This window comes from Camellia sinensis, chromosome 3 (genome assembly GCF_055761805.1).
Source record: "Camellia sinensis isolate YWXY chromosome 3, ASM5576180v1, whole genome shotgun sequence".
NCBI lineage: Eukaryota > Viridiplantae > Streptophyta > Magnoliopsida > Ericales > Theaceae > Camellia > Camellia sinensis.
In genome coordinates, this window is record NC_138963.1 from 219,522,479 (window position 1) to 219,594,567 (window position 72,089).

Below are 72,089 nucleotides of genomic sequence, written 5' to 3' on the forward strand. Positions count from 1 at the left end.
ATTTACATGAAGCAACCACAAGGTTTCTTGGCACGTGGCAAAGAGGAGTTTGTATGCAAACTTCGAAAAAGCTTATATGGTTTGAAACAGGCCCCAAGGCAGTGGTACAAGAAGTTTGATAGGTTTATGAGTAGCAGCTATTTTATAAGATGTCAAGCAGATCATTGTTGTATTTCAAGAGGTTTGACAAAAGTTATATTATTTTGCTCTTATATGTTAATGATATGCTTATCGCATGATCTAGCATTGAAGAGATAAAAAGATTGAAGAAACTTTTGTCTAACCAATTTGAGATGAAGGATCTTAGAGTTGCAAACAAAATCCTTGGTATGACGATTCACAGGGACAAGGCAAATGGTACTTTGAAGTTGTAACAGGCTGAGTATGTCAAGAAAGTTCTGAAGAGGTTTAGCATGGATGGTGCAAAACCAATGAGCACTCCATTGACTAGCCACTTCAGACTTACCAAAGAGCAGTCTCCGAAGACCAAAGAAGAGAAGGCTTATATGAAACATGTTCCATATACTTTAGCTATTGGTAGCATAATGTATGCTATGGTTTGTACTAGACCAGACATTGCACATGGAGTGGGAGTGGTTAGTAGATACATGAGTAATCCAAGCAAACAGCATTGGGAGGCAATGAAGTGGATCCTTAGATACTTGAGTGGTACTATAGACATGGCACTTTGTTTCAGACGAACCGGCATCGGGTTACATGGTTATGTTGATGCAGACTTGGCTGGTGATATGGATAACAGAACAAGTACTACTGGTTATGTTTACACATAGGGTGGTACAGCAGTGAGTTGGATTTCACAGTTACAAAAGATTGTGGCCCTTTCTACAACAGAGGCTAAGTATGTTGCTATTACTAAATCTGGAAAGGAGATGACTTGGTTACAGAATTTCCTAGCAGAGTTGGGTAGAACGCAAGAGATGAGTATTTTGCATAGCAACAGTCAAAGTGCTATTCATCTTGCAAAGAATCCGGCTTTTCATTCTAGGACGAAACACATTCAGCTGCGATACCATTTCATTCATTCACTTGTAGATGATGGAGTCTTGTCTCTTGAGAAAATCCAAGGCAGTAAAAAACCAGCATATATGTTGACTAAGACAGTTACCATTGACAAACTAAAATTATGTGCAACTTCGTTGGCCTTCAAGATTGATGAAAGAAGATCGAGTTGTTGTGGCGCTCCTCTATGTGATGAAGATGATGGAAAGCTTGTGTTATCAGGTTCCGAGTGGAAGATTATTGGGTCAGTGGACCCTGATATGTACTATTCACCCAACCCTATTGTTTACTCAAACACTGGGTCCAATGGGGGGTTTTGCGTACTTTCGTAATTTTTACGTACTTCCGTGTAACCCGAATTCTATACTTGTAAATAGATAAGAGGGCGCCTCTTTTAGGTTAAGAGAGAGTTGTATTTTTCTGATCATACTGAAAAACCGCAGTAGCCGTGGACGTAGCCCTATTCTGGGGTGAACCACATAAATTCTTGTGTTCTTGTGTGTGTGATTTGTTCGATTCGTTTTTCTTCTTTGTTTGTTATTTCGTGTCTCACCGATCTTGGTTAGGAAAGGTCAATTCCTAACACTATATAGGTCATGTACATCCCGAAAATGAAACCACCATATAATATACTAACCAGAATATAGATGTACAAGTTGTCTCCTGTCAGATAAACCATAATCCGCATCAACCCTCCATACAAGACTTCCATAACATAAATGTCAGCAACCGTGTGCATAAGGCGTGCAAAGGCAAAAAAAAGTCAATAAAAACCGATACCATCAGAATGAAGAACATGGGATCAAGATCCTTACACTATCCAAAAATTAGTGCACAAAACGTAGTAACACCCTGTATGGAAGCTATTACAAAAGGTCCAAATAATGTGAGGCACATGTCAAAATATAAAATACACGGATGTTTCAATTACTAAATGAAAAACCCCAAGAGCCATACCAACGAATTGAAACCAAAGCAGATTTGCTGATGAATTTGTGTAAGTGTAGATAAGTTGAGTTATTGCACTATAAACAAACGCAACTGAAAATAGACCAACCACAAACCAAGCAGCGGTTGAATCCATTTCTGCAAGAAAAACAAAATCACTTGCACATTAAAGAACTCTCTGTGACCCATATGCAACAATCTATCACCCCAAAGAAATTAGCTATAATTACCATGGACCAAATCAATGTCATATAGCACAATTAGACACCACAACCACCCCAAACATGAAGGACAGACATTAAATCTCAATATTATCATAATGCCCTAAGAAGTGTATACAGAGCAACTCTTATAGCAGAATCATAGACTAATGGCCTTTGAATGCTAAAACAACTCATAAAAATTATGATAATACCAATGGATTAGCATCACTTTTCAATTTCCAAATAGTTCAACGTGCAAAAAAAATTAAATGCAACCATCATTATACCAATTGTTACTTGGTAGAACTCTTCTAAGGTAGTAGACATCAAGTATACTACAATTGCAAGATTTAATTTACTGTTCAAATGATGAAAAATGAACAAAAAAGGTTGCTTGCCAGAAGTCTTGACATGCAACTAACATCCCAAAGTGGAGAAATTTATACCATTACCATCAACAAAGTCCATTGGTTGATTCAAATATCTAATTTGGAAATTTCAATACTCATGTTTAATTGATTTCTCAAAAAACAGGTTTCACTTGCTCATAAGTGTGCATGTCTGAGACTCGGAGTATGACTGCTCATATCACCCAAAGATTTTCCCCTTTGAAAACTGCATATAACATGTGCTTGCAAATGCATTGAGATAATGCCCAAGCACTACCACATTGTGATAATTTGTGTTTCAATTAGCATATTTCCCTTTAAAATCATGCGTAGTTTAAGACAAAAATCCATCAATTTTGAAGATAATGACTACGGCATAGAAAGGGAAAAACCTTCAACCATCCAACCAATCATACCTCTTCTGGCTCCCTTCAATGATCTAAAAGCTGAAACCTTAATCAGCCACTATGAAATCATGTCTTATTAGCACCTTGAATCCCTTCTATTTCTTTCTTCTTATGCACACAAAAATAACTTACTTGTATATTAGATGAAGTAACAGGGGAACACAAAACACATAATTAGTTAAATGGAAAGATGAAGTGATTTCAAAAAACCAGCAAGTGTGTTTAATGTCATTATTAGTTGTATACACAAATTAGAAAAATGCATAGAAAATTTTAAGTGGTGGCCTTATAGTAAAATATATGCAACTAAAGGACACGTCAAAAAAAAAATTGTCAATTGAAAATCAAAGTTTGTTTATATGACAAAGCATATTATTTATACCAACAATGGCAATCGAGACCATTTCAAAAAAATTCCAACCAACATCATCAGCAATTTAAATTAACCAACTAAAAATAGAATAGTACATAGAAATTTAAGCCACAATAAGATTTCAAAGTCAACTCCAAATCAAACACGGTGCAATACAACACAATCAAATCAAATCAATCCACATCAACTATGGATATGCAGCTAAGATTTAGCTCCTCTACAGTCTTACAATTCAAGTGTGACAACCATTCTCTGTGTTGCGCTAATTAATCTTAATTATGCTTATAATTATGAGCTTGGTATGATTTTGAGTGCCATTTATATGATAATATGTGTTTTTGAATTTCTATCTGTTCACTGTAAGAAAATCTGTTTGATTTTTTACTATAAAATTTAATTAAAGGTCGTAGAGGCAACATAAACCGAAATTGATTGTGTTATTGCAATTAGTCTAATTTTTAGAGCCTATGGTGAAATTTAATTAAAAGTTCATTCGGATCGAATTAATTAGATTAAATTGATTAATTTAAGCAAAACTAATTAACTCTAATTAAGGTTGATTAGGGGAGTGTATATATATAGAAGCTAAATGTGCTTAAGCTTATTATACGAGCTCAAAATCTGAAAATAAACACTCTAGAGAGAGAGAGTGAGCCGATTCTAAAGAGAGGAAGAGAGCACCCTTGAAGATTTTGCTAAAGAATTTAAGAATTGAGAGAATTAGCTCAAAAACTAGCTAAAGTTTGGAAGGTTAAAGCCTCTAGGTGAGTAATTGAACTCACATTCATGAGTTTAAATTGATAGCCAAGTGAATTCATTGAGGATATGAAGTTAAGATCAAGATTTAAGTTGGAAATGATGAAATTGGAATCAATATGTACATGCATGTAACAAATCACTATGAATCTTCATGTTTGTATATAAGACATGTTAGATAAGGTGAATTGGTAGTCATTTAAGACATGCATCCATGAATAATGAGGTTATGAGGCTTAATTACATGTTTTGGACATGATGAATTCATGTAAGATCATACATGCATGAGTCTCAAAGTTATGAACACGGAATTGAATGAGATGAGCTTGATTTTAGAAATTGGTCCATGATTTTGAGTAATTGGTTTCAAAATTAGAAGTATTTCCAAATCATATAATGTTTTCCATGTTTTTGTACCAAAAATGTGAGTTTTGAGCCTTTGGAATCAAGTTTTGAACTTCAAACACAGTTCTGGAAATTCTAGAATTCGACATGTCCGCTCGAGTGAAGAAAGCTTCACTTGAGCATAAAATGCTAGCTCCCAGAAGTTTTGCAGACATTGATATCCGCTCGAGCAGAAAGAGTTACGCTCGAGCACCCACTCACATGTTTTGACTCTTGGCTCGAGCGACCAAAGTCACGCTCGAGCGCAAAAATGAGGCAACCAGTACTTTTACAGATCAAAGGGGTCCGCTCGAGCAGAGGGCCCAATTTTAGAAATTTTATTGTATTATGCTCCAATTTCCATTCTCTTCCACTTATGAGTATTCTTAGGCACGCGTCCTAATTGAATTAAAGGACATGAAAGAAGCCTAAGAACATTAAGCAAATTAAAGAACAAATCGAATTGTATTATGACCCAATGTGCTATGAATTGTGTAGGGTCAAGTGCAAGGACGAATCAAGCACCGGAACACTGTGAGTAATATCTTAGTAAAGATCTTTTCAAGTATGTTATTTTCCAAATGCTACTTCTTTATAAGCTTTATGGATTCGTTTATTTGAATTACGAATGAGTATTTTATATGCCTAATTTTTGTAGAAGTCTCTATAAAGAACATGATTTAGGCCGAAGGCCATTTGAATATCATGATGGGCTAAAGGCCGTTTGAATATTATGATGGGCCAAAGACCGTTTGAATATCATAATGGGCCAAAGGCCATTTGAATATTATGATGGACCAAAGACTGTTTGAATATCGTGATGGGCTAAAGGTCGTTTGAATATCGTGATGGGCTAAAGGCCGTTTGAATATTATGATGGGCCAAAGACTGTTTGAATATCGTAATGGGCCAAAGGCCGTTTGAATATTGTGATGGGCCAAAGACCGTTTGAATATCATGACGGGCTAAAGACCGTTTGAATATTGTGATGGGCTAAAGGCCGTTTGAATATTATGATGAGCCAAAGGCTATTTGAATATCGTAATGGGCCAAAGGTCGTTTGAATTTGAATATTATGATGGGCTAAAGGCCGTTTGACTATTATGATGGGCCAAAGGCCATTTGAATATTATGATGAGCCAAAGGCCGTTTAAATATCGTAATGGGCCAAAGGCCGTTTGAACATGAATGTAATGGGCCAAAAGCAGTTTGAATGAAAAAGTAATCATGATCATGAATGTGAAATGCACATAAATATGAACACGGAAATAATGGGGCCGAGGCCGTTTGATACGTTTGAAATGTTTGTAATTGGGCCCCAGGCCATTTGATGAATCTGACAGGTTATACAATGGGCCCAAGGCCGTCTGATATGTTTGCTAAGGATCTAAAATGGGCCTGAGGCTGTTTGACATGTGCAACAAAAACACAGACTGGGCCTAAGGCCGTTTGTATATGAAATTTATGAGTTCAATGTACTTAATATGAATCTCATTCATATAACCCCTTTACTTTAGTATTATTCACTGGACTTTAGCTCATTCTTATTTATATGTATGTAGGTGAGCAAAGGGATGTTCAATCCTAGTCTTAGTGGAGCTTGAGAAAGGAACCCAAGTTTTGTGAAGCTAGCCCAAGTGCCTCACTCAAGAGACTTTGTTTATGATCTTTTGTATTTTCTTTTGCTATTTCCCTTGGTCATAATAGACCATTTATGCGTATAAGCTTTTGGTATAGCTGACTATGTGTTTGAATAATCCTGGGTGCACAAGATGTTAACTACTAGTATATGGTGTGAGTTATTATCAAGTATATGGAAAATATTTTTAATTTGCCATGTAAGCACAACTCATTTGATAAAATTTTTAAGTCTGCTTTCGCATCTGGCCCTATATTATTAATTTTTAATTGATTTCTGTTTGAGACCGTAGGTAATCTCATGATTTCTGGCCGGTTATGACCTTAATCTATAAGGGCGGGTTCGGGTCTGTAGACGCGCCCTTGGGCTTCATGCTACAGTTCGGACTCAAATGTCACGGTTCTTAATCTGATCTCGCAAAGTGTAATGCAAGACTGATAAATCACCAAAGAGTCCGAATCTGGCAAATCGTTTTGGAAAACTGATTTTTAAGAAAGAAGTGCCAAACATGGACTACTATGCCAGATACAGAGTCGCCACCTAAATATTTTATTTTTAGGGAATTTAGGAAACCCTGACTCGTGCCTAAGGCCACGTGTCCGTCATCACCAAAGTTGCCTCGGCTCGGGAACTTGGGTACGATTGAGGAAGGTCATCTATGAGCACCCCCGCTCACCCGATCAAAGATCGGCCTGTACTAAGCATGATATCTTGTTTTTGAAAACATATGCGTTCTTATTCCGGTTATTAGCTAGAACTTACTATGTGATGCGCACAACACATAAGTATAGACTAGATCGCGTAATTTGAAACAAAGCATCGCATATCCGTTTGTTTGGGAATGGTTTGAAGTTTGCTACTCGTGAGTAGGCTAAAATGAGGATTTCAATGAATTGTCCCAATTCAAGTAATCCAACCTTCACCCACAAGCATTCAGGCAGCTATATCACATAAGCAATTAGCCTCATGGCAAGCATGTTGTCATGTTAACAACCACACGCATGCAAGATGCTAAAGCGTACACACTCACAGTGTACTCCGAGCCAAAACAAAGAACTAGTTAGTAATCAATGCATGATCCTAATTCATGTCAAAATGGCTAATGCAACACATGCAAAATGCAACTAGAAATAGGCTCGGCTATTCTAAGAAGGCATATGAGATGCGACAATTTGATACATGTATTCAACTTAGAATTGAAATACAGTGCAGTTAGTATAATACGCCGAGCCCGGTGCATGCAATATAGATGAATGATGCAAATATGCATAGCATAAGGATGCTAATTGAAATATGCCCTAGAACTAACCACTGAAAGAAGGTAAGTAAAAGGGGAAAAGAAGTGGGGGTTAGAAGACATGCATCATACATACGCACGCTTATTACATAATTGCGCCATATCGGCGGAGAGACCGAAAGAATAATACAAATTAACAAATTAACTAACTAACAAGCTAATTAATTAATTACACAACCAAATCAAAATAAATAACTATTCTAAGTTATTAAAACATTGAAATGGCCTCGAGACGAGGGATGAATGCATGCTCTGACGGCTTCGCTCGGAAATTCATCGCCATGCTTCATGTTGCCTCTGTTTGCACTGCTTTGTACCTCTGAAAATTGTGCCAACTTCTGTGACACTCCAAAACCACTTCATGGTCATGCTGAGAGGCCATCAGCCAAGGGAAATTGGTCATCGACCAAATATAAGGCTATCGGCCAAGTGTTTGTCGCCGATCGGCACTGAATATGGTCGATCGACCATTTCTTCCTGTGAAAAGCTCATGTTGCTGCTGCAGAGAACAAACAGAGCATGCTAATACATTTACAAGACAATGTCTGCACAACTACGCCCCTTATCATGTTTAAGACTTAAAGGTGTGTAGTTCTCGACCCTCGAACCACCAATCACGCATTTCAATGCATGATGGCCAAAGGAGCCAAGTGTGCAATTCAATATCAAATGAAATGCACAAAAACACATAGAGGACCTCAACCTCTATCATGTTTGATCAAAAGGCAAGGCAATGCACACACAATGCAATGCAACCTAAGCATGCAAGCAAGCTAATGCAACATCAGCAGGCAAGCAAACGATATGCAACCTAAGCATGCAAACACGCATGCATATAATATAATAGGCATGAAACAACAATACCAATAACAAACATGCAACAACATGTAATCTAACAAGTATGCAAGATAGATGAGCATGCAACAACATGTCAATTAGCAAGCATGTAAGCATAATGTAAAGTAACAACTTTGAACAACATGGTGAGATGCAACATGAACATACAAACATGCAAGGCATGTAAAGGTGGATAAGTATGCAACAACATACAAAATGAGACAAGCATGCGACAACATGGTAAAATAGACTTAAACTAAAAATGGATAGACCTCAACCATGCCCAAAATCAGTGGCCAAAAATGCTATGGAAATTAAGACAAAGGTACATACAAATATGCATGCCAATTGGCCTATCACCGAAGCATAGGAGAGCAACTTTCAAGAACACTTAAAAGAGGACAAACATGGGCATGTGACATACATTGTAAGCTCTGAAATCATGTTAGGAAAGGTGCCAAACCAACCAAATAAAGCAAGCAAGTCATGCAAAAAGGCTTAAAGTTTGGAACTAGCCAAGGGACTCAAACCATGGCCATGCAAAACATGAAGCAAATGGCAAGTATAATCCAAAACAGTCCTAGATCATGCCAAAATGAGCCTAAAACATGCAAGGACCAAAGCCAAAATAAGCTAGAACAAAGGGCCGAAAGCATGAGGCATGCAAGGCTACAAAAGAGGTGTTACACTACATCTATCAAAACCAAACATGGCATGACTTAAGCAATGAAAAACAGAGTTATGGCATGGTAAAACAAGACCAAAAACCCACTTAGATGGCATCCCAAAGACCTAAACATGATGGCACACACAATGACCCATTCATGAGGCATAAAACATCAACTCTTTAAAGCATTAAAGGAGTGATTAGTGCAAGTATATGAGCATGAAATATGGACTGAAATAGTATAACAAATGATGCCAAATCATTGAAATGGTCCAAGTAAAGCATGCTAGTGACTTGGACACTTAAGGCTAACAAGCTAGAATGCCTTATGGCTATACAAAGCATGGCATATATGGTCAAAACAACTCAAATCAGAGCTTAAGCATGTTACAACAAGGCTAAAAGCTTCATGGAGTCGAGCCAAAATCATGCTAGAAACATGGCTTAAAGCATGATACATGTTAAGGCAAATGAAATGATTGCAAGGCAAGTACATAAAGCATACATAGTATATCTAAATCAAGTCAAAACAGTATTATATCATAGCAAAACAACACCAAATACTCATTGAAATGAAGCTAAAACAAGCCAAGCAAACATGCTACCAATATAAACCATTTATACTAGCATTCAAGACAATAAGGAGAGGGGATGACCCTCTCCTATTTAGGACTCCAAAACCACTTTCCCACCACTGCAAATCCTCTGGATTTCAGTGGTAGGAAGGTCATGCAAAGCCAAGAACAAGGGCAAAAAGAGATGGCCTAAAACAAGGCCTAACAAGGCCTAAGAGGGGGGAAACAACCCCAAACCAAAAAGTGATCTTAAACAAAGATCTAAAGCATCAAAAATTAGAACTTATTGTAGTTCAGAGTTAAGCTTAAAACAATAAGCAAGAAGGTCTAAAAGCTTAAGCAAGAAAAGGGTATTAAAAGCAAGAATGCTCACCCTTGAAGAACGCTTTCAAGAACAAGGCTCCAGCAACTTTTCCAAGCTTAAACCACTCCAAGAACTCTGAAATCAACCTCAAGGGACCTCAGCTCCAAGAGGATGGTGTTCTAGTGTGTGTTTGTGTACAATAGTAAGACAATACCACACTTTTGAACACAAAATAAGAACAAACTAGAGAATATAGATACAAAACTATATGTATCACTCAAGACTCAATTTTCTGAACCCTTGAGGAGGGAGGAGATGGTTCTCTCTTGTAGAGAACCAAAAGCAAAGCTTCTTGAGGAAGCTAAGCAAAGGGGCAAATCCCTCCATACACGTGTATGGAGGGGGTGAATTGTGCATACCAACTGTGACAGCTGGCATAAAATATCTGCATAAAGCAAATGAACAGGGTTCGGCCAGAAAACATGGTCGACCGACCGACCAACACAAGGGCTAACCGACCAAAAAGAGTGCCGATCAGCTAACACTTTTGGCCGATGGCAAGAAAACATAGCCGATGGCTTCATGCCTTGGCCGATGGGTTGAGGGGATGGCCAACAAGCCACCCTCTTCCCTAAGGAGCAAAGACACAAGTCCTTGGTCCACAGGCAAGCACAAAACAAACAAGTTGAGAGATCTTGAGGCAAGGCGCGCGGTCGAGACCTGCAAGAACTCAAAATGAACACGAACATGGATGATCATCGAGTATTCAAACGATGACGTCCAAGTCTTGAGGATGGTCAAAAATGGGGTGTCTACATGGTCATGACATCAAGGATATCCCAATATTTCTCATTAGAATGTGCCATGGTGCTAAATGCTCTCACACGACCAAGATGGAAAACTTGTCAGCCAACACTTCTGCTTAAACTCCAAAAGTGCCATTTCAGTATGGAACTCAATGCTAACCATTGGGAACCACAAATTCAACAACTCTAAATTCCTGTCTTTCACCCTACCGCTTCCTTCACCTACTTCCCGCCACCATTAGCAACTCCCCAACCACCTGTAACGACCCCAAAATGCGTATTAGAAATTATCTCTATTTAATTATGGGTTAATGTGCTTTAATTTAATTATATCTGTTTGAACTAAGGAATTATCTGTTGAGTTACGACCTTGAAACTAAAATTGCCGACCTTTATGGGTTCAAAAATCAAAATTAAGCACATGGATACACTAATGGGAATTTTTTGAGCCATTTGGGAAAGTTAATTGGAAATTTGATTTCGTACGATTCGTAAGGGTGTGTTTGGCTCTCCCTAATTGTGATAAGCTTATATATATATGATATGAGTTGAATTCATCACTTTGAGTCCAAAAATATCTGAGGGAGTGGAAGAGAACCATGAGAGTGAGAGAGCAAAAGAGTGAAAGCTTCTCAAAGAGAGAGAGAGAGAGCTCAACATTCATGGGATTTGAACACAAATTGAAGAGATTTAAGAGAAAGGAAGAAGATCAACCATGGAAGCTTGGGAAAATTGAAGAGACTGAAAGGAAAAGCAAAGATTGAACTAAGGTATGGAAATCTATCTTGAATCCTTATGATTAATTCATCAATTTCATGAAGACATAATGAAATTAGAAGATTTGAAACCCATTTGAGTTAGGGTTTTGTGTTATGTATTTAATTGAGCTAAATTTAAGAAATTAGAACTTGGGTCCTTTAGTTTTGTTTATGATTGGAGCTCCATCTTGTGAATAACATATGAAATGAACTCTAAATTGTCCATAGGACAAGATTTATGCAAGGATCAAGTGTGTTTGTGGGTTGTGTTTTGGGAACTTTCAAGATTATGAATGATGAAACATTGATCTTGAACTTGAGGCAAAGATTGATTTGTTTGAGATGAAATTACACTTGAATGATGTTAGTTTATCATGTTGTGGGGTAATTTTACATGTTTTTTAGTGATTAGAGTTGAAACCAAGCTTAGAAAATGGAAAAAACAAGTGTTCACTTTCAAATGAACTCATAAATTGAACTCATAAATTCTTGTTTCAAACAAGAATTTCGGTTAGGAGAATTTACACAGAGCCGCACGTGCGGCAGTCCACTTCCAGTATCTAAATTGGTTCTGAAGAAAAAAAAAAAAAAAAAGCACCTTGTCCCGCACGGGCAGCCTTGATTCCCGCACGTGCAAGGCACCTCTGTTCCAACCCACTTTCAAATGAGCATATCTCTCTCATCCGGACTCTGTTTTAAGAGATTCTTAAGCCTAAATTCAAGCCTCGAAAGTCTAGTTTCCAATGGTGGTAGTCTCACACCCAAATTCTGAGTACACAAAGAGATATGTTCAAATTAGTGAAGGTTGTTCACTTTCTATCTACTCGTTTCATGCCATTTCTTCTCCTAACCCAATTTCCTTTTGCTTCTTCCCATTATCCTTGATATGAATTATGACCCATTGAGGACTAATGAGTTTAGAACCAACATAAATAATTGGTTAAGGCAAAGTAAAGGTTCGGTTTATTTGATTAATCAAAGATTAAGAAAAGTAACTTTGATCAAGAGAGTAATTCTATGTTCAATATGTTTTGCTAGGTAATTTGTAGATGTCACGACCCAAACCCGCCTCTAAGGGTTTAGCATCGCAACCGGCCAATAATCCGTGATTACCAAAGGCCTGCTTGACAGTAATGGCAATAATGACAGTAATACAGAGTAAGAAGCTAGCGGAAGCCAAACAGTAAATAAAAAATGTCTAATGAGCTGTGAAAATCTGAATGGAAAAAGACTTTTATAAACTAGTCCACATCATAACCATAAATATATATACATATCGGAAACACATAACATACAGGTTAGGGATCCAATCCCATCACCATAACTGTACAGTCAAAAGTCTTAAGTATTCATTACAAAACATAGACAAAAGGGTGAATTTGGAACACTCCAAAACAGCCTTAGCTTGAACAAACTCGGAACCTCGAAGTGAGGCACGATGGTTGGCTTGACAAAAAGTGAGCTTAACTTGACGCTTCTAGCTTCGGTCCGGTGCCTGGCCACCTACATACATATATAAACTGTGAGCTAAAGCCCAGTGAATAACAACTGTGTAAAGGGGTTAAGAATGAATGTCCTTTCAGTGATTAAAACAGTCATTTGCATCAGTATATCAGTTATTCAATCAGTGGCTCATGTTTCATGCCATATCAGTTAATTAGAAATCATAACAGTCATACGTGGTACATCCAATAGCAGAACAGTAGAATAGGTCTTAATAGACTGAACAGTCAGTTGATGGCCATCAGAACAGTAAACAGTAGTAGTTCCAAACATTGGAACAAACAGAGATCTCTGTGACAGTAGTAGTAACAGTACAGTAGCAGTACAGTAGCAGTAACAGTAAGTTGCTATGGATGCCACCAGTACAGTTCATAAAACAGGACAAACATTCATTCAGTAAACAATGTCACTTCAGAAAGCAGTGCAGTCGATCATTCAAAAAATAATTATAATTGACATATCTTTACAACATTGTTACTCACAGATTACTGGGCTATAGGCAGGCTAATCAGCGTCCTCGGGTGCCAACCCTACACAGTTGCAGAACGAACACACACTAAGTTACACACTTGGGATTAATAACTTAGCCTCTGTCTTGACTTGGTGTGGTTCTATAACATTATCCTCATTAAGATGCCCTAAACATGGCCTAGGAATGCCTAGGATGGAATGAGGATGCAAAGATGTCCTTTAAAACACTTTTCAAAATTTGTTGAAAACAGGGGTCTCGCTCGAGCGTGGCTTTCTCCGCTCGAGCGAGCTTACCAAAACAGAGAGGTCGCTCGAGCGGTCTGTAAAAATGCAAAAAGTACTGCTTGCTGAAATTCTCCGCCTGATGCTCGCTCGAGCGTGAGACACAGTTCCTCGCTCAAGCACAGGTCTCGTCGCTCGAGCGTGCATCTGCACACGCAAAAACCTGAGAGCTTTCAATCTATGCTCGAGCTAGCATTCCGTCGCTTGAGCGAGAAGCTGAGAACAAGGGTGGTCACTCGAGCGTGGAAGCCAAAATCTGGGTTTTCCAGATTTGCTTCCAAAGCTCAAACCAAGAATCAAACATGCCAAAACTCATCCATTTGGGCCAATTTTCTGGAAAACACTAAGAAACGCATAATACAACATGTTTTGAAGATCATTTTATAAAATCAAAACCCAAAAGTATATCAATTGAACACAATTCCAATGAAACTTTCATGAACAATGCAGGAACATAACATGCATGAGTTCTCATGAACTCTAATGCTTCAAAACATGATCAAATGCAAGATTGAACTCTAAAACATGGTGAATTCTTGGACCACAACTAAAATATGAACATGCATGTAAGAATTTCATGAAAAATAACTTCAAATCTCCATAAAATGGACATGCATGTATGAATGGACTCTCAAATCAACACTTTAAGCTAATTCTTGACTCTAATCATCAATTTTCCCATGAACCATGCAAGTAACAACTCAAATTCATAATTAAGGGGATGAATTTCTTACCTTATGTCTTGAATTCCAAATGTAGAAGCCTAATTTCTCAAGTCTCCTTCAATCTCTTCTAAATTTCAAGCCAAACTCTTGATGAATCAATTTTCTTCCAACTCCCTCTCTCTCTCTCTCTCACGGTTTGGTCTAGAAGATGGCTGAAGAGTGGTGTGTCAAACATGTATAAAGTGTGAAAAGGATTGGTCTTGAATTAATCCACTCAATGGCAATTATGTAATAACTCAACTAATGTAATTTAACATTATTTATTCTAATTTAATCATTCCAAATTAAATTTTAATCAAACCTACCATAAAATCATATAAATCCTAATTAGTATGTAACACTAGTCAATTTCTAAATCGATCGCCGATAAGGCTTTCAATTCACAGTTCGAAATCAAAACATGAACAGATCATTCAATGACAAACAGATAGAAATGCAGTTAAAGCAACACACTCATGCAATCAATTCAGGATTTCATCTTATTCAATTACTTATCATGCTTAATCACAATTTAACGCTAATTAGAGGTGAGGGTTGTCACAGTCTTCCTCCCTTAAAAAAAGTTTGGTCCTCCAAACTCGAATTACCTTCATTTTGGAAGAACACTGGATCCAGAGGGAACAATTCAGGATATCTTTTCATCATAACGTCTTCCCTTTCCCAAGTGGCATAAACGCCACCATGGTTTTGCCAATCCACATTCACTAATGGGATTTCCTTATTTCTCAATTTCTTGATTCGTCAGTTTACAATCTAAATAGGCCGTTCTTCATAGGTGTAATCATCACTTAACACCACACGGGTAGGCTCAATAACATGGAAAGGATCCTGAAGATAATCCCTTAACATTGAAATATGGAAGACATTATGCATATGCTCCATTTCAGGAGGAAGCGCCACTTAATATGCCACTGGATTAATCTTTTCAATGATTTCATACGGCCCAACATATCTCGGTGCTAGCTTACCTTAGCCCCAAAACGAATCTGTCCTTTCATTGGTATCACTTTAACAAAAACATGATCACCCACTTCATATTCCCTATCTCGCCTGCGAACATCCGCATAACTTTTCTGTCGGCTCTGTGCGGTTTTCAACCTTTGTTGAATCAGTTTCATCTTTTTTGTGGTCTCATGTACAATCTCGGGCCCAAGCAAAGGCCCATCTCCAATTTCTGCCCAACAAATAGGAGACCGACATTTTCTTCCATATAAAGCCTCGAAATGCGCCATACCAATGCTCGAGTGGAAACTATTGTTGTAGGTGCATTCAGCTAAAGGTAAATGACTTTCCCAATTTCCTTGGAAATCAAGAACACACATAGGCAGTAAGTCTTCCAAAGTCTGGATGGTTCTTTCTGATTGGCCATCTGTCTGAGGATGGTATGCACTACTCAATCTCAATTCGGTACCCAATGCCGTTTGCAGACTTTGCCAGAATCTCGATGTACACTTCGAGTCCCTATCAGAAACAACAGACACAGGCACTCCATGCAATCTGACAATCTCATCAATATAAATTGTAGCCAATTTGTCCGCATTATAAATTATTTTGACAGGTAAGAAGTGAGCAGATTTAGTCAATCGATCAACAATAACCCAAATTGAATCCATACCTTTACTAGAGTGAGGCAATCCGACAATGAAATCCATAGTAATATGTTCTCATTTCCACTCCGGTATTGGTAAGGGCTGAAGTAAGCCTGCGGGTCGTTGATGTTCAGCTTTGACTTGTTGGCAATTTAGGCATTTTGACACAAACTCGGCAATTTCTTTCTTCATTCCCAATCACCAGAAATTAAGTTTCAAGTCTTGATGCATTTTTGTATTTCCTGGATAGATGGAAAGTTTTGAATTGTGGCCTTCCTGCAAAATCCGCCTCTTCAGTTCAGAATCATTTGGTACACACAACCTTCCCTAGAATTTCTATACATTGTTTTCGAATTTAAAGTCCGACCTTGATTTGGATTCCCGTTCACCAATGACCTTCTTCAAAAAGTCATCTAGGTGTTGTTTCTCTTTAATCTCCTCAATAAGTGCTGGTTGAGCAGAAATAGCAGCCAATGTTCTACCTTGTTCTCGTAGAACAATCTCAACTTCAAATTTCTCAAGATCACACAGTAGTTCTTTCTGTCCGGTAAGTAAACAGACCAAATTTTCAATTGATTTCCGACTCAATGCATCAACAATGGTGTTAGCTTTCCCTAGATGGTACAAAATTTGCAAGTCATAGTCTTTTATCAGTTCTAACCATCTCCGCTGTCTCATCTTCAACTTTTTCTGTGTAAAGAAATATTTCAGACTCTTGTGATCTGTGTACACCTCACATGTTGCCCCATATAAGTAGTGGGGCCAAATTTTCAATGCAAATACCACTGCGACAAGTTCTAAATCATGAGTAGGGTAGGTCTTTCATGCGGTCTCAGTTGTCGGGAAGCATACGCAACAACTTTACCATTCTGCATTAATACACATCCCAAACCCTTATAAAATGCATCACTAAAAATAGTAAATCCATCCATACCTGAGGGTAGGGTAAGAATCGATGCAGTCACAAGTCGAGTCTTTAATTCTTGGAATGCTGATTCTCTCTGATCGGTCCAGTCAAATGATATCCCCTTTTGAGTCAATGGTAGAGCAATTTTGGAAAAATCTTTCACAAACCTCATGTAGTACCCGGCTAAGCCCAAGAAACTCCGAACTTCAGTAACATTAGTCGGTCTAGGCCAATTCACCACTGCTTCGATCTTCTGTGGGTCAGCTGAAATGCCATCCTTACTAATCACATGCCCCATAAGCATAACACTATCAAGCCAAAATTCACACTTTGTTAGTTTTGCATACAGTTTCTGTTCTCTTAAGGTCTGTAAAGCAATTCTCGAACGGCGTTCATGTTCTTCCTTACTCTTGGAATAAATCAAAATGTCATCTATAAAAACAACCACAAATTCATCGATGAATGGTTTGAAAATTCTGTTCATAAGGTCCATAAATGCGGCAGGCGCATTAGTAACTCTGAAAGGCATAACAAGAAATTCATAATGTTCGTACCTCGTTCGGAAGGCAATCTTTTCAATGTCCTTATTTTGACTTTCAACTGGTGATATCCAGATCTAAGGTCAATTTTGGAGAAAACCTGAGCACCTTGCAATTGGTCAAATAAATCATCAATACGAGGCAATGGGTACTTGTTTTTCACTGTCACCTTGTTCAATTCGCGATAGTCAATGCAGTGTCTTAGTGAGCCGTCTTTCTTTTTCACAAATAAAACTGGTGCGCCCCACGGTGAAGTACTGGGCCTGATGAACTTCTTATCCAACAATTCTTGCAGCTGAATTTTCAATTCTTTCAATTCAGTAGGTGCCATTATGTACGGAGCTTTAGAAATTGGCTGTGTACCCGGTAACACTTCAATAGTGAACTTAATCTCCCTATCAATCAAATCCCCTGGCAAGTCATCTGGAAAAACATCTGGGAATTCTTTGACTATAGGAACATTGTCCACATTAGCTTTAGTATCAGCAGGTACAGTTAATATGCAACATAAATACCCTTTACACTCCTTTTTAATTAATTTGAATGCTTTCATGGACGAAATCAGATATGGGGAAGGTACTACACCAACTCTGTTAAATACAAATTCAGGCAATCCAGGTGGACGGAAAACAACTTGTTTCGTTACACAGTCTATAGAAGCATAATATTTTGTTAACCAATCCATTCCCAAAATTACATCGAAATGATCAATATTCAAAGGCAGTAAATTAACATACAAAAGTACATCCCCAATAATAATCTCACATACAGGATACATATAAGCACAAGTCATGGATCCCCTAGCAGGTGACGATACAGCTAACAAATAGTCCATGGGTTCCAGTGGTCTATTTAATTTTTGTGAAAAAACATGCGAGACAAACGAATGTGTAAACCCCGAATCAATCAGAATATAGGCATTTTGAGCACAAATTGAGAGCATACTTGACACAACTGTCTCGGTGTTTTGCACATCTCCCGGTACGAGTTTAAACACCCGGCCTTACCTTAAAGGCTCCTTTAGCGTAACTTTGGGATTGGGTTTTGGTGTAACAGTTGATGCTGCGGCACTAGCTGCAGCCTTATTATTGCCTTAAGACGTGGAAGGGAAATCTTTGACCATGTGACCCACCTTACCACACCTGTAACATGCCCCGGAAATTTTGTAGCAAACCCCCTTATGTCTTTTGCCACATTCGGAGCAGGGTGGTATAGAACTATTTCCCTGACTAGAGCTGCTTGTTGACCCTGTGTTTTGCTTCTTATTCAATGAGTTATTTCGGCACTTTTTCAAATTGAAGCCTCGCCTCTTACCCCGCCATTCGGTCACCGGTGTCTTAGTCTGTTGCAATGCAGTGACATTTGCCTCAACCATAATTGCTCGGTCAAGGACATCTACATATTTAAGTAGCTTCAAAACATTGATTCGATCAAGTATCTCTACATTAAGCTCACCTTTAAACTTCCTGGCCTTTTTATAATTAGTATCAACCATGTGTGGTGCATATCGGGCGAGTTCAGTGAACTTAGATTCATACTCTGCTACTGACATGGTGCCTTGCTTCAACTATTCAAATTCAGTTACCTTGCGGTCTCAGACGCACTGGGGAAAGTATTCTCAAAAAAGGCTTCTTTAAACAGAGCCCAAGTCATAGCATTGTTTGTATCACGAATGAGCATCCACCACCGTCTAGCCTCTTTTTGTAAGGCAAAGGTAGCCGGTAATACTTTGTGTGCCTTCGAACAAGGAAACACTTCGAACAACTTTTCGGTTTCTAAGACCCATGCTTCGGCCTTTAGTGGCTGAAGACCTCCTTGGAACGTTGGTGGCTTTATTTTGTTGAACTTCTGTGTCAAAGCAATTACATCATCGTTGATATTCAGTTCTGACTGTACTGGAGGAGGTGGGGGGCTGTTGGTTCTGTTGTTGCCTTAGGGCCTCGGTCAACAGTTCAACCATTCTTTCCAACCTTGCCATTCTTGCTTCAGATGATTTAGATTCATCGGCATTTCTTGCATTCTCCATTTCACTAGATGCAATACGGTAATAATAAACATAAAAATTTGCTTACTTAAGCACATTAGCACATTAGCACATATATTCATATCATGGCCACACACACTTTCTCATGCACATGCAATGCCCTAATCACTTTTTTAGGACATCCTATAGCTCATTTGGACACGTGTGTGCGGTATAACTTGTGCTCTGATACCACTCTATTACGACCCAAACCCGCCCCTAAGGGTTTAGCATCGCAACCTGCCAGTAATCCATAATTACCAAAGGCCTGCTTAACAGTAATGACAGTAATATAGAGTAAGGGGCTGGCAGAAGCCAAATAGTAAATAAAAGATGTCCAATGAGCTATGAAAACTAAATGGAAAAAGACTTTTATAGACTAGTCCACATCATAACCATAAACATATATACATATCGGAAACACATAACATACAGGTTAGGGATCCAATCCCTTCACCATAACTGTACAGTCAAAAGTCTTAAGTATTCATTACAAAACAAAGACAAAATGGTGAATCTGGAACACCCCAAAACAGCCTTGGCTTGAACAGACTCGGAACCTCGAAGTGAGGCACGATGGTTGGCTTGACAAAACATGAGCTTAACTTGACGCTTCTAGCTTCGGTCCGGTGCCTGGCCACCTACATACATATATAAACTGTGAGCTAAAGCCCAATGAATAACAACTATGTAAAAGGGTTAAGAATGAATGTCCTTTCAGTGATTAAAACAGTCATTTGTATCAGTATATCAGTTATTCAATCAGTGGCTCATGTTTCATGCCATATCAGTCAATTAGAAATCATAACAGTCATACGTGGTACATCCAATAGCAGAACAGTACAGTAGGTCTTAATAGACCGAACAGTCAATTGATAGCCATCAGAACAGTAAACAGTAGTAGTTCCAAACATTGGAACTGACAGAGATCTCTGTGACAGTAGCAGTAACAGTAACAGTAAGTTGCTATAGATGCCACGAGTACAGTTCATAAAACAGGACAAACATTCATTCAGTAAACAATGTCACTTCAGAAAGCAGTGCCGTCGATCATTCAGAAAATAATTATAATTGAACATATCTTTACAACATTGTTACTCACAGATTATTGGGCTATAGGCAAGCTAATCAGCGTTTTCGGGTGCCAACCCTACACAGTTGCAGAACGAACACACACTAAGTTACACACTTGGGATTAATAACTTAGCCCCTATCTTGACTTGGAGTGGTTCTATAACATTATCCTCATTAAGATGCCTTAAACATGGCCTAGGAATGCCTAAGATGGAATGAGAATGCAAAGATGTCCTTTAAAACACTTTTCAAAATTTGCTGAAAATAGGAGTCTCGCTCGAGCGTAGCTGTAGACGCGCCCGTGGGCCTCATGTTACAGTTCGGACTCGATTTGTGTCACGGTTCTAAGTCTGAACCAAAGAGTCCAAATCTGGCAAATCGTTTTGAGAAACAGATTTTTGAAAAAGTAGTGCCAAACATGGACTGCTTTGCCAGATACAGAGTCGCCACCTAAATATTTTAAAATGGGGAAATTTAGGAAACCCTGACTCGGTGCCGAAGGCCACATGTCCGTCATCACCGGAGTTGTCTTGGCTCGGGAGCATGGGTACGATCGGGGAAGGTCAGCTATGAGCACCCCCTCTCGCCCGGTCCGAAGACCGGCCTCTACTAACCGTGATATCCAGTTTTGAAAACGTTATGTGTTCTTATTCCAATTACTAGCCTAGCATTACTATGTTATGCGCACGGCAAACAAGTATAGACCGAATCGCCCAAATTGGAAATAAAACATTTTATGTTCGTTTTGAAAATGGTTTGCTACTCGTAAGTAGGCTAAAATGCAGGTTTTGCCACCTTCAAGTGGGCTTTTGGAAAAGATGGTTTTGCCACTATCTAGTGGGCTTAAAAAATCGCAGTTTTAACGCATTATCCCAATTTAAGCAATTTGACCTCCACCCACAGGCATTCAAGCAGTTTATCTCATGTAAGCACTTAGCCGCATGGCAAGCATACTGTCATGGCAACACTCACACGCATGCTGGATGCTAAAGCAAAAATACTTACATCGTACTCCGTGCCAAAACAGTAAACTAGTTAGCAAACATGCATGTCCTAGTTCATGTTAAAAGTGGCTAATGCATCACATGCAAAATGCGATCTAGGCAGGCTCGGCTAGCCCTAAACATGGTATGTGAAAATGCACAATTATCACATATTCGGTTTAGAATTTGAAATACAAATGCGGTTAGCGTGATGTACCGAGCCTAATGTATGCAATACAAATGCATGGATGCACGCATGCATAGCATAAGGTATGCTAATTTCAAAAAATGCCCTAATCTACCATCATAAGCGGGTAAATAAAAGGGAAGAAAGAAATGGGGATTGGAAGACATACACACCACCCACACACACACACTTATTACAGATTTGCCCTCACTCGAAGGGCCCAAATAAATATTACAGTCCCAAAATAATAAACAAATAAAATTATTACAAGATTTCTAATTTAACTTAAAAGAAAAGATGGCAAATGAAAGAAGAGGGCAGCCGCAGCCTCTGCCTCGGGATGCGCGAATGATGCATGCTCGAATCCGTCTCGCCCGGAAAACCCGTACTATACTCCTGCCGCCTCTGTTTGTACTGCCTTGTCTTTCTGAAAATTGCCAAAGTACTGGAGCAAGTTCCTTGCATCCTGCAAAGCACCACCGGCCGGACAGAATTCCCACCGGCACTTCACAATTCCCATCGGCATTTGTTGGGTTCCTCGGCACTCCAGATATTGCCGGTCGGCACTAAATTCTTCCGGTCGGCAGAAACTTCCTGCAGAAGACAATTTGACAGCAAACAGAGAACAGACAGTGCATGGCATGGGGTTCTCAGGTACATGTGGGCATGGTTGTGCTTCTTATCATGTTTTGAACTCAAAGAAGCACGACCCTCGATCTTTGAGCCATCAATGGAGCATGATGACCCAAGGGATCAAATTCGCCACTCAATGTAAGGATGCATGCAACAAACAAAATGAGATCCGAAGCCTTTTCATGTCGAAGTCAAAGGCCCCGGTGACCGAGAATCAAGGTACATTGCATCACTTGGAGTATGAATGTCCCTTGACCCTCATATTTGGCTTGACACCCCAAGCCAAATGATGCAATGCATGTTATGCTCACAAGGCTCAAAATACAACATGATGCTAAACATGCAAGATATGCCAAATGTTATGCAACAAAAACATGGCAAGTATGTAATGTCAACATGCAAGATGCAATTGGGATACAAACATGAACCAATTTGCCATAAAGTTAGCATTAGAATAGCACATTAATGGGACAATCATGCAATCAGTCATGAAATAAGCATGCAAAGGGGGCCTCGAAGTGATAAAGGTGCAAACCTTTATTCACCTTAAAACAGCACCAAAAGTGCTCAAAATGATGGACAAACAACTCATGTTAACAAGCAAACTTATGATCCCAAGGTCAAGGCACAAAAGGGGACAACTTTACTTCCAACAACAAGACCAAGCTATGGCATGATTAAGACAAGCAAGGACAGATTTTTTTTATGCAAAATGGGACCCCAAAACCTCCTAGTATGGCAGCTAAAGATGACTCCCAAAAGGCATATGCACTAAGGCTCATTCCTAAGCATAAGAGGGTACACCCTCAAGGCATAAAAGAGGCCATGCATGCACACATACAAACATGATCCTTGGGCTAAAATGTGATCCTAGATGATGTCAAATCATGAGGATGATTACAACCATGCATGCTAGAGGTCAACATGTTCAAAGCTTTTAAGCCAAAATGCAAAGCAACCCTAACAAACATGTCAAGCATGACCAAACGGATAGCCAACAGACTTTAAGCATGGAAAAACGACACTAAAAGCTTCATGGAACTAAGCCAACACACACAAGAATCATGGCCTAATCATGAGATGCGCTTCTAAGCAAAATGGGGCAATACAAAGCAAGTATTACAAGCATACAAGGAGGTACAAATCCAACCAAAAATAGAGATCCCACATGACCTAAAAACACCCAAAAAGTTCTGAAATGAAGCAAGAACCAAGCAAGCATGCATGTCACCCTCTTGGGCCACAACTCAAGGAAACAAAATCATAAAGGGAGAGGGGTGTCCCTCCCCCATGCAAGACTTCAAACCAACTTTTTTGACACTAAAAATACACTGATTTTCAATGATCAAAGGACCAAAACACTGAAGTGAACAAAACCTTATCAAAGAGGCACCAAAATGGACCAAACAAGGCCTAGAAGGGTGAGTTTGCACTCAAACCACAAAATGACCTTAATGAAAGTGCTAGAGCAGAAAAATACAAGCCTTTTTTATGTTATACACAAGGGCTAAAACAGCAAGCAAGATAGGTAAAAAACTATTGCAAGTTTGGGGAATACAAATCAAGATGCTCACCCTTGAAGAACCTTTGAAGAACAAATGGTCTAGCCTCCTTCTTTTGATCAAAACCAGTCCAAAAACTCAAGAAACAACCCCCCAAGTCCCTCAATCTCGGAGTAAGGTGTGATGGTGTGTGTAATGGTGCAAAAGTAAGGTAAAAAACACCTTTTGAGCTAAGAAACACACACAAAGGAGGAGAGAGAGGGAGGTATAGAGATAATATGTATCTATATCTCCAAGGTCTGGTTTTTGGTTGCAAGAGTCTAACCTAGATCAAAGAGGAAGGCCCCCATCTTATAAGACTCCCTCTTGCAAAGCTTATACAACAAGCTTGCTTAGAGGGAGATCCCTCCATACACGTGTATGGAGGGGGGAAGAGTTGGTGCCAGCTATCACAGCTGGCACAAAATATCTCCATAAAGTGGATGAACAGTGGTCGGCTGCCCAAAAATGCCATTTCGGCAAAAAACAGTGCCGACCGGCAACAAACTATGCCGACCGGCAATAAAATGTGCCGACCGGCAAACAAAAGTGCCGATAGCAGCAAAAAACCAGCCGGTGGCCTCTAGCCACTACCGGTGGGGTGTGGGGATGGTCCACAAGCCCTACCCTGCCTCTCAAAGGCAAGATGCAAGTGTTTGGTGCAAAACCAGACACTAAACGGTTGAGTTCGGAGATCCTGAGGTAGGGCACGCGAACCGAGACCTTCGGGAACTCCAAACGAACACAAACAAGGATAATCACCGAGTATTCAAACGGTGACGTCCAAATCTTGAGGACGGTCAAAAATGGGGTGTCTACAGTGGCCTTCTCCGCTCGAGCGAGCTTACCAAAGCAGAGAGGTCGCTCGAGCGTAGACTCCCTCGCTCGAGCGGTCTGTAAAAATGCAAAAAGTACTACTTGCTGAATTTCTCCGCCCAATGCTCGCTCGATGCTCGCTCGAACGTGAGACACAGTTCCTCACTCGAACGTAGGTCTCGTCGCTCGAGCGTGCGTCTGCACACGCAAAAATCTGAAAGCTTGCAATCTATGCTCGAGCCAGCATTCCGTCACTCGAGCGAGAGGTTGAGAACAAGGGTGGTCGCTCGAGCGTGGAATCCTTCGCTCGAGTGTGGAAGCCAAAATCTGGGTTTTCCAGATTTGCTTCCAAAGCTCAAACCAAGAATCAAACATGCCAGAACTCATCCTTTTGGGCCAATTTTCTGGAAAACACTAAGAAAAGTATAATACAACATGTTTTGAAGATCATTTTATAAAATCAAAACCCAAAAGTATGTCAATTGAACACAATTCCAATGAAACTTTCATGAACAATGTAAGAACATAACATGCATGAGTTCTCATGAACTCTAATGCTTCAAAACATGATCAAATGCAAGATTGAACTCTAAAACATGGTGAATTCTTGGACCACAACTAAAATATGAACATGCATGTAAGAATTTCATGAAAAATAACTTCAAATCTCCATAACATGGACATGCATGTATGAATGGACTCTCAAATCAACACTTTAAGCTAATTCTTGACTCTAATCATCAATTTTCCCATGAACCATGCAAGTAACAACTTAAATTCATAATTAAGGGGATGAATTTCCGACCTTATGTCTTGAATTCCAAATGTAGAAGCCTAATTTCTCAAGTCTCCTTCAATCTCTTCTAAATTTCAAGCCAAACTCTTGATGAATCAATTTTCTTCCAACTCCCTCTCTCTCTCTCTCTCACGGTTTGGTCTAGAAGATGGCTGAAGAGTGGTGTGTTAAACATGTATAAAGTGTGAAAAGGATTGGTGTTGAATTAATCCACTCAATGGCAATTATGTAATAACTCAACTAATGTAATTTAATATTATTTATTCTAATTTAATCATTCCAAATTGAATTTTAATCAAACCTACCATAAAATCATATAAATCCTAATTAGCATGTAACACTAGTCAATTTCTGAATTGGTCGCCGATAAGGCTTTTAATTCACAGTTCGAAATCAAAACATGAACAGATCATTCAATGACAAACAGATAGAAATGCAGTTAAAGCAACACACTCATGCAATCAATTCAGGATTTTATCTTAATCAATTACTTATCATGCTTAATCACAATTTAACGCTAATCAGATGTGAGAGTTGTCACAGTAGGTCAAGACAAGAACATCGCCCAACTGCTACCAGGAGCCCATCAATGTGAGTAATAATATTGGAAAGATTGTTCATTTATATTTATTTTAATGTGTAAATGTTGCGATGTTCTGGAATTATGTTTTATGCGAATGATTGAGTTACAAAACCTATGATATAGAATATGGATATGAAATGTGAATTATTTATAATATGATATGATTGGGCCCGAGGCCGTTTTGATATTCGATTGGGTTGGATGTCGTTTTGATATATGTGGGCCCAAGGCCGTTTAGTTATATGGTGGGCCTAAGGCCATTTTGTAAATATGATTATAAATAACGCTGTGAATGATGTAAATGTGGAAGAGTATTGTGTTATGCTTCTTTGAATCTAGATTATTTACTTGACTCACTTCACTTTATTATGACTCATTGAGCTTCGCTCACTCCGTATTTTATCTGTATGTAGGTGATCAATCCAGAGACCGTCCTTAGGTCAGCCTCAGGAGTTCTTTTGTGAACCTGCTAAGTCAAGCCACCCAAGATACGCCTCTATGTTGAGGCTTTAACCTTGTATTGTTAGAATTTTGTATTTACTTAAGTTTTATGTATATATGTGTGAGATATATATATATATATATATGTATATTAGCGTGTTTACATTATTTTAATTATTCCAATTATCATGCATGCACAAGCTCAATAGACATTGTCATTAATTTTGCTTCCGCTTTAGGCCCCGATATTATTTAAATATTTTGAAATTTTGTCTTTGAGGCCTAAGTACGGGCCGGTCATGGCTTAAATTTTTAGGGGTAGGTTCGGGTCGTGACACCACAATCACCCAAATAGTCACCACTTCACTGCTAGTCATTATAACCACCTCACCATCGTCTCCTTCTCACCACTGCCTCACTACCACTCACCAAAACCCCTCTTTAACCACACACGGGATGTCTTACAAAACAAAACCCACCATAAAGCCCTCATCAAAGACTCAAGCGACCAAGGGTGCTAGAGCCATGACGATGATATTCATTGAGGACTCTACAAAATGAATTGTTTAAATCATCGAAATGAGATCCGTGATGGGTCCCACAAACCTCTCAAATTCTCTAGATGGAAACATGATAAAAGCTCAACCCTTATTTTAATTACAAAATATTGTAAAACTCAACTTTCTCTTTTACCCATAAAGAACTCTCTCTCTCTCTCTCTCTCTCTCTCTCTCTCTCTCTCTCTTTTTATCTCATTATACGAAAGTTTCTCTGTTTTTCCATTACAAAGCCCGTCTCTACTCACTCATTTATCTATTTGTCTCTCTATCCCCATAAAACCACCACCTCTTCATTCTCCCTCACCGCCTATTTTGATCTCCCTCCCAAAAAACCCCTTTCCTCTTCAATCTCCTTTTTGAAAAATTATTATGGCAATTCCATGGTGATGAAGTGATGGCAATGGCGTTGAACAGCTAATCGTCTCTCTTTATCTTTAAGGTTTGCCATGTTTGATTGTTAATTATTTGTTTGAATCAATTTTTTTTGAGTTGTTTGAATGCTGCAATCTAAGTTTGTTTTTTTTTTTTCTGAATAACAGTATGAAGGGTAGATTTAGTTGCATCAATCGAGCGCAGCTGATTTCGAATATTAGGTTGGTCAGCATTTGATGATCAGTTTTCTAAACCAATGAATTCAGTTTGGCTAGTGGATTGAGGGTAGAACTAGCTTGATCCGACCCGTGAACACCCCTAACTGATAACCATTACAAGGGGGGAGAGAGAAAACTGTTATAACAAGGCAATGACAAACATAATTTGATCCTAATACTTGATAAATAATAATAATAATCCAAACAAATCTTGAAAAACAAGGAAAACCTAATAATCCTATTAAACATTACAATATTAAAACCATTAAAAACATCCGGGCATTAAAAACATGACAAATACCAACAAGCTCCTTGGGCACTGTTTATATAGTAATTCGTGTAAAAGTGTTTAAAAATGGTGAGAAAGTTTTAATATATACATATATTGAAATTAATGTGACGTGTAGTGTTCTTCAAAAAAAAAAAAAAAAAAAAACATAAACCTCATCAAGACCAAATCTTCTAACTGCGACTTCGAATGTAGATTCAGGCACTAAAACCCATATGAACAAAGAAACAAATATCCAAACAGATAAAGGCCCGAATCAAAATATATTTTTTTCTACAGATTTGTTTCTGTAATTAATATTATTGCATTATTTGTGTGTTTAATAAGTTTTGATCTAGTGAAAATCTCACCTACGGTTTTATAGAGTAGCAGTGAGAGAGAGAGGACTTACGGGGCAATCTGGAAGGTTTTCGGGTCTTACGGGTTTTGGTACTGCCGCCTCTGCCTTTGCCTCCGCCGCCTCCGGTGTTCGTTGTGGTTGTCGTTGTCTTCCTTTCCTCTGTTGCTTCCGTCATCAAATCCTACAGAGTGAAATAGGTTGATCGGTGAAGTGAAACGAGGAGGTCGCGACATATGTCTCTCTAGAGAAGTCAACGGCTGGGATCTCCCTTCACTAAACGGCATTTGTGATGAAGGGAAAAAAATTTGGTAATTTATGATAAACATAATAAAATAATGATTTTATTGATCCACTATTCTATTTTTTAGATGTCCAAAATAATAGTCCCATTTGTACAATCAAACTAAAAAACATTTAATTTTTTATAATTATTCTTTTTAAGTAATTATAAATATATTAAAAAATTTAAAATTAGAAGCATTAGTGAAAAAATATTTTAAAATTTAAATTTAAGTGTAATAATTGCATGCCTCCTCACAAAGTTGAAATACTCAAAAAGAGACTAACAAATTAGGACAGAAAAAGTAATATATTATTAAATAATTTATGATAAACACAATAAAATAATGGTAATATATTAATAAATAAAACTAATACATATACTAGTAAATTATGTACCAGAAATAAATCTAACAAATTATGATAATATATTAATAAAGGCAAATGTTAACAAATGCCTTGTTAATATTGATAAAGTAAGAAAAAGTATTTTGAAAAAATGTAAAAGAATAAAGTGTTTTTAAATTCATAAAAAATATATTGAATTTAGTAATTAATGCCTCGGAATTGATATATCTTTTGGCTTTTTTCTTATGACCTACTGACACTTGTTAGCAAGACCAATTAATAAGTAACAACACTAATAAATATTAATTACACAAATTGTTTGATAAACAAGAAGATTTATATATGTATACACTAGTATTCAAATGGTGCTATGCATGGCTAAATGTATAAGATAATGATATAAATAATGATATATATTAGTAAAAAAATATTATAGTGTGCATCTACTTAGGGGTACATATCATATGCATTTTATCATAAATTTGCATAATTTTATCATAAAATTTTGTAACATCAACCACAAGACACGTAACATCGCTATAAATTAGTATAACAAAAAATGTCGTAACGAAATCACAAAATTTGGACATTTTGTTACACTAATTTGTAGTAAGATTATGCACTTTGTAATTGATGTTGCGAATTTTTGTAATAAAATTATGTCAGTTGCAGTAGGGTGCATAGGGTAAGCGGAAAGGGGCGTACATCATAAGGTTTCCCATGTTAATATTTTATGAATTTTTAAATTATAAAATTGTTTTTATTTTTAAATTTTGAGATATATGATAAGCAGATTTATTTATTAGCATTGTATTAATTTTTATATCATAAACTTTATAGCAAAATCTATTTTACCCTATCACCCAGCCAAGATGCAACTTGGGTTTGTAGTCTACTGCTCTCTCTCTCTTTATCGTGTAAGGTATACGTGGTATGGGTCGGTGCAGTTTAAAAGTAAAATAGAATTCGTATAACGGGTGACAGATTGATACAAGTGCTATTAAAAATTGTCATTTTTTTTTATCAAAAATCGACAATTCGGTTGGCAAACAATGGCGGTTTCGACTTGATGGTTCGGACGGATTGACGATTTATAAGAAAAATATAATTCTAATTACAAAACTAGAATCAAAAAGTAAAAAAAAATTATAAATTAACTAAAATAATCAAAATTAAAATAGATGTTCATTCAAATAATCTAATATTAAACATTGATAAACTAGTGAACTAAAAATCTAACAATCCAAACAAATTATACAATAACAATTTAACAAGGTACTAAATACTAAAAAAAATAACATCATCCAAAATACAAAATCTTTTATAAATTCATTTTAAGCAATATTATGCACCCAAAGAACAAGAATAGACAGCGATACAATATCTTTTACCAAGGTAATAAATATAAAAAAAAAAAAAACATCATCCAAAATACAAAATCTTTTATAAATTCATTTTCAGCAATATTATGCAACCAGGAAAAAAAAAAATCCAAAACTCAAATATAAATTATTTATTTATTTATTTATTTATATATTTTGTGTAAAAACGTTTTTACAAAACTTGCTTTTGCTTACTTAAGTTTAAATATAATTAAAAATGATTTGTTTTTTTTGACGTGTGTGATGCCCGAAGCCAAACCAAAAAACACAAAGACTCAAGAGCTAGAATAGCCTGCAGCACCAACCTCCAAACTCGCCGGAGCACTCTTGAGCAGTAGATGGACCCGACAAGATCCCAAAGTCTCCCTTGCTAAACTATCTGATATATAAATTATGTATATACACACAAAAAAAAAAAAAAAAAAATCAAATATTATAGGAGTAATTTCTAATAGGATGAATTTTTTTTTGTACAAAATAAAAAGAAAGTGCAGGATATGAGAAAAATGAGATATGTATTTTTTATGCTGAGGGCTATTTATGTATAAAATGAGATATATTTTTAAAATGTTATGACAAATCATATTTTTCACAGAAATAGGGGGCCATGGCCCCCCATAGTCTTTTCCTAGTTTCGTCCGTATTTCAGATCACAAACTTGTAGATTATATGCAGGGTTGGCCTTAAGATTTAGGAGGCTCAAGGCGAATTTTGGAAATGGAGTCCCTCTTACATTGAAAAAAGAAAAAGTTCATGAATAAAATGATAACTTACAAAAACTTTTTTATTTGTTTGTACCTACAAAAAAAAAAATTACTTGCGCATATAATTATTAACATTATAAGTAAAAATTTACTTTCATATATTAAGATAGGAAGCAATCATTACAAATACTCAAAAAATAAAAATTTGATTTTGTTGCTTTATAGTTTAGCAATATCCAGTTTAAAATTGAATCAACTATCACATAAACATTACTCTTGTCACATTTTTAGATACAAAATCACCAACAAAGCTTGTGTAACACCTGCATCCTTTAATCCATTGGAGTGTGTATTTAATTCCTTTATTTTCATTTTTGGGAGTGTTTGGGGTTGTTGAATGTTGGTTTTGAAGGAGTATAATCCGATTTAAACTCGTTGGGATTGTTCTTTCACGCTTGTTTATGTTGAAAAGTTGTCTGGGAGCATGGAAATCTTGTTCTGGGATCGACACTAATCTTGGTGGTGTCGACACTTGCCTTTTGTTGTTGGCCCTAAGGGTCGACACCAGTCTGGAAGGGTTGACCCTTATATGTTGCAAAATCTGAGTGTTGGTTGCTGGAATTTAGTGTCGACCCTTCCTATCTAAGGGTCAACACCTTGCCTGTTACACAGATTGCTTTTCTTCTTGAAAGGTCGACACCCCTGCCCGAAAGGTCAACACCTTCATGTAGTTTTCAACTTTTTGGGCTGGTTTGGGCCTTACTTTTTGGGGATTTTTGACTTGTTTTTTTCATTTGACTTCAGGGCTATTATTATGTTATTACCTTGCTACTATAAATAGACTCCAAACATATTTTCATTTCACTTTTTCTCCTCTTTCCTCTCTCTCAAACCGTGAGTTCTCTTCTCTCTCTCTAAAACTCAAACTTTTTCACTTAAATCTCTAGATCTACTCACCTAGAGTGATCTTTTAACCATGGTCCCTTGAGAAAGGTTGTAGATCTCGTCAAGGGCTTCCTTTTGATCTGAATAGTTCGTGGTTTAGTCGTCGGTGAATTTTGGATTGCCATCTCCTTGCTTCAAGAGGTAGGGGATTCTAGTTCTCTTTCAATACCCTCATTTATAGATAGATTTATAGTATTTTCTTTATATAAATACAAAAGTTTATATTTTTATGCATATTGTGATGAATCATGAGATTGGGGGTTAGGGTTTGAAGAGAGTTGGGTTTACTTGTTGGGTTATAATCTTGGGTCATGAGTTTGGGTGTAAAAGTAATAGAAGGGTTGGAATAAAATGTGTTTTTGTGAAAAGTTTTAATTTCTCTTAAAAATCCTAGTTTGGCTCATGACGATGGTTAATGGTTTTGCTTCAATTGATAGTAGAATCATTACATTGAGGTGTTAAATTACACATGTACAAGTTTAATTGAAATTTTAAAGAGTTTGAAAATTTATGTAAAAGTTGCGATTGAGACCCTTAATGTTGATATTTTAGATTATGTTATAATATGAAACCAAACTAGGGGAAAAGAAATCACTAATGGTAAGGATGATGTGAGAATTGTGATAAAATGATGAAGTGATTTAAGAATCTTATTGTGTTATGTTGAATTACATTGAGTTATGTTAAATTGTGTTAAGTCTAGGTTGGGTTAAGATGAATGTGAGTAATGATAGATAGGAGATTGTGAAATATGACGATGTTACATGAATGAGTTGTATCAACGAAATTAATGTTAGAGATTTAGTTTGTAGCCTCACATAGTAATTGATAATTAATGCATCGTAAAAATTGAATTTGAAGACTTGATAATAACATGGAAGAGTAAAGAAATAGTTTGAACCCAAGAATCGTGAACACTTTAAAGATGAATCTTTATGTCTCTATGAAAGTGTTTTGAACTAATGTGGTACGGGAATAATGGACGGCGTGTTGGCTTTGCCCATTGATCATAATGACAGATGACTTGATAAATTTATGGAATGTAATGTTGTTTCAGGGTCTGTTTCCCACCGTATTTTGAGCTGGCAAAGTGTGACGCTTAATATAGGTTCCGCCTTGCTTCCGGAGTAGCGCCCAGTAAAGCGTGTGGTATGTTGGGATATGTAAAGGTTCTGCGTTCCTTCCGGCTTGTGACTCGTACAGCGTGAGATTTCGCGTTCCTTCCGACTTGTGACCGGTAAAGTGTGTGACTCATAGGGATGACTTGTTAATGGATATGGTGTTTGATATGGCATTATTTGAAAGAATGGAAAATGAAATGGTACTTGAACTAGAGGTTGGTGATGATGGACTCACTGGATTGCTTGTGACTACAAGGGAAAATTATGCGTTTTGTTTTGTAAATAATTGAGAAATTGTATTAAAAAGGGTTTGTTATCCTTGTGTTATGTTTGAACTCTAATTGATAATGTAAATGTGGATGTGATGTAGTTGTGATATGTTAGATTATAATTGATAATGAAAATGTAGATGTGATGTAACTCTTATTGAATATAAAGGAGATTTGGATTTCTATATTAAGGAGTTACAGCAAATATGAATAGACTGGTGGGAATGGAGTGTGTGAGAGTTGTTTTGGGTATTAAGGGAACTTAAACTTGACGTTATAGTGTTATAATTAATGTAATTAGTAAAAAAGAAAAACGGAAATAAAAAGAAGGAATGTTAAGATGAAAATTAAACGAGGAATATTTTGGAATTGGTTAATAAATTTAAAATGATGTTATTTCTTAAATATGTTTGTTTTCAAAAAGGATTTATTGATATTAAGGGATAATTTTTATGACTGAAAGTTTTCGTTAAATGTTTAGATCACTTTTGAGAAAAAAGGTACTCTACGTATGATATTTTGAAAATTACAAAACATCACCTTACTATATGGTATCACACTGCATACATGACCATTTCTATCTATGTGCTGGTTATTGTTTTAGAACTATGAGATTCCTACTGGGTAATTGTGCTCACCCCTTGTTGTTTCATTTTCTTATAGGAAGAGAATTCGAATTGATTGGTTGGAGGGTTAAGAAGTTCATGTATCTCTTATATGTAATCTTATTGTACATTGATGTTTGTATTTATTTATTTGTAACTTTGTAACGAAAACTTGGCATGTACTATTATTATTGTTGTATTCATTATGAGAGAGAACAAGTGTTGTTATGTTTCTATTACTCAAGAGTAATAGACATTTGTTTTTAAAAAAAAAAAAATTTGACCTAAATTACAGGCTTTTGATAATGTTTCCGAGAAATTAAAAATTGGGGTGTAACAACTTGCATAATCGAATTTATTCACCATATCATTTTCAATGGATAACAAAGCTAGCTCATTCAATGGATTGTGTTTAGGACTGTGTTTACTTTCATATATTAGGACTGTGTTTTTGTTTTTTTTTTTTTTTTTTTTGGACCCCATGTTCAATTGGGCCTATAGTATTTGGGCTTTTTTTTTAATATCTAAAACACAAAATTATATTTGGGACCCCCTATTTTTAGCCCAAATTTGAGGGCTCAAGGCACAAGCCTCTCTTGCCTGCCCTCAGGGTCGAACATGGTTAAGGGATGCATATAGTACATTAAGTTCTTTTCCATTTCGAGGTGTACCTATTCTCTCTTTTACGAACTGGCTTGATTGTGTAACATATTTTTGAAGAAGAGTATTGTTATACAAGTCAAAAAATTAGACCTAATTTTTAAGTCCAATAATGTGTCAATCAATTAGAATATCTAATGTAACACTCTCTCTCATATCTTCTCATATCTTCTCAATCATTAACGAATCATATCACTTAACATCATTGGGTCTAGAAAATGGATCTAGAAAGTGAACTTATATATCATCTATCTATCTATACTATACTATATATTAAGCAAAAGGGGGTTTTTAACCCCAAGGCCTGTGGGAGTTTCAATGTCCCAATCTGAATTTTCTAAATTTTTTATTGAAAAAAAAAACTCAGCATTTATTGATTTGGTCAAAATCCCCTAATCAGCATTAATTAACTTTTTTTAATCCACATGTCTTTCCATATGCCTGCATTTATTGATTTGGTCAAAATCTCCTGATCAACATTTAAAATTCTCTCATACAAATAATTATAGATACAATCTGTGTATAGTTACTGCAGTACCCTTTTCAACTTCTCTCATACATTATGGTTAGTGATAAGATTGTTAAATTATTTTTATAAAAAATCTTAAAAAACATAATTTATATGTTAAAAAAAAATCTAAAACAAATATAAATATTTATAATTATCCCGTGCATAGCACGGGTGATAGGCTAGTATCTATACTATATATTAAGCAAAAGGGGGTTTCTAACCCCCAAGGCTTGTGGGAGCTCCAATATGTCAATCCTAATTTTCTATTTTTTTTTTTATAAAAAAAAAATTAACCTCAGCATTTATTAATTTCTCTCAACCCACAAGACTTTTTGACTTCTCTCATAATTACTGCAGTACCTTTTCCAAAACAAATAATTTGTATATTAAAAAAATTTTAAAACAAATATAAATATCTATATCTATATCTATATCTATCTATTTATTTATATCTATCTCTAACCCACAAGTTTTGTGGGAGTTCCAATATTTGAACCTTAATTTCTTAATTTTTTTGAATTTTTTTGAAAAAACACACTTAACACTTATTAAATTCTTCCAAGTTTTTTTAACTTCTCCAATTCACACACTCTTTTTAACTTTTCAAATACCTATTACAAACAGTGAGTCTCCTTTTTGTTTTCTCCTGCTTGACTTCTCACTTCTACACTTTCAATTTTAGTGACCACGTATGCAAACAGTAAGTCTTCTTTTTGTTTTCTCCTTCTTGACTTTCATTTTGTTTACTGTTTTAATGTTGTAATTAGATAGCGCATAAAAATATTTGTGATTTGTCTAGTGAATAAAAAATTATAATTTGATTTTTAATATGATTGAAATTAGATAAATATAAACCCTCACAAAGAGAAAAAATGTGATTATAATTTGTTGAATGATTCTTTTTTTTTAATGTGATTGTAGTTAGTTTAATTGTTCTTTTTTTTATTTATTTATTTTATTATGAGAAAAATGTGATGTGATTGTAGTTTGTTCAATGACTCTTTTTTTTAATATGATTGTTGTAGTTAGTTTAATGGTTTTTTTTTAATGTTATTTAATCATTTTATTTACTAATTTAATTTTATTTTTAATATGATTGAAATTAAATAAGCATAAACACTCACAAAGAAAAAAATGTGATTGTAATGTGATGTGATTTTAGTTTGTTCAATGGCTCTTTTTTTTAATATGATTGTTGTAGTTAGTTCAATGGGTTTTTTTTTAATGTTATTTAATCTTTTTATTTACTATTTTAATTTTATTTTTAATATGATTGAAGTTAGATAAACATAAACACTCACAAAGAAAAATATATATTATTGTAGTTAGTTCAATGGTTCTTTATTTTTAATGTGATTGTAGTTAGTCAATTGTTCTTTTTTTCATTTATTTATTTTTTTAATTATAGAAAAAATGTGATGTGATTGTAGTTTGTTCAATGATTTTTTTTAATGTGATTTAATCTTTTATTTACTATTTTAATGGCTTTTCTTTACAATTATTTATGAAAAAAATATGATTGTAGTTAGATAGCATAAAAATATTTGTGATTTGATTTGATTTTTTTCTGATTTGATTTTTAAACTACCAATTATTGAAAATGATTAGATTTTGTTTTGAAAAAAAAATTGTAATTGATTTTTTTAACTCACTGTGTTTTTTGAAAAAAAATTATTGTGTTTTTTTAACTATCAATTCACTTAATTTGTGATTTGATTTTTAATTCACTGTATTTTTTGAAAAACAAAATGGATTGTACTCATTAGGGTCACATAATGTACCAATTATTGATTATAATTAGATTGTATTTTGACCCCAAAAAAAATTGTAATTGATCTTCTTAATTCACTATGTTTTTTGAAAAATAAATTCTTGTGTTTTTTTAATTATTGATGATGATTAGATAGCATTAAAAAAATTGTGATTTGTATGATTGAAATTATCTCCTTTTGTTTATAATTTTATTTTTTAATATGATTAAAGTTAGATAAACATAAACACTCACAAAAAGAAAAATGTGATTGTAATTTGTTCAATGGTTCTAAATAATCTTTTTTATTTACTATTTTAATGGTTATTTTTTTCAATTACTTTTTTTATTATGAGAAAAATGTCAGTGTAGTTAGATAGCATTAAAAAAATTGTGATTTGTATGATTGAAGTTATCTCCTTTTATTTATAATTTGATTTTTTAATATGATTGAAGTTAACTCACAAAAAGAAAAATGTGATTGTAATTTGTTCAATGCTCTAAATAATCCCAATATGAATTTTTTAAATTTTTTATTAAAAAAAATACAGCATTTATTGATTTGGTCAAAATCCTATGATCAGCATTTATTAACATTTTTCAATCCACATGTCTTTCCACATGCCTGCATTTATTGATTTGGTCAAAATCTCTTGACCAGCATTTAAAATCCCCTCAAACAAATAATTATAGATACAAATCGTGTATAGTTACTACAACACCCTTTTTCAACTTCTCCCATACACTATGGTTAGTGATAATATTGTTAAATTATTTTTATAAAAAATCTTAAAAAACATAATTTATATATTAAAAAAAATCTAAAACAAATATAAATATCTATAATTATCCCGTGCATAACACGGGTGATAGGCTAGTTTATACCAATGTTGTGAAACCCGGACCGGACCGGCCGGTCGAACCGGGAACCGGGCTTGGTTCCGGTCCGGTCAACCCTCCAGAACCGGACTATGACCAAATTATTTGAAACATAATGATGGGAGGGAGAGTTGAAAATTTCATTTCCCTCCAAAATTAAACCTAACATTGAATCAATTTGTTTGGAGGGAATGCTTAAAAATTTTAATTTCTTTAAAACAAGTGACTTTCTTTTTATCAATTATGACTTTATTAAATATTATTAATAAATATTATACAACAATTTTTATTTTTATTTGAGTATTTATATATATTTTTATTTATTTATAATTTATAATTATATTTTTTAATTATATAATATTAATTATGACGTCACGGTTCAACCGGTTTGACCCGACGGTTGAACCGGTGACCCGTCCACCCGGTCTCTTTTCCGGTTCGCTCACCGGTCCGGTTTTCAAAACATTGGTCTATACTATATATTAAGCAAAAGGGATTTTTAACCCCCAAGGCCTGTGGGAGCTTCAATATGTCAATCCTAATTTTCTAATTTTTTGTTTTTTTTAAAAAAAAAATTAACCTCAGCATTTATTAAATTCTCTCAACCCACAAGACTTTTTGACTTCTCTCATAATTACTACAATACCTTTTCCAAAACAAATAATTTGCATATTAAAAAAAATTAAAAGCAAATATAAATATCTATATCTATATCTGTATCTATCGATTTAGACTTTTTGACTTCTTTCATAATTACTGCAGTACCTTTTTCAAAACAAATAATTTGTATTTTAAAAAAATTTAAAACAAATATAAATATATATATCTATATCTATCTATTTATTTATATCTATCTCTAACCCATAAGTTTTGTGGGAGTTTCAATATCTGAACCTTAATTTCTTAATTTCTTTGATTTTTTTTGAAAAAAAAAAAACTTAGCACTTATTAAATTCTTCCAAGTCTTTTTAACTTCTCCAATGCACACACTCTTTTTAACTTTTCACATACCTATTGCAAACAGTAAGTCTCTTTTTTGTTTGCTCATTCTTGACTTCTCATTTCTACACTTTCAACTTCAGTGATCACGTATGCAAACAGTAAGTTTTCTTTTTGTTTTCTCCTTCTTGACTTTTCCTTTTGTTTACTGTTTTAATATTGTAGTTAGATAGCGCATAAAAATATTTGTGATTTGTCTAGTGAATAAAAAATTATAATTTGATTTTTTAATATGATTGAAGTTAGATAAATATAAACCCTCACAAAGAGAAAAATGTGATTATAATTAGTTGAGTGATTCTTTTTTTTTAATGTGGTTGTAGTTAGTTTAATAGTTCTTTTTTTTTATTTATTTATTTTATTATGTGAAAAATGTGATGTGATTGTAGTTTGTTCAATGACTCTCATAATGTCCCAATTATTGATGATGCTTATCTCCTTCTTGACTTCTCACTTCTGCACTTTCAACTTCAGTCACTACATATACAAACAATAAGTCTTCTTTTTATTTTCTCCTTCTTAACTTTTTCTTTTGTTTACTGTTTTAATATTGTACTTAGATAGCGCATAAAAATATTTGTGATTTGTTTAACAAATAAAAAATTATAATTTGATTTTTTAATATGATTGAAGTTAGATATATATAAACAGAAAAATGTGATTATAATTAGTTGAATGATTCTTTTTTTTAATGTGATTGTACTTAGTTTAATAGTTCTTTTTTTTCTTTTATTTATTTTATTATGTGAAAAATGTGATGTGATTGTAGTTTGTTCAATGACTCTTTTTTTTAATATGATTGTTGTAGTTAGTTCAATAGTTTTTTTTTTAATGTTATTTAATCTTTTTATTTAATATTTTAATTTTATTTTTTGATTTTTTAATATGATTGAAATTAGATAAATATAAACCCTCACAAAGAGAAAAATGTAATTATAATTAGTTGAATGATTTTTTTTTTAATGTGATTGTAGTTAGTTTAATAGTTCTTTTTTTTCATTTATTTATTTTATTATGGGAAAAATGTAATGTGATTGTAGTTTGTTCAACGGCTCTTTTTTTTTAATATAATTGTTGTAGTTAGTTCAATGTTTTTTTTTTAAATGTTTTTTAATCTTTTTATTTACTATTTTAATTTTATTTTTAATATGATTGAAGTTAGATAAACATAAACACTCACAAAAAAAATGTGATTATAGTTAGTTCAATGGTTCCTTTTTTTTAATATGATTGTAGTTAGTTAATGGTTCTTTTTTCATTTATTTATTTTTTTTATTATGAAAAAAATGTGATGTGATTGTAGTTTGTTCAATGGTTCTTTTTTTTAATGTGATTTAATCTTTTATTTACTGTTTTAATGGTTTTTCTTTGCAATTATTTATGAAAAAAATATGATTGTAGTTAGATAGTATAAAAATATTTGTGATTTGATTTGATTTTTTTTGTGATTTGATTTTTAAAGTACCAATTATTGATAATGATTAGATTGTATTTTGAAAAAAAAAATTTAATTGATTTTTTTAACTCATTGTGTTTTTTGGAAAAAAAAAATTATTGTGTTTTTTTAACTATCAATTCACTTAATTTGTGATTTGATTTTTAACTCATTGTATCTTTTGAAAAATAAAATGGATTGTACTCATTAGGGTCACATAATGTACCAATTATTGATGATGATTATATTGTATTTTGACCCAAAAAAAAAATTGTAATTGATCTTTTTAACTCACTATGTTTTTTGAAAAATAAATTATTGTGTTTTTTAATTATCAATTGACTTAATTTGTGATTGATTTTTTTAATTATTGATGATGATTAGATAGCATTAAAAAAATTGTGATTTGTATGATTGGAGTTATCTTCTTTTGTTTATAATTTTATTTTTTAATATGATTGAAGTTAGATAAACATAAACACTCACAAAAAGAAAAATGTGATTGTAGTTTGTTCAATGGTTCTAAATAATCTTTTTTATTTACTATTTTAATGGTTATTTTTTTAATTATTTTTTTTATTATGAGAAAAATGTCATTGCAGTTAGATAGCATTAAAAAAAGATTAATGAATAAAAAAAATTCCTTAAAAAGTTCAACACATATGAATTTCTTGAAAAGTCCCAACACATATGATTATTATCCCTCATAATAACGCTTTAATACATTAAGGACAAACATAAAAAAAAAAATTCTTGAAAAGTCCAACACATATGATTATTATCAAAATATTAAACTTTAATATAATATAAAAAAAGAAGACATTTAATTTCTTGAAAAGTCCAACACATATGATTATTATCAAAATATTAAACTTTACTATAATATAAAAAAGAAAAAAAAATAAGACATTTAAAAAAAAAAGACATTTAAAAATCACAATTCACATATACAGATAATTGTAAATACAACCCGTGCATAGCACGGGTGATATGCTAGTATTATATAAGGAAAATAGGATTTTTAACTCACAAGCTTTGTGGGAGATACAATATCTCAATCCTAATTTTCTAATTTTTTGATTTAAAAAAAATAAATAACCTCAGCATTTATTGACTTTTCACAACCTACAAACCTTTTTGACTTCTCTCATAGTTACTGCAACATCCTTTTCAACTTCTCCCATACACTATGGTTAGTGATAGAATTGTTAAATTATTTTTATAAAAAATCTAAAAAAAATAAGTTGTATATTAGAAAAATATCTAAATCAAATATAAATATTTATATCTATATATTATATAAGAAAAATGGGGTTTCTAATGAGAAGCCCCCTAAGAGTTCCAAACTCTCATTCTAAAATTATTGATCTTTCAATTTATAAAATAGATTAAAAAAATCTATTGGCTGATTTATTTATTTAATTATTTTAGAAATAATAATGGGAAGATAACAAAAATATTTCATAATCTCTCCATCATAATCTCTCTCACCAGTTTTCAAAAAAAAATTAAAACTGGCATTCTTTTTCTCTCCTCCAAAAAATCAGATAATACTTTTCATGAAAGTTGTGAATATCTGCTTATATCTTATATATTATATTATAACATAATAAAAAAATTAAAAATCAGATATACAAATAGATAAAATTAATAAATTAAATTTTATTTATTCAGTTAAAATATTTCTTTTGCCATTCAATATCCAATTTTAAAATTTAAAAATCTATAAAGTTTATCGAAACAAATCTGATTTGAAAATATATCCCACTATCATACTTTAAATCAATAAAACTCACATATCTATCACATATTTAGTTCGCATCATAACTTACCTAAATAATAATAATTAAAAAATAGAAACCACAAATAAATTAAATTTTAAAATAAAACTAAAAACCCACAACTCCATCTAAAATAAATTGAAAAAAAAAGAAATCAGACAAAATAAAGAATATAAGAATTTAGATATGGATCTCAAAAAGATATAACAATATCTAAATTTGAATTATGATTTAATAATATAATTACTATTTTTTTGATGTATATCTAACAAAATTTTAAATAACTTAATAGGACAAATTAATTAATTTTCTAAAATTATTGATTTTTCAATTTATAAAATAGATTTAAAAAAAAAACTATTGACTGATTTATTTATTTAATTATTTTAGAAATAACAATTATCCTTTAATTTATGAATTTCAAATGGAAAGATATCAAAAATATTTCATAATCTCTCCATCCTAATCTCTCTCACCGATTTTCCCAAAAAAATTAAAACTTGCCTGCCTTCTCTTTTCTCCAAAAAATCATATAATATTTTTTATCAAAGTTGTGAATATCTATCTATATTTTATATATTATATTGTAACACACACACAAAAAAAACAAAAACAAAAACAAACAAACAAACTAAAAATCAAATATACAAACAAATAAAATTAATAAATTTGATTTTTATTTATTCAGTTAAAATCTTTCTTTTGTATCTCAATATCCAATTTTAAATTTTAAAAATCTTTAAAGTTTATCTAAAAAAATCTAATTTGAAAATATCTTCCACTATCATACTTTAAATCAATAAAATCTACATGTCTATCACATATTTAACCCACATCATAACTTACCTAAATAATAATAATTAAAAACAAATAGAAACCACAGATAAATCAAATTGGAAAAAAAAAATTAGAAACTCACAACTCCATCTTAAATAAATTGACCAAAAAAAAAAAACAAAACAAAACAAAACAAAACGTAACAAAACAAAACAAACCAAATAGAAACCACACAAAAATGAAAAATAAAAAGATAAGAATTTAGACATGGATCTCAAAAAAAATATGACAATATCTAAATTTGAATTATGATTTAGTAATATAATTATCTATTTTTCTTTTGTATATCTATCAAAATTTTAAATTACTTAATGGGATAAATTCATTAATTTTTAAGTCTTATTTTAATAATCATATGATTAGTCATATCAACTCCTAGACTTTGCGGGCACTAGCGAATGAGCTAACGAATTGGGTTAGGTGAGGTTTAAGTTGTTGAAGTTAACATTCTCTCATTCCATAAATTTATTTATTTTTTAATTTTATTTTTTTTCCACGTGAAATTCTCTTTTTCTGTTGTTGGTTTGGTTTTAGTTTTGGTTTTGATTTGGTTTCGGTTTCGGTTTTGGTGAAATTTATGTGTTTGTTTATAAATTTGCATGGTAGAGAAGAATTATTGGTAATTATGATTGCAATCGAAGTATCTATATCCATTCTGTGCCAAGGGTTTTGATCGGATTTTGTTTTCTTCAATGAACACCATAAAATTGAAATAAAAAAATGGTTATCAAAATTTTTTATTTTTTATTGACATTTTATAAAAAATGTGAAAATTTTTTAAGAATTCAAGATTTTACTATAACATTAGATCAATTTAAAGCTTTTAAATATCATTATGTTATTTATTTTCATTCTCTTTCTATCCCATTATACAATTACAGCTATTTGTTAGTTTTTTAATTATAATTCAATTAATTGAAAATAAAAGATTAATATAACTTTTCATATATATTATAGTTAATTTGTTACAGCTATAGTTGTACATAATAGCACAATATATAGGTATAATCTCTAAATATATTTTCTATTTTGTTATGTAATTAAATAGTCCATCTTAAATAGTATATATAAGAGTTAGATGGCTTCTTTTATCTTTAAAAAATCCAATCTTTTCTTTTTTTTTACTTTTTAAAATTTTAAATTAAAACATCAATTGTTTATGTCCATAAAACAAAAGTGCTAAACACATATCCAAAAGCTAAACTTTTTTTTTTTTTAATATGTAGGATATTTACAAATAGAAAATGTTTGGCATCTCAAATTTTTTTTCATAATCTGACTTATATGATGTAATCATAAGTGTCATTTTTTATACAAATATAAGAAAAAAATTAATTAAATTATATATTTCAACCAACAACATACTCAAACTTTGACTATTTTAAAATTTATTTCACTATAATTCCAATTAAAAGAATCTTCAACCCTTAATATTTTTTTTATCAAATTATAATTTGATAAAAATTTAAAAAGATGAAATGTTGAAAATTATTATTTTTTCCATCAAAATTGGTGAAAAGAAAAAAAAAATGGGATAAGAATGAAATTCTTTTAAAAATTGATAAAAATTAAATGAAAAAATTAAAGTAATTCATATAAAATCAAAAAATTTATTTAAAATCAAATTAGATTAAAAAAAATTAAAAGAAAATAATGAAAATTTGAAAATATTTTGAAACCTTCTTATTATTAAAGACTTGAAATCCATGTGTGTATTATATTCATATTGTATTTTTAGTTATGAAATTGAAATAAAAAGAAATATTACTTAAATTATTGGATTAATAATAGAAACATTATATTAATTATTGTTAAATATCACTTCACTTCACATTTAATAATAAAATTGTATATTGTATATTTGTCTCATTTAATCAGATTTAACTTTTTTTAATACAAATTATCAAAATTGCACTAATTAGACTTATATATATATTTTTAAAAAAATTTTAAACTAATAATTTAAAAATTTATAAACATAAAAGTTAACTTATAAATTTTATATATATCATAAGATAAAATATTAAATTATTTTAAAATAATTATAATAATTTTTTTTAATTTATAAAATCTCGTGCATACTACGAGTTATCATTAGTTTTTCTTTTAAGAAAATATGCAATGATTTGATAAGAGTTAACAAATGAACTTCGAGCACTCTTTTATAAAATTCAAAATAAAATTATCTTATGATTTTCAATAGAGCCTTGTGGAATTTTAAAAAAAAATGGAGCCTTCTATCAATCCGAGCCTAAAGCAGAAGTTTCAGTGGCTTTGGCTTTAAGCCGGCCCTGAGCCAAGGCAAGTGAATGGGTGTTTGCGATTTGCTTATTTGATGGTTTTTTTTTTTTTGGATTTATTTTCATCTTTAGTGAATTTTTTTAAAAAAATTTAAAAAATTCAAAGTTTCTAGATCCAAGTTGACAAGAAGAATCAAAATTTAAAAATTTTTAAAAAAAAATCAAAAAAGATAAAAAAAAATAAACAAAAAATAAGTTTTTTTTATACTTATTTTGACTTTTTTTTTAAAAAAAAAAAACTTTTTAGATTAGACAAAAAAATAAAATAAAATAAAAATGTGACTTTTTTAGTTTTTTGAATAATTTTTTTAGTCTGTAATAGGTGATGTGGTGTTACTAATCCCACCATTTTGGAAATTAACCCCACACAATAATAATAATAATAATAATAATAATAATAATAAAACTCCCTTCCATTGTTGCCAAATAAAACATGGTATTATGGGACATTAAAAATTTTGGGGTCACGCAGGTCTCATAATATTTATCAATCTTCCTCTCCCTTCGAATCCCCTCAACTTATAAAAAGGATTGATTTTATTTATAATATATCTAGAATTCATCATCGTTATTATTTTTTTAATATAATAGACACGATTATTATTGTATGAATCCATGCTAAAAACAAAAAATGGTTTAAATTTTATTTGGTGACGAAATATCTGTTTATGAACGTGACTTCTTGACAAAATAAATTAACATAATGTGAATTGGATTGACATACAGAACCCATACGCTATCGGGAGATCCATGCGGGTCAAGTAGTGGATCAGCAATTTCAGTTGCAGCTAATATGGTGGCAGTATGGTTGGGCTCTGAGACTGTTCGATCCATCCTCTGCCCTTCTAGTTATAACTCTGTTGTAGGAATAAAAACTACTGTTGGGCTCACTAGTTAGGCCAAGCTTATTCCTATTTTCCCAAGATAGGACACTATAGGGTAAAACATCTTCAAATTTATGCAATTCTTGAATGAATATAGAAATTAAATACAAACAAAAAACATTGAAAAATATTTTATAAAGTTGATTGGTAAGGTCAATTTTTTTAAAATCTTACTCATCCATAAAAATTTTGTATTGAGCTCTGTGATCAAATTATGATCGAGAAGTTCATTCTGAGTTCAATGTGAATGTGTTTATGAGGCATTGATTTGTGGTGTTTTGTCTGTTGGATAATCTTCATTGCATTTGAAAAATAAATTCTGTTGTGTACTTAACAACAAACCGAATATATAAGAAATAAAGGAAATGAGAGAATTTGTTTGATTACAAAAATTAAACCAGAAAAATAAAATAAAATAAATAAAAAAACAGATTTTTATTTTGTTACAAAAATAAAATCAAAAATCTGATTTAAATAAATAAATAAAACAGAAAATAAATAACCAACTTACTTGATTAATTTCTTAAATAATATTCTGATCAAGTCCAGTGTTAGACATTTTGTCCTTAAGACAATTCGTCCTCTCCACAGTGCTTTCAAAATATAGACGTCTATCTCCCAGGATAAAATGATCAATCAACGAATAAATGCAGTATTACAATTTATTCGTACAACGAACACACTAAGTGTATATACTTTTTCTCACAAAAAAACTAATACAGCAATATGAAGAGAATAATAGCAGAATTATTTGGGACGAAAAATAGTGAGTGAATTCATCAAATGAGGGCCAGTCTATTTATAGATGTGGTGGCACCTTTTAATTTTGAATTGAACAGGTACTGAACCTGTTGGTTTGAAATTGGTACTGTTTGGGCTTGAATTCAAACAAATATGAATCTGTTTGGGTTCGAATTTTGAACAAAACCGGTTCTAGGTTTGTAACAGATTCAAATCTGTTAGATAGAAGGCAAACTGTTTTGAATTTCAAAAATTGAAATTAACTTGGACAGAAATTCGGAATTAATTTCGAATTTATTGGACAGATTTTATTTTAAAAAATAAAATTAAATTCAAATATTTTTTTCCCGGACAAGCCCAACCTCACACCCGCACCCAGCCCAGCCCGCCCGGACGGACGGCGAGGCGCTCGTGTTGTGATTTTTGAGTCCAATGGGTCTAGCCCAGTTTACCCATAATCTCCCTCTTTACAAAACTTAGGTACCCCTTAGGGCACACCCCAAGTTCCAATCTCATGCCTTATAAACCTACTCAAAACTTCTCACCAAATCAATATGGGACAAGCTATTATACACACCTTAAGGATTTTTCACCAAAACTTCATTTCCATGGAGCTCTCTTTGGCTTCAAATTCCCATTCACCGGATAATGGTTTTGAGCAACCAAATATACCACGTAAATCACAACGCGGCATAGGACGCGATACCACTTAGACCCGCCAAATTTGGCACACGAGTCCTACCTAAATAATAGACCAAAGTTAAGAAAAAATTTTGTTTTTTCAGAATTTTTGCCAATCATTTCTAACAATTCCTCGTATGAATAGAATTTGATGACAACGGAAATGCAACAATATGCAGACTTTGTCAAAAGAGTATAAGTCGAAAATATCTTGTATCAGGATAGGTAACTTTCGGCCTTGAACCTTCCCTAGTGATAACCTATCGGACTTACTAGCTAACCAATGGACGCAATACCTTGAATTGTTCAACCGTTTGTGTAAGCTAAGACAATAGATTTCACACAAAATATCTTCTAACACATCGTGGTTTTCACTGTTGTGTTCTAGAGAATGTAGCATCTTCATTCTCATAGAACCAGCCCCAGTTCGACACTCATAGAGGTGATTCTTATTGTGAGTATCTCCTTATACTCGTCTTGATTTTTATGCCTAAATCAAGATATAAGTAATCATTAAAAGCTAAGTTTATCCTTAGACCCCTGCAAACAACATATGTTGCAGATATCACTCTCACCATAGGAATGGGTAGGGAATTTTAATCCCTTGGTGATTTCTGGCGAGGCACACATAACTTAGTTGTCCCTTTGAACTTAGTTCTTGGGATCTCCAGTCATATAAGTAGGATTACCATTATGATGACTCTTATGTAATAGGCTTTAAATCCATCCCCTTCGATGAACTGTACACTTGCTCTTTAGTCAAACCTTTTGTTAACGGTTCCATAATATTCTCTTTAGATTTTATGTAATCTATTGAGATTATTCCATTTGAGAGCAATTGCCTTACGGTATTATGTCGACGACGAATGTGTCGTGACTTACCATTATACATATGATTCCGTGCCCTGCTTATTGCAGATTGACTATCACAATGAATGCAAATAGCTGGCACAGGTTTAGGCCACATTGGAATGTCTTCTAAGAAATGACAAAGCCATTCTGCTTCTTCTCCTTCTTTGCCTAAAGCAATGAACTCGGATTCCATTGTGGATTGCGTAATGCATGTTTGTTTCGTGGATTTCCAAGAAATAGCAGCATCTCCCAAAGTAAAGATATATCCACTAGTGAATTTTGAATCTTTAGTATCTGGTATCCAATTTGCATCACAATAACCTTCGAGTACTGCTGGATATCGAGTAAAGCTCAAACCATGATCATGGGTAAATCTTAAATATCTAAGAACTCGAATGATCGCCTTCCAATGGTCTTCTCCGGGGTTACTAGTGTACCTACTCAATTTACTGACTGCATAGGCTATGTCAGGACGAGTACAATTCATTAGGTACATTAGGCTTCCAATGATTTGGGAGTATTTTAACTGAGACACTGCTTCTCCTTTATTTTTCGATAAATAGAGATTGATGTCTACAAGTGTTCTAGCTACATTGAAATCATCCTTGATAAATTTATCAAGAATTTTCTCAATATAATGAGATTGAGATAATGCATATCCGTCAGATGTTTTAGTAATTTTTATTCCTAATATAACATCTGCGACCCCCATATCTTGCATATCATATCTTTTGTTAAGCATTTGCTTAGTTGATTTGATCATGTTTTGACTGCTTCCAATGATAAGCATGTCATCTACATAAAGACAAACTATGACATATCCTTGGTCAGTGTTTTTAACATAGACGCACTTGTCACATTCGTTTATCTTAAACCCATTAGTAAGCATTGCATGATCAAAATTTTCATGCCATTGCTTAGGTGCTTGTTTTAATCTATAAAGAGATTTTACAAGCCGACAAGCTTTCTTTTCTTGCCCCGGTACTACAAATCCTTCGGGTTGCTCCATATAGATCTCTTTATTTAGATCACCGTTTAAGAAAGCTATCTTAACATCCATTTAATGTATTTCTAAATTAAACAACGTTGTTATAACAATAAGCATGCGAATGGATGTTATTCTTGTCCAAGGGGAATATGTGTCAAAATCGTTCAGACCTTCCTTTTGTATGTAACATTTTACTACAAGTCTTGTTTTATACTTGTTTATTGAACCATATGCTTTCATTTTTCTCTTGAATATCCACTTATATCCAAGAGGTTTAGAACTAGGTGGAAGATCCACCAATTCCCAAGTATGATTTTGCATAATGGATTCAATTTCATTATTAACAGCCTCTTTCCACAAAGGTGCTTCAGGACCTGTCATTGCTTCCTTAAAGCTTTGAGGTTCATTTTTTAACAGGTATGTCAGAAAATCTGGACCAAAGAATTTTGATGTTCTTTCTCTCTTACTTCGTCTTGGTTCATCATTAGTTAAATCATGTTGGTCGAGACCATTACTAGTCTCTTGTGTTTGATTGTCATTAATCTCTTGACTTTGTGTACAATCATAAGTTCTTTTCTGTGAACTTAATTTCTGTCATTTCTTGTAAGGAAAGATATGTTCAAAAAACACAGCATTCCTTGACTCTATAATAGTATTCATATTTATATCAGGTATTTCTTATAAGTCAGAAACCAATATGCACTACTATTCTGAGCATAACCAATAAACACACAATCTACTGTTTTTGGTCCAATCTTAGTCTTTTTAGGAACAAGAACTTCAACTTTTGCTAAACACCCCTACACTTTTAAGTATTTATAGGAAGGTGGTCGACCTTTCCACAATTCATAAGGAATGTTGTTGGTTTTCTTGTGGGGTATTCTGTTAAGAATATAATTAGCAGACAATATTGCTTCTCCCCACAAGTTCTGTGGTAAGCCTGAACTTAGTAACATGGCATTCATCATTTTTTTAAGGGTTCTATTCTTCCTTTCAGCAATTCCATTTTGCTGAGGAGAATAGGGTGCTGTAGTTTGGTGAATAATGCCATGTTGTGCACAAAATTCATTTAATAGTGTATCATATTCACCACCCCTATCACTTCTAACCATTTTAATGGTTTTACCAAGTTGATTTTCAACTTTTGTTTTGTAAAGTTTAAACATTTCTAAAGCTTCATCTTTACTTCTAAGTAAATAAACATAACAATATCTTGTGCAATCATCGATAAATGTTATAAAATACTTTTTGCCTCCTCTAGTTTGAACAAATTTAAGATCACATACATCTGTATGAATTAATTCTAGAGGTTCGGTTTTCCTTTCAACCGATTTAAATGGAGCCTTAATTAGTTTCACTTCTACACAAATTTCACATTTATGATTAGGATCAATTTCAAACTTTGGTATATAATCCAAACCAATTAATCTACGCAAAGCATCATAATTCACATGTCTTAATTTACCATGCCATAAATGCGACTCAAGAATATAAGCAAAAGATGTGTTATTTTTATTCATAGCAACTTTTGGTACAACTGTCATTACATTTAATTTGAAGAGACCATCACTCATATATCCCTTACCAACATACATACTACTCTTTGATAATACAAATTTATCAGACTCAAATACAAGCCTAAAACCATTTTTACTTAACAAAGAGTCTGAAACCAAATTCTTCCGGATGTCAGGTACATGCAGTACGTTGTTGAAAGTAAGTTCTTTCCCTGATGTCATCTTCAAGATCACCTTTCATTGTCCAACCACTGTAGAAGTAGAAGAATTTCCCATGAAAGTTTTTCACCATTTGCAGCCTCATTGTATGTAGTGAACATCTTCTTGTCTGCACATATGTGACGAATTTCTCCAGTGTCAACCCACTACTCTTTGGAATTTCCAACCAAATTAGCCTCAGACACCACAGCAGAGAGGTTGATGTCATTCACTCCGTCAGAGATGTAATCTGGTTTAGTTACATTGGCCTGATTGGTAGTCTTCTTGCTTGTACTTCCGCGATCCTTCTTAGGGCGGCGACAGTTAGAAGCTCGATGTCCAGTTTTGCCACAGTTATAGCATTTTTCTTTAAACTTCTTGTTGCCATTGTTGTCTCCTTATTTAGGACCATCTCCAGTAAAATTTCTCTTTTTGTTATATGGTTTGAGAACTTGTTCAACCACATTAGCTTTGGACTCAATGGTTTGAGAACTTTTTGCTGACTTCAGAGGGCTGTAAACATTATATAGCATGTTGCCAAGGCCATTAAGGATGTAATTTCTGCATAAGAAATCTGAATGTTTCCAAGCATCTACAGCGGCAACAACTTGCCGATCACTTTCACCCTCTTTAAGTGCTGGAGCCTCTTCATGGAGAAACCGAGCTAAATTTAGAGTTATAAGATAGAACTACATTTTCTGCTGCCATCTCTTAAACTCAGTACCATTAAATTTTTTCAATTTTTCTCCATGATTTATTAGTACTTGAACATGGTTCTGGATAGGGACCAATGTTGGTGTAACAATTGGAGTACCACTTCCAGTTGCAGATTCAGTTGTAATAGCCATAATATCTGATTACAAAAATCAGAAAAACAAACCACAAATTAATCTTCTAGTTACTAAAATCAGAAAATATATTATAACACAAAATAATTTTATTTTCCTTGTTACTAAAATCAGAAAAATAAAATATCACAATAATTTTCTGTAACACCAAATAATATTCTGCAATTGCTAATGACACCAACATATTACTACTATTTGTCAAAGAAAATAGAGAGTATATTACTACTATCTGTCAAATAATTTATAAGTACTATTTGTATTTTCCAACCAGAATATCACTTTGTGAAAACACAGAAAATTAAATACAATAAAGATACAAAGAATAATATGTCTTAAAATTGTTGGACAATCTTCACTGTATTTGAAAAATAAATTTTGTAGTGTACTTAACAACAAACAGAATATATAAGAAATAAAGGAAAGAAGAGAATTTGTTTGATTACAAAAATCAAATCAGAAAAATAAATAAAAAATTTTATTTTATTTTGTTGCAAAAACAAAATCAAAAATCTGATTTAAATAAATAAATAAAACAGAAAATAAATAATCAACTTACTTGATTAATTTCTTGAATAATATTCTGATCAAGTCCAGTGTTAGACACTGTGTCCTTAAGACAGATTCGTCCTCTCCACGGTGCTTTCAGAATATGAACGTCTATTTTTCAGGATAAAATGATCAATCAACGAATAAATGCAGCACTATAATTTATTCGTACAACGAACACACTAAGTGTATATACTCTTTCTCACAAAAAAACTAATGCAGCAATATGAAGAGAATAATAGCATAATTATTTGGGACAAAAAATAGTGAGTGAATTAATCAAGTGAGGGCTAGTCTATTTATAAATGTGGTGGCACCTTTTAATTTTGAATTGAACAGGTACTGAACCTGTTGGTTTGAAATTGGTATTGTTTGGGCTTAAATTCAAACAGATATGAATCTGAGTTCTGGGCTTGTAACAGATTCGGATCTGTTAGACAGAGGGCAAATTGTTTTGAATTTCAAAAATTGAAATTAACTTGGACAGAAATTTGGAATTAATTTCGAATTTATTTCAAAAAATAAAATTAAATTCAAATGTTTTTGGCCCAAAAATATTAGTATTGGGCCGGACAAGCCCAACCTAACCTCACACCCGCGCCCAAGTCGCTTGATGGATGGCAGTACGCGCATATGTGGTGATTTTTGTGTCCAATGGGTCTAGCCCATTTTGCCCATAACCTTCCTCTCTACAAAACTTGGGTACCTCTTAGGGCACACCCCAAGTTTCAATCACATGCTTTATAAACCCACTCAAAACTTTCTACCAAATCAATGTGGGACAAGTCATTATACACACCTTAAGGATTTTTCACTAAAACTTCATTTCCATGGAGCTTTCTTTGGTTTCAAATTCTCATTCACCCAATAATGGTTTTGAGCAACCAAATACACCACGTGAATCACAACGCGGCATAGAACGCGTTATCACGTAGACCCGCCAAATTTGGCGCAGGGGTCCTACCTAAATAATAGACCAAAGTTAGAAAAAAATTCTGTTTTTCCAGAATTTTTCCCAACCATTTCTAACATTGTCAAAACAGGCCCATCGCAAGAACTGTTTCGGATGCAGTTTATGTATTGGATATTATTGTTGGCTTCAACCATAAAGACTTTGAATCAACAACATTGGCTGCAAATTTGATTCCAAGGGGGGGTTACAAGCAATTTCTCAAGGCAGATGGACTCGAGGATAAGAGGTTGGGGATTGTGAAAAACCCCATCTTCAATTCACTAATGCTGTGTTTGGTTGGAAGATTTGGGGAGGGATTTGGAAAGGAAAATGGAAAAGGTGTGTGAAACTATATGAAATGTAGGTATATTTCATTCACATTTCACCTTACTCTTCCCTTTCCCTTTCCAAATCCCTCTTCAAATCCCCCAACCAAACACAGCGTAAATGATTCAGTCCAAGTACAAGCCTTCCAACAACACCTAGACGTTATGAGGTTAGATCAAATGACACAAGATTCTCCATCTCAAATCACTCTATGTTCTTATTTCAAAACACTTATAATTGTTGGATTATGCCACGAGATTTTTGTACTTGTATGTATATACGCTACTTGTTGATTCCAAAAGTATCAACTTTATTCTGAATAGGGAAAGAGGTGCAATCTTGGTAGACAATTTGGACATAGCAAACACGGATGCTATAATGAACTTGAATGCGAGTGGTGACGCAATAGCTATATTGGCACAGTTCAAGTTTTCAATAAACACTTACCTAAAAGAACTAGTGACTTCTCCAATAAGATCACTGGCCGATGTCATAGCCTCTAACCAGAAATTCTCCAATCTGGTAAGTATATACTATTTCTAACACAAATTTTAAATTTCACTTTTTTTTTTCTTTTCTTTTTTTTTGTGAATTTGCTCCGAACTGGGTTTTTCAGGAAATGCTGGACAAATACGGTCATGAAATTTTTGTATTAGCAGAGGCCACAAATGGTATCGAAAAAGCAGAGAAGAGGGCTTTGCTGAATTTGGAGAGGTTATCAAAACATGGGTTTGAGAAAATAATGATAGAGAATGATTTGGATGGGCTGGTGGCTCCATCAAATTGGGAGGTTGCTCATATTCTTGTCATCGGGTGGATATTCAGGAATCACCGTTCCGGCTGGATATCGCACAAATGGTATGCCATTTGGGATTTTTTTTTGCAGGAATCAAGGGCTCGGAGCCTAAATTGATTGAAATTGCTTATGGGTTTGAGCAAGCAACTATGATCAGAGAGCCCCCTTCTTTCCTACCATAATTATGTTAAGAGTTGCGTTAATAACAACTTACAACGTTATTTTGCACAATTTTTGGTTGTAGTTTTAGAGCAAAAATTACTTAAATAAGTTGAAGAAGAAAAAAAAAAAAAAAACACTTGTTATCTAGATATTGAGAAAGAGTACTTATAGTTTCTACTTTCTGATTATCAAATTTGAGCGCGCGCGCGCGCACACACACACAACAAAAAAAAAAAAAAAAAAAAAAAAAAAAAAAAAAAAAAAAAAAAAAAAACTACACCAAATAAGCCTAACATCTATCAACTTTATGTCATGGGGGGCATGGGGAGGTCATGGTCAAGGACTGGGCCCAAGGGGATGACATCACAGATGAACCCAGTTGTCTAAGTTGAAGACTAAAAGCCAGCAGCCCTTTAAAAAATTCAATTATGATAATGTTTAAAATCTCCCAATTGGGCTTTGCCTATTGCATCAGCATGATGTGATCAGAAAAACTGAGGCGCCTACATCAATCTTGTTATAAAGAAATGTTATCGATTCTTGACGATAAGAGAGAAACTACAAAGTGAAAGATATGCCATTTTGTTTTGTGCTGATGTTTATTGTTTTTAGTGTTTTGGCAACTGGCAAAAACTCTTAAATTATTGAAAGATGTCTCTTGAATAAGAAGATGTTGAAGTGATGAGCATTTTGCATCTGACTTTTCTAGTGGGAATAATAAAATCATGCATGAAGGGTTTCAAAAGCTGCATGACATTGTCCTTCTGTATAATGTTAAAATGTCATTTTCACATATCAGAATAAGTGCTTTGCTCTCGTTCTCGTGAATAGTCAAATGAATCTCAAATCAATTTACTAGGTGACAATGTTGTCCATTTTTTACTCAACTTTGAAGTTTGTTTTAAATTTTCTTCTCCCATCTTCAACATAAACGGCAAAATAATCTCTGATAGTTTTATTTATTTAATGCTACACAAGTTTTTATGATTTTTATGCCTTGTGTGCTTTTTACTGGTGCATGTGAATAGGCTTGAAAGGGTTGCACTCAGTTTCACTTTGTATTTTTTAGATTTTAGTTTAGGCCAAGTTTGGGAAATCTCAAAAAAGTCAAAAAGTCAAAAAGTTAAAAAACTATCACTATTCATCAAAAGTCAACAATTACGGCTACACAACTCTCAATTCTAATTTTCTCCTACAAACCAATTTTTACAATTTTTTATTACACATTTTTTCATAAAAAGTCAAAAAACTAACCCAAACATTCATATTTTCAACCTCAACTTTTTAGTCTAAAAAGACAAAAAGTGCATTTATTTAGGACACTGCAAACAACCCCTTAGTATTAATTTTGGATAATTTTCTACCAAATAAATAACAAAATATCTCACATGAATATAGGGTCCACAAAAGTGTGGGGTCCACACCCATATAAAATATTTCATCATTTATTTAGTAGAAAATTTAGAACTTATAACATTTTTCTTAATTTTTGTATGAAAATTTGTCATTGGCAAAAGCTTGAATAATTTGAGTAGTGATACTTACTCGGTAAACTACACGCACTCCCATGGTTTGAAAAAAATAGAGATGGTAAGTAAATATTGAAATAAATAAAAATAAATATATATTTTAGTATAATTTTTTTTTTTGACATCATCTCTTCATCTATATAATTAATGAATTATTGATAAAAGTAGCTAATGTGTTATGTGAATTAAAACATTGAGAAAGATTGGTATAATTATACTAAAATTTTAAAACTAATTGTATTCTTTTTTAAAAAAATTTCAAAAGAGGTGAATGTAATTTATCCAAAAAAATATATATTCAAAATTTATAAATAGAATGATATGACAGTATTAAAATTTATCATTTTAAAATAAAATATGTATTTACATGGATATAAATTTTGTACGAAAATTTAGTCAAACCCCTTCTATTAGATCCTTATTTAGTGAAAAAGACATTTCAATTTATTTTGTTTCACAAATCCCATAAAAGAAAATACATAATTAAGTAAGGCCAAAGTAAAATATCACTTTGCTTGTTTTTGGTTTTCTAAAAACACTTTTCAAAAAATTCTTACTTTTTTGTTTTCTGAGTTTTTTTTTTTTGTTTTTACTGAATTTTTTTAATATTTTAAACAATTTTTTTAATTTTTAGACACACCTAACATAAAAATACACAGAAAAAGTATACTTTTTGTGAAAAATATCTTTTAAAAATTCACTAAATACCAAAAATACAAAAAAAAATGCGAGAATTCAATATATTTTTCATATTTTTATGTATTTATTAATTTTTTAAAATATTTTTTTACAAATTTTTTACTTTTTAGATACATTTAAGTAAGGTGCATCTAAAAAAAATTAAAAAAAAATGCTTACAATTTAAAAAATATTTACTAAAAATAAAAAATAAAAACACGAAAAACAAAAAACTTATGCCTTGTTTGATTTAATTCTCAAAAACATAATTTTTGGAAAAAATTTCCAAAATTTTATTTGGTTGGAAATTTTTTGAAATTTTTTTTCAAAATTACTTTATGTCTCCTACACATCAATCAATTAGTTTTTCTCTTTTTTCTCTCTTTTTCAATCATTTTTTGTCTCATACGCATCTACGCAACTACAATAAAATATCAAATCATCTCAAACTCTCATACTCCAAAACTATTTTCAAAATATACAGCTCATCAAACAAAAAAAATTTCTAAACTCATTACCTAAGTTTTTTTAAAAAAAATTATCTCCCACAACCAAAGCAAACACACCCTTAATTTTTAAAAAACTTTAATCAAAAAACTCAAACCAAACACACATTTTTTTTTGCCAAAATCCCTCCATTGGACCCTTATTTGGTAAAAAGAACAGTCCAATTTATTTTGTTTCATAAACCTTCTAAGGAGAAGGCGGATAATTGAGTAAGAACAAAATAAAATATTATTTTTTTAAGACAATATTGACACAGTAACATGTTATTATTTACATCAATTTTGACGATAATAATATTTTTTAAAAAAAAAAAATTCATAGTCAACGTAGATTTTATTTGATAGATTTTGATGAAAATATTTTTAAAATATTAATTTTATTAAAAATCGACATCTAAATTAAAAGTTGTATTATTTTAAAGTTTAATATTTTGATAATAGTAGTATGTTGAATTTTTCAAATTTTTTTTTTTATATTTATCTTTAATAGATTAAAATTTTATTATCAGAAAGTTTTTGCCAAATCTCTCAATTTTGTACACAAATAATATAAAAAACATTTTTCATAAATAAAGATATCAGTAGAAAAGTTCATTTGGATGTCGTTATCTCTCAAATTAGATGCTAGCTGTTTAAGATCTTTCCTACTGAACACTTCTGTTTAGTATCTTCTCGTGGGACAAGGAGCGGATAAAATTGACTATTTTAATTAGATAAAATAAAATATTATATATAATATATAATTTTTTTTTTATAAAAATTAAAAAAATTATTTTAAATGAGATTGTTTAATCCTAAATTAATAACTAAAAAATTAACTTACATTCCAAACGACGGCTCAAACCGTGGCTAAATTCTCAAAAAAATGCTTAAAATTTAACGACAGCTCTTTGGTTTGTTTTTAAAACTTATTTTATTGAAATTTTTGAAAAACAATTTGAAAATTAGTTTTCTGATAAAAATTTAAAATTACAAATACTCATAATAATTTTCATATGGTATTTTTAAGAATAAAAATATTGTTTAATAATTATTTTTTAAAAAATTATGTATACATTTTTCAAAAAAAAAAAAATTGAAAACTAATTCAAACAAGGAGTATATATCTTATTGAAAGGCTTTAGCTAGCATTTTTAATTCTAGCGATTAACTCCAACATTAATAAACATCTGATGTATATAAAAAAAATATTATATGTATTTTGTCTAAATATTTTGTCTACTATGTATTCTAACAGTATATATTCTTATAATTTGTTTGTTTAGTTGCTTAGATCCTTCAAATAAACTAGTCAAGTGATATGGAAACAAAATGTCTATCTTGCTGTCTATTCTATTGAAATTTCATTTTTGTAATGAGGTTAGATAAAAATTTCTAAAAATTTTCTTACAATTTGACCAATAATAATATAATATAATAAATATTAATTTTAAATTTAAATTTATTACGCACTCAATTATATTATATCTCATTATATTGCCACATTTAATCTAAATTGTCAATCTTTAATATTTAATAAATATCTCTTTCCGTGGAGATGAAGGATGCTTAATGGTCAATACTGAGTATATTTAGAATAATATTAAGGATTATAAAAAAAATATCATAAAATATATTATAAAAATTTTTTATCCTTTAATTAGAGTGTGTTGTTTTATTATATGTGTAATCCAAAATTAGATAATCTTTCATAATTATTTTTATAATACCTAATGTGGGGATATATTTTCTGAGTACCAACACGTGGCCAAGGTGACGCCGATGTGTCAGTCGAGGTGCCACGTGTCCTGGTCATGACGCCGAGGTTATCTCCGAAGATATCGAAATCCGGGATAAGCGGATAAGGAACAAGAGTCCTAGAAGTGAGGAAGGACTTCAGCCTGGATACGAATAAAACTCTTAGAGAGTTTATCTTTATCTAATGGAGAGTCCAGGATAAGCACTGAGTAGAAGTCCATTGAAGCTAGGTTTCTATTAGGACTAAGTTTGTGTTGGCTATAAAAGAAAGGCACCCCTATGGGTTTAAGGTACGCAATTTATACTCTGAACAGTGAGTTGAGCACTTGATTTATCTTTAAGAGATAATTGACTTGATCGTCAGAGTGCCCCCGGATGGATGAACCACCGCCGAAATCTCTTCTTTCTGTTGCAGGTCAATTAGACGCCATCTATTCTGCTTAGTGCTCTCCAGCTGAATACTGAGTTGGCAGTGTGGTTAGAAATTCACTCACACAATTTGGCGCCGTCTGTGGAAAAGAAATGAGAATAGATGGCCAGCGACGAACAGATGGATAAAGTTGGGGATGAAACCCTTGTTGGGAACGGTAAACACGTTGATCCTAATATGGAGGAAGATGGTTGCAACGTGGAGACTCAGAACCAGAATCACGGAAAGAAAGACGTCGACCAGGATGGCGACGTGCCAAAGAAACCAGATCGACGTGGGTACTACAACGAGGACGACGAAGGATAGATGCCTGCGGAGGGACGAAGAGGTGAAAGAGATGGCGAACAAATTGACAAACTTGCAATCGGTCATCAATTTTATGATGCAAAACAACGTCATGCAACCACCATTCCCGCTGCAGGACACGCCGATTCCAACGGCCAATGCCCAGAATGGAGGGTATAAAACAATCCCTATAGCCCCCCAGCACACCAGGAGTGAAAGACACTCTCACCGGCCTTCAAGGAAGGTCGGGCGAGGAGAGTCGAGGAGGGAAGAATCTCGAAGGACACATCGCACCAAGGAAGCAGACCCCAAAGAACATCGGCATGTTCAAAGGCAGGTGCTGTGCTTCGAAACAACTAATGGAGAAAGGTCGAATAGGGCTCACAACGAAACTGAAAGTAGTGCACCAAAAAGATTGAAATTACGAGATGGCCGAGCTCCTGGGCAGACAAAGGAGGACTTGAGAGATTACCTTAAGAGGAAGCAACAAGATGCAAAGGTAACCTTCCTTATTAAGCCGAAAACACCATTCTCGGTAGAGTTGGACAAATTTAAGGCCCCAAAAAGATTCAGTATGTCGAGGTTCCAGATATACGACGGAAAGTCGGATCCCAACTTTGACGTCGAATTATACCTGAACTCGATGGAACTATACACTGGGAATGAGTCGTTGCTCTGCAAGGTGTTCCCCTCATCCTTCGGGGAGATTGCATCAGACTGGTTTCACAAACTGCCAAAGGGAAGTGTGAAGACCTGGGAAGGCCTGGCCGAGATGTTCGTGGCCAGGTTTGTGACAAACAAACTACAGCCATTAAGGGTAGAAGCCTTGATGGCTCTGAGGATCAGTAAGGATGAAGGCCTTAGGGCCTACGCTAAAAGGTACTATGAAGTGTTCAACCGAATACCCGAGTGCAATCAAGAGGTGGCGATCGTATCTTTCAAGAACGACCTAAAAGATAACTATCCACTACGAAAGTCTTTGGCAAAGACATTACCAAAAAGCATGGAAGAGCTCATGGCCAGAATTGAGAAGTATGCCAAAGCCAAAGAAGACACGTTAGGAACTAAGGAGACAAAGCAAGAGAAAGGAAACGGCTCGCCGAAACGAGGCCGAGGTAACAACGGATCCAACAAACAAGAGATTGGACTGAGGGCTACACAGGCAGTCACAACTATGTTCCGAATCCCAATTCATAAAGTCCTGGACAGAATCTGATCCCAACCCTATTTCAGAGCACCAGATAGGGTGCCAGGAGAATTTATAAGAAGAAGCCTTGGTAAGCACATGCTTACCATAATGAAGATGGGCATATGACTCAGGGTTGTAGAGCCCTGAAGACACACCTGGAAAACCTGGTAAGGCAAGGCCATTTTAGGGACCTTATAGATGAAGCCAGGACAAGAGAAGAGCAGGCAAGACTGCCTCAAGCACCAGCAGCTCCACCCCCTCCAGCACAACAACTACAGGTAGGAGGACCTCGGGTAATTAACATAATTCACTCGAAGGTCAACGAAAATGAAATACGGGGGGAGACCCAGAAGGTAAAACACTTACAGCACGTGTACCAGGTCGGGGAAAAACGACATCGGGCCGAGGAGTACCAGGGACCAGTAGTGTCCTTTACTGAAGCCGACCTTGATATGGTACAGCATCCACATAACGATGCCTTGGTAGTATCTCTCCAGGTTGGGGAGTGCCAAGTGAAGCGCATCCTGATTGACCAAGGCAGCTCTTGTGACATCATGTATGTCAGGTGTTACAAGGAGCTTGGCCTTCACCCAGACGATATGGAGCAATCCAATGGCCTAATGATCGGGTTCAATGGAACGTCGACATGGCTACTGGGAGCAGCAAGCTTGGAGGTGCAGGCTGGCACCAAGAAGATAAAGACAGAATTCACCATAATCGACACATCCTCCCCTTATAACGTCATTCTGGGAAGACCATGGTTGCATGCAATGGGAGATGTTCCATCAACTGTTGCGGTTCCCAACAGAGCATGGGATAGAGGAGATCAACTGCAGGCAAAAAACTGCTCTATGGCAGCAATGAAATCTACCTACAGCATACGAGAGCCAGAAAGGGCAGAGATCAAAGACGAGGACATGGAGGTTCTAGATGACGTCGGCAAGGAGCCAGCCAAGAAGAGTGAAGAAGCACTGAAGAAAATCCTCGTCCAGCAGGGAGATAACGAACGCTTCTTCCTTCTCGGCTCGGGCTTAGCCGAAGAAGAGGAAAAAGAGTTTGAGGCCTTCTTGAGAGCAAATATTGAGGTGTTTGCCTGGACGCCTTACGAAATGTCTGGCATTGACCCCGAGGTCACTTGCTATAAACTGAACGTAGACAGGTCAGTCAAACCTGTAATCTAACGAGCAAGAAGACCGACATTGACGCATGTTGAAGCAGTGGAAGAGGAAGTAGACAGACTTCTGGAAGGCAAAGCCATTCGAGAGGTAGACTACTCAACATGGCTATCAAATACAGTGGTGGTAAAGAAAAAGAATGGTAAATGGACGGTCTGCGTGGACTTTACCAGCCTACCCAAGATCAACCAACTGGCGGATTCCACTTCAGGGCATGAAAGAATGAGCTTCCTGGATGCCTGTAGGGGATACCATCAGATAGCCATGTACCCCCCAGATGAAGAAAAGGTTGCGTTTATCACCCAAAAGGGCTGTATTGCTACCAAGTGATGCCTTTTGGGTTGAAAAACGCAGGAGCAACTTACTAAAGATTGGTAGCCAAGATGTTCAGACACCTGATTGGCCGAACAGTGGAAGTTTACATAGATGATATGGTCGTGAAGACCAAGGAACTTGAAGGTCATTTGGCCGACCTAAAAGTAGTCTTTGACATCCTTAAAACATATCGGCTCTGACTCAATGCGTCAAAGTGTGCATTTGGAGTTGGATCTGGTAAGTTCTTGGGATACCTGGTTACCAGAAGGGGCATTGAGGCCAGCCCAGATTAGATCAAGGCCATCCTAGAGTTGAAGAGCCCGACGTCGGCAAAACAGGTGCAGATGCAGACTGGAAGGGCTGCAGCCCTGAATAAGTTCATAAGCAGAAGCTCAGACAAGTGCAAACCTTTCTTCAACTTAGTGAAGAAAGCCACAGACTTCTTATGGACCGAGGAGTGCGAAGCCGCTTTGGCCGGTTTGAAGAAGTATTTGACCACAGCTCCAGTTCTTTCAAATCCAGAACCTGGAGAGAAACTGTTCCTGTACTTGGCAGTTTCGGAACATGCGGTAAGCGCAGTAGTAATCTAAGAAGAAAAAAGGGGAATAAAGGGCTGTTTACTACGTGAGCAAAACCCTAACTGACGCAGAAACCAGGTACTTACCCCTAGAGAAGTTGGCGCTGGCTTTAGTAATGGCTTCACAGAAGCTGAACCATTACTTTCAAGCCCATAAAATTATGGCGCTAACTGAACACCCTTTGAAATCCCTGTTGTAGCAAGGAGATCTGACAAGCAGAATAGCTAGATGAGTAGTGGCCTTGGGCCAGTATGACCTGGAGTTCAGACCCAAAACAGCAATCAAAGGCCAAGTTTTGGCCGACTTCGTGGCCGAGTTCACGCCAAAATCCATCGTACATCGGGCTCCGTTGAGCCGAGGTAAACGATGTCCAAACAAGTAAGGAGGAGCCCAGTCGAGGGCAACGAAACAACGGAAGGAGAAAAAACTAAGACCCTGCAGCATTTACATCGGCGACTCCTTGCGACTGTTTGTCGACGGGAGTTCAAACCGACAAGGAGCGGGCCAAGAGTAGTACTGGTATCTCCAGATGGGCAGATATTAGAACAGTCCATTCGTTTAGGATTCAAGGCCTCAAACAATGAAGTAGAGTATGAAACACTGATTGTAGGACTGAAACTGGCAGTAGCAGTAGAAGCATATGAGGTGATAGTCTTTTGTGACTCTCAGCTCATAGTCAACTAGACAATAGGCGAGTTCGTAACCCGAGATGAACGAATGTCGGGCATACACAAAGGAAGTAGGTAGGTTGGTGGCCTTATTTCAGAATTGCTGACTACAGCAGGTTAACCGAGATGACAACAGTCACGCCGATGCCCTGGCCAACCTGGCTAGTGCAATACAATCTGGAAAGGCAAGGACGATAATGGTTGACTACTTGTCGGGCCCGAGCATCAAACCACTGACCACAGAGCGTGAAGCAATGTGTGTGGACATGGGACCAAGCTAGATGGACGCAATAATAACATTCCTGAAAGAAGAAAAACTGCCAGATGATCACATGGAGGCACACAAGATCATATTGAAGTCGACAAGATTCAGTCTGACAGCAGAAGGACATCTCTACAGAAGATCCTTCACTGGACCCCTTTTGGGGTGTGTACATCCTCTACAAGTTGAAAATTTTTTATACGAAATACATGAAGGAATATGTGGAAGCCACGCAGGGGGCAGATCACTTGCCCACAGGGCCATTACCCAAGGGTATTGGTGGCCCTGCATGCAGAAAGATGCAGAAGCCTATGTCAAGAAGTGTAAAAAGTACCAAAGGTTTGCACCATTGATACAGCAACCAGCAGCAGATCTGAACCTAGTATCCAATCCTTGGCCGTTTGCCCAATGGGGCATGGATCTTGTTGGAAAACTGCCCCAAGCAACTGGGCAAAGGAAGTACCTGCTGGTAGCAACAGATTACTTCACTAAATAGATAGAAGCTGAGCCCCTTGCCAAGATCCGAGATGTGGACGTGAAGAACTTCATATGGAAAAACATCATCACCAGATTTGGGATTTCAAGAGCAATAATTGTCAATAACGGAACACAATTTGACAGTAAGCTAATCAAGAGCTTCAGTGCAAAATTCAAGATCAAGAATCAACCCCAAGCTTTCCTCAAAGCAATGGACAAGTAGAAGCATCCAACAAAGTCATCTTATATGGGATTAAGAAGAGACTACAAGCAGCAAAGGGGAAGTGGGTAGATGAACTACCAAGTGTACTCTGGGCATATCGAACTACGCCGAGAAGATCAACTGGGGAATCCCCATTTACCATGGCCTACGGCATAGAAGCAGTCATTCCTCTTAAAGTCGACATCCCAGGGATTAGAACTCAAGGAGTAGAGAACGGAACTAACGATGTATTATTAGCCCGAGATCCAGATCTGCTAAAAGAAAGAAGGGAGAGAGCTGCAATTCAGCTGGCAGCATACCAGCAGTAGCTTGCCAGGGCTTACAATAAGAAGGTCAACCCAAGAGAGGGAAAGCTTGGCCCAAATTGGGAGGGACCCTATAGAATCATCTCGATACTAGGCAATGGGGCATATCGGCTTGAAGATAATGAGGGCAAAAAGTTGCCAAGGCCCTGGAATACGTGCAATCTTAAGTTTTTTTATCATTAAATTTTCTTGTTCTTTGTTATTAGCCGAAGTAATGAATAAAGCTTGATTTTTTACACTTGTGACTAATAAAATAGTTGGTGATGTTTCTAGAATACATGCATAATGAGAACCCAAGTGAAACTTAAGTTCACATTAGGGGGCAGAAAGTTGGAAAATGGTTCCTGGTAAGGTACAATATACAAGCTAAAATTAGTTTAACACTTGTTGAAATTTGTAAAAAATTTACAAGTTGAAGTTAAACTAAGGTTATGTCTAACACTTGTTGAAATTTGAGAAAAATTTACAAGTTGAAGTTAGACCAAGATCATGTTTAACACTTATTGAAATTTGTGAAAAAATTTACAAGTTGAAGGTAAACTAAGATCATGTTTAACACTTGTTGAAATTTGTAAAAAATTTACAAGTTAAAGTTAAACTAAGGTTATGTCTAACAGTTGTTGAAATTTGAGAAAAATTTACAAGTTGAAGTTAGACCGAGATCATGTTTAACACTTGTTGAAATTTGTAAAAAAATTACAAATTGAAGTTAAACTAAGATCATGTTTAACACTTGTTGAAATTTGTGAAAAATTTACAAGTTGAAGTTAAACTAAGGTTATGTTTAACACTTGTTGAAATTTGAGAAAAATTTACAGTTGAGGTAGACCGAGATCATGTATAACACTTGTTGAAATTTGTGAAAAAATTACAAGTTGAAGTTAAACTAAGGTTATGTTTAACACTTGTTAAAATTTGAAAAAAATTTACAAGTTGAGTTAGACCGAGATCATGTTTAACACTTGTTGAAATTTGTGACAAATTTACAAGTTAAAGTTAAACTAAGGTTATGTTTAATACTTGTTGAAATTTGAGAAAAATTTAGAAGTTGAGTTAGACCGAGATCATGTTTAACACTTGTTGAAATTTGTGAAAAATTTACAAGTTAAAGTTAAACTAAGGTTATGTCTAACACTTGTTGAAATTTGTGAAAAATTTACAAGTTAAGACCAAGGTTGTATTAAACTAAGTGCTTGTGTACTTGACGATATAAACCGTTGGTGGGTATAGTCGAGGTATTTCACCCCGAAAAAATTACACAGTTAAAGTGTGCATTAAAGATATATGAAATAATCTAAGTATGGAATCATACAAGGGCAGTAAAGAGAAAACAAAGATAGAAGCATTCAGGAAAGGAAGTTGTATTAACATTCAAAAGATGACATGTCGGCCAAAGCTTACAATTGTTCCAAAAAGAAGAAAAACAAAAGTACAAAATACAACGGAAAAGGACATCAAAATTAAGACTCTTCGGCAACACCAGATGGTTGGGTTTGAAGTTCAGAAGACTGCTGGGAGGACATCTCGGCAGCCTTCTCAGCCGCGAGCTCGGCATCTATTTTTTGAAGGGTTTGATCGAGGCTCTTGTCGGCGAGAGGCACGTCCGATGATGCCTTCTCAGGAATAGCATCCTTGGGAACCTCCTCACCCTCCTCATCTTGAGTCAAGTCCAGGACTTGCTCATTTGGAGTAGGGGACTTGGCCCAAGCAGCTTCCTTTGACTTCCTCACCAAAGCTTCATCCTCAGACTCAGAATCGTCGTCAGATTGGCTTGGAGTTGGAGGGAATGGTAGGGCGAGGACATCGGTGTTCCTGAGGGGAGAGTCCTCGGGGATTTCGAGCTTTTCAGTAAAGTCATCCAACCAAGGGTGAAACCCTTGTTGCATGCCCGCTTCACTTGTTTCTCGTAGTCCGCCGTGACATTGGCCACCCTCCTCATTGTATCCCTTCTCATCGGCGGCCTTGACCTTGGCGTCTTTGGTGGCCAAGACGTCTTGGAGTTCTTTTTGGGCCTCGGCTGTCTTATCCTCAGCCTCTTTCTTCTGGGCCTCAAGGACCTTGTTTATGGCCTCGGCGGCATCTGCTTTTTCATCGGCATCGTCTTTGGCTTTGACAGCAACCTCAGCCTAGTCTGCCAAAGTCTTCATTTTTTATTGCAAGTTTTTATTAGTCTTCTGCAGACTAGTAGCCTCCCTAGTCTTGTCGGCCAATACCTTCCTTGTCTCAAAAGATTGTATTGAGAAGGAATGGGCGTGCTGGATTGCCTGAAGAAAAATGGACAGAGCAGAAGTTATTAGAAAATTTTTTAAGTATGAAAAAGAGAAAGAAAAAAAAAATTACCGAATAAAGAGACTTACTTGAACAGAGCGCTGGAGCATCAGAGCAAAGTTTTCATGCTCGCTCATCTCGGTGTTTCGGTTGAGATCGCCAGGAAACAGCAGAGCAGTACTAAGAGCGACGCCAACATTAACGTCATTGGCACTATCGCCAGCCCTCACTAGCCTGTCTTCCAGTGTGATTTGTGGGGCCCAGGGGGAATCGTGCTTTAGAGACCCCGAGGTAGTTGCAAAGGATGACCTTGGCCTCTTTGATCTGGTAGACTCAGATGGTTGGGCCTCGGCAGGCCTCTTCCCGGCAGCAGAATGGGACTTATCGCTCTCAGCCAATTTGGAGATTGGCAAGGTGTCCTCAGTATCAACCTGAGTCACCGTTGCCTTTGGCTGAGCCTTCTTTATCCTTTTTTGTTTCGGCTTTGGCTGAGACGGTGCTGGTTGAACATCAACTGAGTCAGGAATGTTGGCTAAAAGATCCTTAGTGACTGCTTTTTGGCGGCCCATCTCAGCAGCAAAAGCAGTTCGTCGTCATCGACGGCGTTGAGATGGAGGGGTCAGATATGGAGCTGAGGTTGACGGCTGCTCTGCTGGATCAGAGGTCGACCCTTGATCTGGCTGAGATGAGGAGGCTGCTTGAAGAGTTGTGGCGGAAGGCGGAGAAAGGCTTTTCTTCTTCTTTGGGACGTCGGGGAGTACTAATTTGTAGGTTGGGATAAAGTTAAGTACCAAGGGGGCTTTGCGCTTGTGAACTGGCAGATTCAGTAGCGTCTTCAAATCCTTGCTGGGGAAGAAGAACTTACGGAAGCCCTTTGGTGGCTGAAGAAGAACTGCAAAAAAAGAATAGCACAGACGTCAGAACATACAAGAAGAATAAGTCTTAAACTGCTTGAAAAAGTAAGTCTATGCAAAAATTGACCCTTACCATTACCCTCTACAAAAACTGCTCGACTGAGAGAGTAGAGGTGGGGGTCCTCATCTGGAGCAAACTTCCAATTGCCCGAGATGATGAAATAATCGTCTCCGACACCTTTGTTTGAATCTGGGAGGTCAGCAATGATCTTGTACTCAGTAAACCTCAGCTTGAGGCAGTAGACATGGCCTTTTTCTGATTTCAAGCGACACATGGTGTAGCAGTATTGAATATCGGCTAAAGTCACCTTAGCATTCTCTTGTTTTGCTAAAGCTATTATACCTTTGATAACTCGGTAAGAGTTAATGGCAAGCTGCATCGGGTTCAATTTGTAGAAATAGAGAACTTCTTGGAAAAGGGTGTCTAAAGGAAACCTAAGTCCACATTCAATAAAGGCAACAACAAGGAAGGGCATGAGGTTCACATCGGGCATAATGGAATCCTCCTCCCCTGTCAACCTAAGGTGGACGTCGACAGGGATGGAAAACTCCCGCCTAAAGTATTCTAATTTGGTCGGGGTGTCTACCCTATGCTTCCATATACCCATGATGTCGGCTTAACTGGAGGAGATGGATTTCAGAAGGGAGTGTTCTAGAGGGTTTTAGGGACCTCAGCTAAAGCCTATAAATACACAGAATCTGTGGGGGAACCGTTTCAGTTTCCCTAAAAATTTGTGGGTTCTACAAACAAATCCCAAACCTAGATCTATGGAAACGAAGATTGAAGGCACGAATCTGGAAAAGTCACAGAAAACAGGAAAACAAGAATGTGTTTCAGAATCAAGAACAGTGGTGAACTATCAAGTAAACTGTGACAAAATGTGCACAAGGGCGCGAGACCAAGGACAGTGGCAAAAATCAACAAGTGTGTAAACAGTGTGAATTCAAGAAACAAATGGGGCAAAAACAGAATCATGAGACAAGCATGTAGTGAAAAGCAAGATACAAGTTGAAATATCAAAGATATGAGCAGAATTACAGAGGCAGAGCAGTGGAGTTCAGTAAAAAAGAAACTGAAACAAGAAGTTAAATCGGGAAGAAACAGTAAATCACCGAGGAAAAGAAGCCAGAGTTGAGTTCGTCGGGGTCAAGCGGTGGCCGGAAGCAAGGAAATACGGCAGAAGCCTCGCCGGAAGAGAGAGTCAGGCTGGTCGCAGAAAGCTTTGTGAAAGCAGCAATGGAGGACTTAGGAGAAAAATTTAGAGAGAAAAAAAACTTCAGAAATAATGATGTAAAGTGAAATGACGAAGAGAGAGAACATTGGTTTTGTCAAAAATGCGAAAAGGCGGCAAAATGGAATTGATGAGCCTAGAACGACGAAATTGTCAGACGGCGCATGCAGGCGCAAGATGACTTACAGGTGTATATCGAATACGATCCAATGAGGAGAAGACACGTGACAAAAACAGTTGATGTATTTTGCATAATAGCTCACACGCGTAATAAAACTCTTGGAGTTCTTGGTTACATGAAGCAATGACATCGGCTAATAGGAAAATCTCGGCTAAATAAACTCGAATGAGCTTGGTTAAAAATTCTGAAACCTTGATGAGACAAGATTGCAAGACCTGGTTGTGTGAAGCCGATGTATTATGACCTCGGTATATGGATAAAACAATAAGATAGCCGACATGCTATACGATATAACAATACAGGTTCCATCACCTCAGGATGCCGAGGTAATAGAACTTAGGGGGCAGTTGTGGGGATATATTTTCTGAGTACCAATATGTGGCCAAGGTGACGCCGACGTGTCAGCTGAGGTGCCACGTGTTCTGGTCATGACACCGAGGTTATCTCGGCTAGGCCGAGATTATCTCCGAAGATATCGGAATCTGGGATTAGCGGATAAGGGACAAGAGTCCTAAAAGTGAGGAAGGACTTTAGCCTGGATAAAGATAAAGCTCTTATAGAGTTTATCTTTATCTAATGGAGAGTCCAGGATAAGTACTGAGTAGAAGTCCATTGAAGCTAGGCTTCTATTGGGACTGAGTTTGTGTTGGCTATAAAAGAAAGGCACCCACATGGGTCTAAGGTACACAATTTATACTCTGAACAGTGAGTTAAGCACTTGATTTATCTTTGAGGGATAATTGACTTGATCGTCGGAGTGCCCCCGGGTGGACGAACCACCGCCAAAATCTCTTCTTTCTGTTGCAGGTCAATCAGGCGCTATCTATTCTGCCAGTGCTCTCCAGCTGAATACTGAGTTGGCAGTGTGGTCAGAAATTCACTCACACACCTAATATTATTCATGCATTTATATTTGCATCAAGAGGGCAATATAGGAGGTCCTCGTACGAAATAGAAGAGTTTACTCTTCTTCTATCTATTTGTAGCATTTATTTGATGCCAAATTTACATACTGTTAGATTTATTTATTTTGATAATTTGTTTAATTATATTTTAATTTATTTGAAAGAGAAAAATAGAATCTAAAATTTATTTTAATGATTTATTTAATTATATTTTAATTTATTTGAAAAAGAAAAATAGAATCAAAATTTATTTTGATGATTTATTTAAAAGAGAAAAATAAAAACAAAATTTATTTGTCTCATTATTTCTCACCTAAACTTTTATCCTAAATGTTGTTAGAATGTATTTAATATTTGATTAAATCAGGAGTTCAAACAGACTAAAACAAAGGTTCAAATAGCCTAGCACAGCAGCAGGTCAAAAAGTTCAAAAGGTTCAAGTGGAAGATATTCAAATTAGTAATGATAGAAGTACAACGGTTATAAACGGCTATAAATTCAAATGACTACAATGGCTATAAACGGTTATAATTTTCATTATATATACCAAAGTCTCTAATGTAAACAAGTTACAAAAAACCTGAAAATATTCTTTGATCTATAATCACTCACATCTATTCTCATAAATTATACACTGAGCCTTATAGCTCTAACCCCATCTTTTCTGTGTGAGATTTATAGAAAAATCAAAGATTCATTTTATATATCTATCTTTGAAAGATATTTACTGTAAGCTTTCTTTGAAAGCAAAAAATACCATTTCATCTTGTAAAAGTGTTGCAAGCATTGTGTTCTTGAAATCTTCAGAGTGATTGTGAATCACCTAAGATTTGCAAGGGTTTGGGCTTGTGAAGTCTGTGTAAAATCCGTGGAGAATTGCTTCATTTGTAAAGAGGTTGGTAGCACCTCTATGAAGCTAGAAGATAGTGAAAAATCTCAAGTAAAGCTTGAGAAGTGGACGTAGGCCGAGTTGAAGCCAAACAACTATAAATTTGTTTGTCTCTCTCTCCTTTATCTTTTTATTTGATTTTAAATTGTCATAGCTATATCTCACATTTTTATTGTGCTAAAAACATTAACTAACATAGTTGTTAAGGCACTTGTTTTAATTATTTTTATTTTATTAATTATATTTATCTATTGTGCTAGTCATAATTTTTATTAGGGTATTATTAATTTTAATTGTAAAAACCTAAACCACCCACCCTCTTAGGTTGTCTTTTGGATAACAATTAGTATCAGAACCTACACTCTTGTTTTAGATTTAACCATCTAGGAGTTTCGATCCATGGCAACCTTAGCTGAAGGACAAGCCACAGATAGGCCACCATTGTTTGACGAAAACAACTATAGTCATTGGAAGGATAAGATGACCCTATACCTACAAGCCACTGATTGTGCCATGTGGATTATTGTCACCAAATGTCCAAAAATTCCTACCAAATTGGTAGACAATATTAGTGTACCTAAAACTAAAGATGAATGTGATGAGAGAGATCATAAATTATTGCAAGCCAATCCTAAAGCCAAACTCACCATTGTTTGTGGATTAGACTCTAAGGAGTATAATAGAATTTCAAGTTGTGATTCGGCAAAAGAAATTTGGGACAAACTTGAAGTAACGTATGAAGGTACAAACCAAGTGAAAGAATCTCGTATTGATATGCTTGTTCAGAGTTATAAATTGTTTAAAATGAACT

General features: G+C 34.8%; 1 pseudogene; it reads left to right on the forward strand.

Annotated features, from left to right (window-relative positions):
• Positions 1–18,929: 18,929 nt before the first annotated feature.
• LOC114263953 (putative amidase At4g34880) lies at positions 18,930–54,601 on the forward strand (annotated as a pseudogene).
• Positions 54,602–72,089: the final 17,488 nt, after the last annotated feature.